The 52,032-nt window shown below is 46.2% G+C and overlaps 2 protein-coding genes and 1 pseudogene across 2 annotated transcripts; 1 reads left to right on the top strand and 2 right to left on the bottom strand.

Annotated features, from left to right (window-relative positions):
• The first annotated feature begins 7,253 nt into the window (after positions 1 to 7,253).
• Elof1 (elongation factor 1) lies at positions 7,254 to 14,235 on the top strand. The gene is made up of 4 exons (XM_045143962.1): positions 7,254 to 7,341; positions 12,812 to 12,945; positions 13,191 to 13,261; positions 13,565 to 14,235. The coding sequence occupies exons 2-4, from the start codon at positions 12,830 to 12,832 to the stop codon at positions 13,627 to 13,629; spliced, it is 252 nt and encodes an 83-aa protein (XP_044999897.1). The 5' UTR covers positions 7,254 to 7,341; positions 12,812 to 12,829; the 3' UTR covers positions 13,630 to 14,235.
• Positions 14,236 to 31,565: 17,330 nt separating this feature from the next.
• Cnn1 (calponin 1) lies at positions 31,566 to 47,977 on the bottom strand. The gene is made up of 7 exons (XM_004667484.2): positions 47,585 to 47,977; positions 45,671 to 45,792; positions 37,692 to 37,758; positions 34,978 to 35,115; positions 34,671 to 34,781; positions 32,391 to 32,537; positions 31,566 to 32,308 (listed from the first exon to the last, which is right to left on the bottom strand). The coding sequence occupies exons 1-7, from the start codon at positions 47,645 to 47,647 to the stop codon at positions 32,063 to 32,065; spliced, it is 894 nt and encodes a 297-aa protein (XP_004667541.1). The 5' UTR covers positions 47,648 to 47,977; the 3' UTR covers positions 31,566 to 32,062.
• Positions 44,273 to 44,624, bottom strand: LOC123458736 (annotated as a pseudogene).
• Positions 47,978 to 52,032: the final 4,055 nt, after the last annotated feature.

Raw genomic sequence — 52,032 nt, 5'->3', positions numbered from 1 at the left:
TGAAGGCAGTCCTAAGGGAAATTTATAGCTTTAAGTGCCTATATTAAGAATTTAGAAAGGTCACAAGTAAACAACTTAATGCTTTGCCTTAAAGCCTTGGAAAAAGAAGAATAGGCAAACCGAAAATCAGTAGACAGGAAGAAATAATAAAGATTAGGGCAGAAATTAATGAAATAGAAACTAAGAAATCCAAAGAATCAATGAAACAAAGAGTTGGTTCTTTGAAAAGATAAACAAGATTGATAAACCCTTAGTAAATCTGACCAAAAGAGAGAAGAGACACAAATTAATAAAATTACAGATGAAAAAAGCACCATCACAACAGATACCAGAGAAATTCTAAAACTCATAGGGACATATTATAAGAACATATACTCCACTAAGTTCAAAACTCTGAAATAAATGGATGATTTCCTTGATTTATATGACCTAACTAACTTAAATCAAGATGACATCAACCCCTTACATAGACCTATAACAACTATGGAGATCCAAGCAGTTATCAAAAATCTCCCAACTAAAAGAAGTCCAGGCCCAGATAGATTCACTGATGAATTTTACCAGACCTGCATGGAAGAACTAACACCAATGCTTCTTATACTTCTCCATGAAATAAAAAAGAAGGAATCCTATCAAACTCCTTCTACAAAGCCAGCATCACCCGGGTAGCAAAACCAGGCAAAGATAGAACAATAAAAGAAAACTACAGACCAGTCTCCCTCATGAAAATGGATGCAAAATTCTCAACAAAATATTTGCAAACAGAATACAAGAATTTATCAGGAAGATCATTTACCCTGACCAAGTAAGCTTTATCCCAGAGATGCAGGGATGGTTCAACATATGCAAATCGATAAATGTAATACACTATATAAATGGACTGAAGGACAAAAATCACATGATCATGATCATCTCATTAGATACAGAAAAAGCATTTGACAAAATCAAACATCCTTCATGATAAAAGTCCTCCAGAGACTGGAAACAGAAGGAACATATCTCAACATAACAAAGGCTATTTATCATAAGCCTACAGCCAGCATATTACTAAATGGAGAAAAGCTTGCTTTTCCACTAAAATCAGGAACAAGACAAGGGTGTCCACTGTCCCCATTTTTATTTAATCTAATACTGGAAGTCTTAGCCATAGCAATAAGAGACACACATAAAAGGGATACAAATTGGAAAGGAAGAGATCAAGTTATCATTATTTGCAGATGACATGATTCTATACATAAAGGACCCTAAAGACTCTACCAGCAAACTGTTAGAGCTGATAAACACCTTTAGCCATGTAGCAGGATACAAAATAAGCACACAGAAATCAGTAGCCTTCCTATATGCTAACAATAAACAGAGAATGAAATCAGAGGATAACTTCCATTTACAACTGCATCAAAAATAATAATAATAATAATAAAGTACTTTGGAATAAACCTAACTAAGTGAAGGATCTCTAAAATAAAAACTTTAAAACATTCAGGTGAAAAATTGCAGATGACACTAGGAAATGGAAAGACATCCCTTATTCTTGAACTGGAATAATCAATATTGGGAAAATGGCAATCTTACCCAAAACAATCTACACATATAATGCACTCCCCATCAAAATTCCAATGGGATTCTTCACAGAAATAAAAAAATAAAATAAAATCCAAAAATTCATTTGGAAGCACAAAAAATCTTGAATATCTAAAACAATACTAAGGAAGAAAAATAAGGCTGGTGATATAAGCACACATTTTAACCTACACCACAGAGCCATAGTAACAAAAACAGCATGGTACTGGCACAAAAGCAGACATGTAGATCAATGGAACAGAATAGAGGACCCAGATATAAGTCTGGTTAGCTGTAGCCACCTGATCTTCTACAAAAATGGCAAAAAAAAAAAAAAAAAAAAAAAACCTCAATGGAGAAAAGACAGCCTCTTCAGCAAATGGTGTTGGGGAAACTGGATATATGTAGAAAGATGAAAATAGATCCTTATCTCTCTCCATGCACAAGAATTCAGTCCAAATGGATAGATTTGGAAAGGATTATACTAAGTGAGGTAACCCAGGCCCAGAAAGCTAAGTGTCACATGTTCTCTCTCATATGTGAATCCTAGTTGATTGGACTTCCAGCCAATCCAAATGTGAGTAAAAAGAAAACTCAGTATCAAAGGCCAGTAAACTAGGAAAGAAATATAAAGGGAAGAGAAAGGAATGGAGGGGGTCTTTAATAGGATATATTTTATATATTTAAATATATATAATATATATAAATATATATATAATATATATAAATATATTAAAATATATGTAATGTATATAATATATATATTAGATAGATACATAGATAGATAGATAGATAGATAGATAGATAGATAGATTGATTAAATGGGGGTGAGAAAGCCCAAAGTGGTATCAGGGGAAGAGATTGAGTAAAGGAAAGGTGGAGGGAGGGCAAATAAAAATCTAAGATGATATAAATAGATCATATGGAATCCTACTTTTCTGGACAATGGAACATTCAGGAGCCAAAGACTGTTGCTAGAAAATTTTCAGTGCCAGGGATGGGATACCTTCCAGTGAGCTGTTGGCCAGGGATATCCCTGATGCCCCTAAGACATTATAGGTCACTGTTGAGGCCCTTAGTTTCCCACAAGGAATAGATGGTAAGACTCTACTGCTGCAGACTCCATATACTTGGGCTGCAAGGCCACTAAGAAATCCTGCTGTAACTGGGCTAATAGCTTCCATGTACACCAGTTGATGGAGGGCTGGAGGTAGCTGTTCTGCATGCAGTTCAATGGGATAAACAGTAATCACCAGTGAAGATACTCAACAGTGAACACTACAAGCCTTATATTTGGCCAGCCAATCCAAATGAACCAACAGGTGCAATAGTGGCTGTCTGTCATGGTGGAAACCAACTGCCCTCTAATTGGACTTGAGGCCTGTTCCATGAGAGGGAATACATCCCTGATACTGAAAACTTAAAACAGGGGTAGTCATGAGCCCTAGGGGTGTAATGTCTGCTGGTGTCTGGCTAAATATTTTTACTATGCTTATCAAACTTCCCAGTAAGCACTTCTCTTAATGTTCATACCCTTATATTAATGCTACTCACACTGTTGATAGAGAATCTTTCTTTTCAGGTGGCAGTGACCTTGGGATGACTCAGAAGGTATCATGGTGCTGGAAAGAAGTGACCGAAGTGCTCAGTACTATAATATCTCTATCATACCTTCTAAGGCTCAGGATCTCATGTGGAAGAGGTGGTGGGAAAAATGTAAGAGCCAAAGGAAGGGTAGGACTCCTTACAACATGCTCCCCACAGACACAAAATGGCCTGGATATCCATGACCTCTCAGTGCCTGATACTACCTACACAAGACCATCATAAGAGGAGGAAAATATCATGACATCAAAATAAAAGAGAGACTGATTGAGATGGGGAGGGGATATGATGGAGAATATAGTTCCAATGGGGAAAGTGGGGGGAGGGAGGGTATTACCATAGTGTCTTTTTTTTATAATCATGGAAGTTGTTAATAAAAACTTGAAAAAAAGAAATTCAGTCCAAATGGATCAAAGACCTTAATATCAGACCAGAAACTCTGAAACTGCCAGAGGAAAAAGCGTAAGGGAACCCTATCAACATATTGGTCTCAGCAAAGGCTTTCTGAATATAACCCCAATTGCTCAGGAAATAAAACCACAGACTAACTGCTGGGATCTCATGAAATTACAAAGCTTTTGTACAGCAAAGGACACTGTGAATAGAGCAAAGAGGCAACCTACAGAATGGGAGAAAATATTTGCCAGCTATATATCTGATAGAGGATTAATATCTAGGATATACAAAGAACTCAAAAAATTAAATAATAAGAAATCAAACAACCCAATTAATAAATGAGCTATGGAACTAAATAGAGAGTTCTCAAAAGAAGAAATACAGATGGCATATAAACATCTAAAAAAACATCTTCTACACCCCTAGTCATCAGGGAAATACAGATTAAAACTCCATTGAGATTCCATCTCACTCCTGTCAGATTGGCTATCATCATGAAAACAAATGACCATAAATGCTGGCAAGGACACAGAAAAAGAGGAACCCTTCTACACTGTGGTGAGAATGCAATCTGGTCAAGCTATTGTAGAAATAAGTGTAGAGGTTCTTGAGACAGCTAAAAATATAACTACCATATGACCCAGCTATACCACTCCTATGCACACGTCCTAAGGACTCATATCACTACCATAGAGATACTTGCTCAACCATGTTTATTGCCGCTTAATCACAATATCTAGGAAATGGAATCAGCCTAGATGTCCCTCAACTGATGAGTGGATAAAGAAGATGTGGCACATTTACACAATGGAGTTCTACTAGGCAGTAAAGAAAAATGAACTTATAAAATGTGCAGGAAAATGGATGGATCCAGAAAGGATTATACTAAGCCTGTGGATCCTAGCTACAAATGAATGGACTTCTGTGTGAGTAGGAGGAAAACTCAGTAGCAGATGCCAGTAAGCTAGAAAGGAGATATAAAGGAAATAGAAATGGAGGGAGGAGAGACTTAATAGGATGTTATTGTATATATGTAAGTATAAGAACAGAGTAATGGGGGTGAGAAAGCCTAGGTGAGGTCAGGGGAAGAGACTGAATACAGGAAAGGTAGGGGAAGGGGTAATCAAAATCTAAGAGGATATAAATAAGTCATATGGAAACCTACTTTTTTGGACAATGGAATACTCGGGAGCCATAGATTGTTACTAGAAAATTTTCAGTGCCAAGGATGGGATACCTTCCACTGAGTTGTTGGCCATGGAGGTCTCTGATTCCCCCAAAATATTACAGGCCATTGCTGAGGCCCTTGGTTTCCCAACAGGAATAGATGGTAAGACCCTATTGCTGAAGACTCCACATACTTGGGCTGCAAGGTTACAGAGAAATCCTGCCAGAGCTGAGCTGAAAACCTCCTCCAGGTAAACCAGATGACTGAAAGCTGGAAAAAGCCACATTGCAAACAGTTCAATATGTATTTGGCCACCCAGGCCAAAGGAGCCAACTGGTGCAATGGTGGCATGTCTTTTATGGGGGAAACCAATCGCCCTCTAATTTGACTGGAGACCCACTCCATGGGAAGGAATACATCTCTGATACTGAAAACCAACAACAGGGTTAGTCATGAGCCCTAGGGGTGTAACGTCTGCTGTTTTCTGACTATATGTATATACTATGCTCACCAAACTGCACAGTAAGAACTTGTCTTAATGTTCATAACCAAATATTAATGCTGCCTTCACCTTTGGTTAAAGAACCTTTCCTTTTTTGATGATAGTGGCCTTGGGATGACACAGAAGGCTCCATGGTGCTGAGAAGTGACAGAGGAGTGCTGAGCACAGAAATATCTCTATCACACCTTCCAATGCTCAGGGTCCATTGCAGAAGAAGGGTGGAAAGAATATAAGAGCCAAAGGAAGGGCAGGACTCCTTGTAATGTGCTGCTAAGACACAAAATGACCTGGATATCCATGACCTCACAGTGTCTGACAATACCTACACAAGACCATCATAATAGGAGGAAAAGATGATGACATCACAATAAGAGAGACTGATTGAGAGGAGGAGGGTATATGATGGAGAGTAGAGTTTCAAAGGGCAAAGTGGGGGAAGGGAATTACCATGGAATATTGTTTAAATTGTCAATAAAAAATAACCAAAGGGCTGGAGAGATGGCTTAGCGGTTAAGCGCTTGCCTGTGAAGCCTAAGGACCCCGGTTCAAGGATCGATTCCCCAGGATCCACGTTAGCCAGATGCACAAGGGGGCACACGCGTCTGGAGTTCGTTTGCAGTAGCTGAAAGCCCTGGCACGCCCATTCTCTCTCTCTCTCTCTCTCTCTCTCTCTCTCTGTCGCTCTCAAATAAATAAAAATAAACAAAAAAAAGAATCTAAAAAAAAAAGAAAAAAGAAGTTTATAATGCTATCAGATAGCATCTAAGACCTATAGCAGAAGTTTCCCATATTTGCTCTAACCCACTATCTGATAATCCCACCAGTGTTTTGTTTTGTTTTTTTCCTCTGAGGTGGGGGTCTTACTGTAGACCAGGCTGGCCTGGAACGCACAGCAATCACCTCTGCCTTTCAAGTGCTGGGGATTAAAGGTGTGTGCCACCACACCTGGCTCTGATTTTTTTTTTTTCCAAGAGCAGCTTGTGGGAGGAAAGGATTTATTTATTTTATTTAATTAATTTATTTATTTATTTGAGAGCGACAGACACAGAGAGAAAGACAGATGGAGAGAGAGAGAATGGGCGCGGCAGGGCTTCCACCCTCTGCAAACGAACTCCAGATGCGTGCGCCCCCTTGTGCACCTGGCTAACGTGGGACCTGGGGAACCGAGCCTCGAACCGGGATCCTTAGGCTTCACAGGCAAGTGCTTAACCGCTAAGCCATCTCTCCAGCCCCCCTGGCTCTGATTTTGTTTCTTACTATTAAAACTTTAGCCGGGTGTGGTGGCACAGGCCTTCAATCCCAGCACTCAGGAGTCAAAAGTAGGAAGATCACCATGAGTTCAAAGCTACACTGAGGTTACAGAGTGAGTTTCAAGTCAGCCCGGGCCACAGTGAGACCTTACCTGGGGAGGGGGGCGGATTTTATGAAACTTTTACTACGTTGCGCGGTGGAATTTGGATGACCTAAATCTGTTTCTTGGCCACCGTCATTCATTTGACTTGAGAACAAATTCTCTCATTTTAACCATCTGAGGTGCGCCCTCTACTATTCATTTTGGGGCGTCTTTTGAAGCCGGTTCTCACTCTAGCCCAGGCTGACCTGAAGTCACTTTGTAGGCCAGGCTGGCCTTTAACTCTCGCTCGGCCTGGGATTGAAAGTGAAGGCCACCATATCGAGCCTAGACAGCTGTGGAGTTTGTCTTGTCTTCGCGTTGCCACCAGGGAAGAGCTGGGGTTTAGAGAGAGGAGTGAAGCGCGATGAGAAGACGGTGAGCGAAGGCAAGATGCCTTCCCAGCCCTACAAAAACTCAACTCTGCTCCCAGATCAAACAGCGGCTCCCGGGACTTGACAGCACCAGCGCGCATGCGTCATAATTGTTACAGCCCACGGGGGGGGGGGGGAGCCGTCGCGCAGGCGCACTGTGACTCTGCCGGCTGGTAGTCTAAACGTTCATGCGCAGAGACGGCCACGGGCGGAGGCGGGGCCTACTCAGCTATTGGTGTGGTGGAGGATGGGCGGGACCCCGGGGAGAGTTCAGCTTCCGGCACGGAACGGAAGCCAGTGTCCCCTAGGTGAACGCGGCCTCGGCGGCGGCGCGGACCCACTGCTGGTAGGTGATGGGGCGAGCCAGCCGGCGGCCGTTAGGGGCGCGCGGCTTCTTCCTGCCGGGTTCGCCCGGGTGGCCGGGGGAGTTTGCCGGAGCCCCGCGGGAGATCGAGAGGCGGCGCCCAAGCCTCGGGGAGCCTGGCGGGCCGGCGCGCCGCGGTGCGGGAGGAAGGGCGGGCGGGCGCCGACCCCTCTTCCCGCCGTCCGTGGCGTGTGCGCACTTTGGTCGCTGAGGACCACCCCGGGCTTCTGCCTTGTTCGTGCGCACCAAACCCTTGTTTGGGGGTGGCTGGCGACGGTCGCTGGATGAACTGATTCCGGGGCTCTCCCATAGACGGATTCAGGAAACTTACTCAACAAGTGGTTATTAAGTGCTTCATGTGTATCTGGCACTGTGCTTGCTAGGGCTTCACAGTGGAATGCTTCTGCATTCATGGGAGGAAATCTGTGATTAGATTTGAGACTGGCTTTAAGCAGCCTGGCTTATTCTGTTGTGGACGGTCACCAGAGTCAGACTTGAGGGACAAACGCTGATGGTTTAGCGACAGCACGGGCTGCTAAGCAGGCTATACCTTACTTGCTAAATGCATCAATTCATCAGGAGTCGGGATCGTTGAGATCTACCTCTTTCTTGCATATCATGGTTTGTTTGTTTTTTGGGTTTTTTTTTTGGTTTTTTTTTTTTGTAATCAAGCACCTTTAACCTGCAAGCTACTTCCCCAACCCCACATCTCAAGTTTGATTCCCATGGCTCACATAGCTCAGCCATATTCTTTCTGGAGGGGGGGGGTAAAAAACACAACTAAGAAAATCATTTAATCCTCCTTAGACCCATTGCAGTTACCATCCTTCTGCCATGACATCCTAGCATGGAAGCTGTCCTCTGCCCTCTATCATTGCTGTACCTTAAATGACACCCATCCAGACATGGCTTTTCCTTGTCCCTCTTAACTGAGCTAGTCCTGCCTCGGAAACTCACCTCTGTTCAATAACCTTATAGCACTTAGCAATATTAAAAATAACTCCTGTAAAGATAGTGGTTAAGGTGCTAGATGCACAAGGTGGCACAAATGTCTAGTATTCAGTTGCAGTGGCTAGAGACCCTGGCGTGCCCATTCTCTCTCTTCCTCTCTCCCCCTCTCTCCCCCTCTCTCTTCCTCTCTCTTCCTCCCTCTCTCCCTCCCCCCCCCTCTCTCTCTCTCTCCCCCTCCCTCCCTCCCTCCCTCCCTCCCTCCACCCCCTTCCCCTCAAATGAATAAATAAATATTTTTTAAAAAATTACTTCAGTTATGGACTGGAGAGATGACTTAGCAATTAGAGGCTTGCCAGCAAAGTCTTAACTACCCAAGTTCAATTCCCTAGTACCCAAGTGAAACTAGATGCACAAAGTGGTGCATACATCTGGAGTTTATTTGCAGCACCTGGAAGCCCTGGCATGCCTATTCTCTCTCTCTTTTCTCTATCCCTGCTTGCAAATAAATCAAAATATTTTTTTTAATTACTCCAGTTATGAACTTATGAGCCTGTTGTCCACAAACTCATTTTGTTTTTCAAAGTAGGGTCTTATTCCAGCCCTTGTTCAACTGGAACTCATTCTATAGCCCCAGGCTGACCTTGAACTCATGGCAGTTTTCCTACCTCAGCCTACCCAGCACTGGGATTAAAGGCATGTGCCACCAAGCTGATGGTGAACTCATGGAGATCCTCCTGTCTTAGCCTCCCAAATGCTGTGATTACACTGAACCAGTATGTCTAGCTTGTCTGTTTTGTGGTGTTTCTGCAGTACTATGTAGCTTAGGCAGTCCTGAAACTCATGGCAGTATTCTTACCTTTCCCCTCAGTGCTTGGATTTCAAGTGAGCCACCACACCTGACTCTCTCCCTTTAACTTAAGAGAAGCAATGGGTGGGGTAAGAGTTCTGCTATTAGAATAGCCCCTAGCCCTTTTTTGTTGTTGTTGTTTTATTTCTTATTTTAGTATTTTTATTGATCTAAAATCAGGGAGTGATAGAGACAGAGAGACAGAATGGATGTGCCAAGGCCTCCGGCCACTGCAAACTGGAGAGAGATCAAACATAGATCCTTAGGCTTTGCAGGCAAGTATCTTAACCACTACGCCAACTCTCCAGCTCTGTCAGATTATTTTTATCCCCAGCACCAGAAAGCGATTTTTTAAAATGCTCTATTAGTTTTCAGCTCTACTAGGTCTTTAATTTTTGACAGAAGTAAAACACTGGAAATCCCTCGTATTGGAAAAGCTTGTATTAATCTTTTTTTTTGGTTTTGGTTTTTCGAGGTAGGGTCTCATTCTAGCCCAGGCTGACCTGGAATTCACTATGGAGTCTCAGGGTGGCCTCAAACTCACGGCAATCCTCCTACCTCCTCCCGAGTGCTGGGATTAAAGGCGTGCGCCACCACGCTGGCTTTGTATCAGTCTTTTTATTTATTTTTTATCTTTCATTTTCACAATTTTTATTAACATTTTCCATAATTATAAAAAATATCCCATGGTAATACTTTACCCCCCACCTGCACTTTCTCCTTTGAAATTCCATTCTTCATCATATCCCCTCCCCATCTCAATCATTGAACTTACATATATACAATACCAACCTATTAAGTACCCTCCTCCCTTCCTTTCTCTTCCCTTTATATCCTTTTTAACTTATTGGCCTCTGCTACTAAGTATTTTCCTTCTCACACAGAAGCCCAATCATCTGTAGCTAGGGTCCACATATGAGGGAGAACATGTGGCACTTGGCATTTTGGGCCTGGGTTACCTCACTTAGTATAATCCTTTCCAGATCCATCCATTTTTCTGCAAATTTCATAACTCCATTTTTCTTTACTGCTGAGTAGAACTCCATTGTATAAATTTGCCACATCTTCATTATCCACTTATCAGTTGAGGGACCTCTAGGCTGGTTCCATTTCCCAGCTATTATAAATTAAGCTGCAATAACCATGTACTTCTAAGGAAATGAGGTGAGTCCTTAGGATATATGCCTAGGAGTGCTATAGCTGGATCACATGGAAGATCAATCTTTAGCTGTTTTAGGAACCTCCACACTGATTTACACAGTGGCTGGACCAGATTGCATTCCCACCAGCAGTGTAGAAGGGTTCCTCTTTTTCTACATTCCCACCAACATTTATGATCATTTGTTTTCATGATGGTGGCCAAACTGACAGGAGTGAGATGGAATCTCAATTTGGATTTAATCTGCATTTCCCTGATGATGAGTGACATAGAACATTTTTTTAGATGCTTATATGCCATTCGTATTTCTTCCTTTGAGAATGCTCTATTTATTTAGCTCCATTGCCCATTTTTTGATTGGCTTGTTTGATTCCTTATTATTTAACTTTTTGAGTTCTTTATATATCCTAGATATACACCACACCTGACTCTCTCCCTTTAACTTAAGAGAAGCAATGGATGGGGTAAGAGTTCTACCATTACAGTAGCCCCTAGCCTTTTTAAAAAAAAATTATTATTCATTTACAAGCAGAGAAAGAAGAGACACAGAATGGGCACACCAGGGCCTCAGCCACTGCAAACAAACACCAGATGCATGTGCCACTTTGTGCATCTGGCTTTATATGGGTACTGGGGAATCAAATGTGGGTCATTAGGCTTTGCAGGCAAGTGCCTTAACCACTAAGCCATCTCTCCAGCCCCCCTTTTTTGAGACAGGGTCTCACTAAGTTGCCCAAACTGGTCTTGATGATCCCAAGTGTTAGGATCAGGGACTTAGACCACCATGATGGCCTTGGCTGATTCTTTGTAAGACAAGGTCTTACTTTGTAGCTCAGACTGGACTCAAACTTTGTAGCCCAGGCTAGTCTTGAATTCTTTATCTTCCTGCCTCAGTCTCTGCTGTTGTAGGTGTGGGCTAGTACACAGGCTTTTTAAAAAATGTTTTTCTTTTTTAAATAAGAGAGGTAATAAGTGTGTTATTGACCAGGTAGAACTGGGAAATTTACTGCTTCTGAAGAAAAAGGGGAAAGATCCAGGGCAAGGTGAGTAAATTGAGAAGCGGGAAGCAGACATCCACAGTGAAAAAGGGAAATCCCAGGAGTTCTCCTCCTATTGCTTCTCTGTTTGGGTTTTAGAGAGAAGGCCTCATGTAGCCTAAGCTGGCCTCCAGCTCACTGTGCAACCAGGGTTGGCCTTGAGCTTTTATCCTCCTATATCCATCCCCTGAGTTATTACACATGCGTACTGTGTCACCCACCCATTGCTTCTTTTCATTCAGATAAGAGGAGGAGGATCTGGAAAGATGGCTTAGCAGTAAAGGCAGTGAAGCCTGAGGACCCAGATTTGGTATTCTTCCCCTCCATTACATACATAAAAATAAAAAAGGAGGAGGATCCAAGCTTAGTGGATCATGCCTGTAATCCTAAGCAGTGTAGAAGCAAGAGGCAAGAGGATTGCCACAAGTTTGAGGCCAACCTGGGCTACAGAAAAAAGGGAGGGATGTTGTTTCATAGTAAGTGATAAAGATAACTACAGCTCTCATCTCTGTTCTAGGAGTCCCTAGCAAGCTGTTGGCCTCCCTGTCTTGGAAGAACTATGCTAGAAGTAGTGATGTGTGTAATGTGGTGGTGATGCCATGGGGATTGGATATGGCAGAAACAATGCCAGACAGGGGAAGTCAATGGTACCTAGCTGCCTCTAAGACATCTGTCCCTGGATGGCCCTTTTTTTTTTTTTAAATTTCATTTCTGGATGGTCCTCTTGATGCCTGAGTCCCTATTATTTCCTGATACCTGCTTCTTCCTATTGTTTTCCTATTGTTAGACATGCAATAGAAGACTAGACTTTGTGGTGCACACCTGTAATCTCAGCACTTAGGAGGGGAAGGCAGGAGGATTGTTCCATGTGATCTTCAGCTACTTGTGGAGTTTGAGGCCAGCCTGGGCTACATGAGACCTGGTCTCAAAAGAGAGGAGGATGCATCTTTTCTCCCTATTTAATGTGTACCCTCACAGCTTTGGGCATCATCCTGAACTTTCTCTCATGTCACTTATATCATTCCCTTGTCTCCCTAGCCCAGCCGTGCCTCAGACTTCATCTTCAGACATACTTTGGGCTTAACTTCTCAGTCCCTTAACAACACCTGATGTTTTTTCCTTCACACCACTCATGGCCTCCAGGGTTCAGACAAACCTCAGAAATCCTCTGCCTGTTTCCACTCCCTCTGTACCCTACCTTCTGAGAACAGACACCTGCCTTTGAGCCTCTAAGCACAGAGAACTTTAGTAGTCTGCCTGGGCCACAACAATAAGCTGGGAAGCCAAGGTTAGAGCAGTCCTCAGCCCTTGAGCCCAGACTGTATAGGGCCTATTCTCTTGCCTGTGAAACAGACACCTTCATGCCTCTGGCAGAGGCTTGAACACCATGATGCAAGTTTCCCCTTCTCCCTGGGGTTCTTTTTTGGGTTCTGACTTCTGACATACCCTGCTCCACAGGTTCATGCACCTGCAGCCATGGGCCGTAGAAAGTCCAAACGGAAGCCACCTCCCAAGAAGAAGATGACAGGCACCCTGGAGACACAGTTCACCTGCCCCTTCTGCAACCATGAGAAGTCTTGTGATGTGAAAATGTGAGTGGCAGCTCTGCTTGCTGTGGACCCAGAGAAATTCCAAGGGGTCTGGGGCGTGGGTCCAAGACTGGCAGCCCTCCATGTGCAGTGGGCATGGGTGTATAGGAGTGTGGGGGCAAGGGTGGAGCATTCCGCCTCAGTGGATACCTAGGCCTCTCTCTTACCCTTCGTCAACTTGCTATCAGGATTGGCCCCACAGGCTTGGGACTCATTGCTTATCTTCTCTCCACCTCTTCCTGTTGTAGGGACCGTGCTCGCAATACCGGAGTCATCTCTTGTACCGTGTGCCTCGAGGAATTCCAGACCCCAATCACATGTATCCTTGGGAAAGCAGTCTTTTTCTGGGGAGTAAGAGAAGGGCTAGTGGACGAGGACTGCCTAACCATGGTGGGCTGCTCAAGGGCACTTGGCCATGGTCCAGGGACCGGAGTTCATCCCTTCACCTCTGGCCCTATCAGATGGCCTGGTCACCGTCACCTAGGGGAATTAGCACCTCCAACTGACTTACAAGGGGTGACACGATGTGGGCGGTGTCTGCTTGACACTTAGCATGAACAGCAGAAATTGGTACAAGGGAGGGATTCATTACCACAAATCAACCTTGACCTCCATGTTTCAGATCTATCAGAACCAGTGGATGTGTACAGCGATTGGATAGATGCCTGTGAGGCAGCCAATCAGTAGCAATGCAGAGGACCCACCCCCTTGGCATCCCTGCCTGCTATGGACCCAACTGCTGGGTCCCAATCCAGAGACATTCCAAGGGGTCCGGGGTGTGGGTCCAGGGCTGTGACAGCCCTCTGTGTGTGTTTGGAATGGAAGTGTGTGTTGCCATGACTGTGTGCTCAGAGGCATGGACATGAAGGGTGGCTGTGTCTGACTATCTAGGGCACCCTTAAATGAGCTTCTCCTGCTTCACTTGACTCCAGAAGCTTTTGAATTGCACCCTTCTCCAGCCTCTGCTTCCAAGCTTTGAGGTTCTGGTACCTCTGCAAACAGTTTCTTGATGTTGCAAGCAAGGGGTAGCTGCAGGACTTCTCCAGCCTCCTCAGCCACCTCTCAAGCAACTTGCCCTTGGGAACTGGACTCATAGCCCTCCTTCCTGACCTCCTGTGGCCTGAGAATCAAGGCCACCATTCCCCTGATCTAGGGCTTGGCAAGCAGCTAGCTCCCCAATACTAACCAGAGTCCCATTTTCTGTTCATTTGCTTTTATAGAAGAGGTATGGGCTGGTATGGGGACAACTGTCATTCATAAACCTGTCAATAAAGCAGCTGATGTGAATTCCCAGCCATCTGTGGTTTCTTGGATTATCAGCCCTAGTGCCAAAAGGAGAGGTGGGGTTAGGGGCTGAGGCATTTGGGAAGCAGTCTGATGCCCATTGAGGAGGGTTTTCTCAGTCCCTCAAACTACTTACTTCTCTTTGGCTGTCTATTTTGGTTTGAAGATTATTTGTGGCAGTTTGTGGTTTTGCTTGTTTTTTTTTGTTTGTTTGTTTGTTTGTTTTTTTTGGTAGTTTTGTTTATTTTGGTTTTTAGAGGTAGGGTCTGACTCTAGTCCAGGCTGACCTGGAATGGAATTCATTGTAGTCTCAGGGTAGCCTCGAACTCATAGTGATCCACCTACCTCTGTCTCCTGAGTGCTGGGATTAAAGATGTGTACCACCATGCTGACTGTTTTAAGGGAGGGTCTCATGAAGCTCTAGTCCACCTTAAACTCGTCTTCTAATGGAAGATGAACACCTTATCCTCCTGCCATCACCTCCCAGGTGCTGAATTACAGATGTGCTAGGGATCAAACCCACAACTCATGTGTGCTAGGCAAACAGTGTACCAACTGAGCTTCCTCCTCAGCCCTGGTGGTGGCTTTTTTTTTTTTTTGACAACTTCCATAATTACAATAAACCATAATTCCCTCTCCCCACCCCCAGCTTTCCCCTTCACAACTTCACTCCCCATCAGATCCCCTCCCTCTCTCAGTCTATTTTGATGTCATCATCTTTTCCTCCTATTATGATGATGGTCTTGTGTAGGTAGTACCAGGCACGGCAAGGTCATGGATATCCAGGCCATTTTGTGTCTAGAGTAGTGCATTGTAAGGAGTAGTGCCCTTCCTTTAGCTCTTCTATTCTTTCTGCCACCTCTTCTGCAATGGACCCTGAGCCTTGGAAGGTGTAATTAGAGATGTTTCAGTGCTGAGCACTCCTCTGTCACTTCTCAGCACTATGGTGCTTTCTGAATCATCTCAAGGTCACCATCATCTTCAAAAGTGAGAGTAGCATTAATATATGGATATGAACATTAAGTAAAGTGCTTATGGGGCAGTTTGATGAGCATAATGCATACATTTAGTCAGACACCAGCAGGCATTACACCTCTAGGGCTCTGTCATAGGTTTTCAGTATCAGGCATGTATTCCCTCCTGTGGAGTGGGCCTCCAGTCCAATTAGAAAGTGGCTGGTTTCCCCATAACAGATATGCCACTATTGTACCCATTGGCTCAGTTGGCCTGGCTGGCCAAATTTAAGGCTTGTAGTGTCCAGTGTTGTTTATCTCCACTGGTGACTTTTCTCCCTCCCATGTAGCTGTATGCAGTTTAGCTTTTTCCAGTTTTCTGTCAGCTGGTCTACATGGAGGAATTTTTTTTTTGGCGGGGGGAAATCCCACGGAGATCAAGGTAGGGTTTCACTCTAGCTCAGACTGACCTAGAATTCACTATGTAATCTCAGGATGGCCTCAAACTCATGGTGATCTTCCTACCTCTGCCTCCAGAGTGCTGGGATTAAAGGTGTGTGCCACCATACCTGTCTTTACATGAGCTCAGCTCCAGCAGGACTTCTCAGTGACCTTGCAGCTCAAACATGTGGAGTCTTCAGCAATAGGGTCTTACCATCTATTTCTAATGGTAAACCAAGAACCTTGGCAATGGCCTGTAATGTTTGGGGCCATCAGGGACCTCCCTGGGCAAAAAGTATCACTGGAAGTTATCCCATCCCTGGCATTGAAATGGATGCACCATTGTCTAAAGAAGTAGGTTTCCATATGACTTACTCATACCCTTTTAGATTTTGGTTAACCCTCCCTGCACCTTTATTTTACTCAGTCTCTTCCTGTGCCCTCACTTAGGCCTTTCCACCCCCAGTAATCTGTTCTTCTACTTATATATATATATATATGCAATACCATCCCCTTAAGCCCCTCCACCACCACCACCACTTCCCTAGTGGTGGCTTTTGAGACAGGGCCCCACTATGTAGCCCAGGGTGACCTTGGCCTTGAGGTCCTGCTACAGCCTCAGCCTCCCAAGTGCTTGGATTGTAGGCATGCACTATGATGCCCAGCCTGTTTAATGTCATTAAGCATCTAAGACAGATACCAGGCCAGATGTTTATAGAGGCCAGTCACAGTGAAACTCATGTAGAGCTAAAATAGGTCAGTTGATAAAATGCCTACCTTACAAGCTTTAAGACCCAAATTCAATCCCCAGAACCCATGTAAAACTGAGTAGGGCACCATGCACCTGAAATCAACATTGGAGTTCACTGAGTAGCTAACCTAGCCTAATCCATAAATTCCAGGCCAGTAAGAGACCCTATCTCAAACAAGGTTGGGGCTGGGGAGATTGCTCAGTGGGTAAAGGTGCTTGCCTGCAAAACCTACCAGCCTGGGTTTGGTTCCCCAGAAGCCATGTAAAGCCAGAGGTACAAAGTGGCACATGCATCTGGAGCTCATTTGCAAGAGGCCCTAGTGCATCTGTACTCTCAAATGATTTTTTTAAAGGTGTAAATAAACTGAGCGTGGTAGCACACACCTTTAATCCCAGCACTTGGGAGGCTGAGGTAGGAGGATTGCTGTGAGTTCAAGGCCACCCTGAGACTACATAGTGAATTCCAGGTTAACCTGAGCTAGAGTGAGACCATACCTCAAACCCCGCCCCCTGCAAAAAAAAGAACCTGTTACATAATTAATATAAAATAAAAATTAATGTTAAAAAAGTGGGGGACTGGAGAGATGGCTTAGCGGTTAAGTAACTTGCCTGTAAAGCCTAAGGACCCGGATTTGATTGTCCAGGTTCACGTTAGCCAGATGCACATTTGGAGTTCACTTGCCATGGCGAGAGGCCCTGGCATGCACATTCTCTCTCCTGTCCCTCTGTATCCAATAAATAAATAAAAAATGATTTAAAAAAAATTTTAAGTGGGCCAGGGCATGATGACACACACCTTTAATCCCAGCATTTGGGAGGCCAAGGTAGAAAAATTTCCATGAATTCAAGGTCAGCCTGAGACTACAGAATGAATTCCAGGTCACTACCTTGGGGGGGAAAAAAAAAAAAAAAAAAAGGTGGGCTTCCAAGGAGAAGAGTAACACCTGACACTTGAGGGTGACTTCTCACCTCAAGGAGCATATATACACAAAACCAATAGAGGTGGGACTTGGGAGATGGTTCAGTGGTTAAAGGCCTTTGCTTTCAGAGCTTGCTGATATGGGTTCAGTGTCCAATAAAGCCAGATGCAAAAGTGACTGTGTGTCTGTGATCCCAAAGCATCCATGACAATGCAATCTTACAGTCCATTTGTAGCCGCAGGAGACCCTGTCTCGAGAGTGGAGCACAGAAAGCTTGACTTCTCATCTCCACATGTGCACTGCACAGTAAAATGCATGCTTACTCTCACACACAAATTTTTAAAAAGCAGGTAGGTGGCCAGTAGAGGCTTTTAATAAGGCTGAGCTGAAAGAGATAATGTTCACAGGCCAATTGGCATGATTGAGTGGCTCAGGGGCCCACCTGGATAGTGGTGAGTATGAACAACCAAGAAAGGTGTTGAGCTGGCCTGACAGCTGTGACCACCAGGCTGGGTTGCTGGTTTTGATATGTCCCTTAAGGCCCATCTTTCAGTGACATGCTCTGGTGCCCAAGGCCCTTGACAGTATGATGAATGGGATTCTTGGCTTGGGGTGCTCTCAGGATCTTGCACAAGGGGGACCTATTCCTGACACCCAGAGCCTTCCCTGTCACCCGCCCACCCTGTCTTACAGGCCAAGTGCTAATATGGTGCTGTTTTCTACAGAGGCAGGGCCCTGGGCCAGGCTCCCATCCTTCCTTGGTGCACCGCTTCCCCTCGCCAGCTCTGGGGGAGCAGATCTTGCTGTCACCAGGCCAAGAGTGCCTGGAATCCAGTTTATGAGGCTCCAGGGGCTCTGAATGTCTGTGCGCAAGGGACTTCTGGTGTCTGTCTCCACTGGTCCTTGCGTTCCAGCCTTGACCTCTGTCCTGATGGGGAGGAGGGAAGACTCCTGATCTCCCTCCCACTTCTCAGCATTCTCAACTTGGAACACTCACAGCTGGGAGCTCTCAGGCAGAGTACCTGAAGCTTTCCTTAGCCAAACAGGGTTCCCTCTGAAGCATTGTAGCAGGCAGCTTCAGGTATGCTGAGATGAACTTCCAGACCAGCCACAGTTACAGAGGAAGGGATTTATTGAATCTTAGAGATCTAGAAGAAGTTCCATAATGGCAGCTGGCCTGTTTTCACAGGACCAAACACAGAGAGAAGCACAAGCCTAAAGGTCAAAAGCCACAGAGCACACTTTGCATATCTTTAGATTGAAATCTGAAACCCACCACAACACCGTAAGATCCACCCAGTGACACCTCCTTCTGCCAGGTGGCTGCAGATGCAAACTACAAACTAATAAAAATGTTGACTATATTGGTGGCCATCTATCCAAACAAGCATGAAGATTTTGGAGTGCCATCTAGACTTTCAAGAACCTGGGTAGATGTGGAACTCAGCCCTAAAAAGAGACCCCATATTGCTGAAGACTCCACATACTTGGGCTGCAAGGTCATTGAGAAATCAAGCTTGAGCTGAGCTTGAAACCTCCTCCCTATAGAACAACTGACAGCTGGAAAAAGCTACTCTGCATGCATCCCTATGGGAGAGAGAAGTGATCAGTGAGATAAACAATAGTGAACACTGTAAGCCTTAAATTTGGCTAGCCAGGTAAAATGGGCCAACAGGTGCAGTAGTGGCATGTCTGTTACAGGGAAAACCAACTGTTCTCCAATGGACTGGAGACCCACTCCATAGGAGGGAATACATGCATGGTACTGACAACCTATGATGGGGGAAGTCATGAGCCCTAGGGGTATAACACCTGCTGGTGTCTGGCTAAATACATATATTATACTCATCAAACTGCCCAGTAAGTATTAGTGCTAATTTCACTTTTGGTTAGAGAAGCTCCTCTTTTTATATATAGTTTTTTTTTTTTTCTTTATTTGAGAAAAAAATAGGCAGGGAGAGAACGGGAGTGCCAGGGCCTCCAGGTGCTGCAAACTAACTCCAGATGCTTGAGCTCCTTGTGCGTCTTCTCTTTTCAGAGGGCACTGACCTCTGGAATGATTCAAAAGTCACCATAGTGCTGAGAAGTGACAGAGGAGTGCTCAGCATTGATACATCTCTGCCAAGCCTCAGGGTCCATTGTGGAAGAGGTGGCAGAAAGAATGTAAGAGCCAGAGGAAGAGTAGGACTCCTTACAATGCATTCTTCCAGACACAAAATGGCTTGGATATCCAAGATCTCGTAATACCCGATACTACCCACATAACATAATAGGGAAAAGATGATGACATCAAAATAAAAGAGAGACTAATTGAGAGTGGGAGAGATATGATGGAGAGTAGATTTGTGAAAGGGAAAGTAGGGGAGAAGAGGGTATTATCATGAATTATTGTCTACAATTATGAAATTTGTCAATAAAAAAATGTTTTTAAGATTTAAAAATGAGAGAGCCAGGCCTGGTGGCACATGCCTTTAATTCCAGCACTTGGGAAGCAGAGGTAGGGAGAATCACTGTGAGTTTGAGGCCACCCTAAGACTACAGAGTGAATCCCAGGTCAGCCTGGACTACAGTGAAACCCTACCTTGAAAAACCAAAAGATAAAAATAAGAAAGAGTCCAGCTGAGCACAAACTAGGCACCAAGACAGCCATTCCCCAAGGTGATAAGAGGATCAAATTTGCTCCATTTTATAGCTAAGCCTAAGTTTCAGTTTTCCAGAGAAGCAGGCAAGACTTCTGGGGAAAAGAAAAACACAAACAAAGGGCTGTTAATCAACAGTGACCCTGACATGTGGCCAGGGAAGATAGTCACCCAGGGGCCTGAGTCAGTTCCTGCAATACCTCTGGACTATGACCAAAAAATGGACTTGCCCAAGATAGCGGGCTCCAGGGCTGAGTCAGTTCCTGTAACATCTCTAAAACATGTCTACACATGGCCAAGGATGATAAAATCTGGGCTACAGCCAATCAAAGGTGTACAAATGTAACTGCTGCTTGTTGAACCAATCACATGAGAAGATGACCTAACCCTCCTAAAATTCCCCTAGCTGTGCTTAACAGGGGCCTGCGTGCTCCTCTCAGGGTCACCATTTTGTATCAATCAACCCCTGCATGCTGGCTGATTCTGCAGAATAAATACTCTGCTTTTACGTACTATTTGAGTCTGGGGTCTTTCTTCAGCGATTCTCAGACCCTTACATTTGGGGGCTCACCCTGGGGTCACTGGAGACCACCCAGACTTGATAGTGGAACATTTCTAGGGGATCAATTGGTTCTCCACTGATCGGTGAGTTGGGCCGTCCCTCTGTACTGTGTGTCTTTGTTCTGCTCTGTTCCTTGTTTTTCCAATAGATCTGGTGTTGGGACACAATCTGGAGGCCCACAAAGGTCAGGCAGACACATTAATTATTACCTCTGGGCCAGGGGGCTCCAAGAATGCTCCGGACACCCATCTGTTGGAGCTAGAGAGCTATAGTCTGACTCTGGTTTTGATAGATACTGACAGGTCACACCCACCTGGCAGAACTCATTTACGGGATAGGCTGCCGTCAGGATCATTTTGGTTTCTTTTTCGCTCCCCAAGAGGTTTGTTTCTGTGTTTGTTTGTATTGTGTTCGTCCTTTTCTACTTTCTTGTGAAACACCATGGGACAGCCAGTGAGTTCCACCCCACTGGACCTAGTCCAGTCACACTTCAAGGATTTCTGATGTCTGGCAGACAATCTGGGTTTAACAGTATGGCTGGGAAAACTAACCATCTTTAGCAGGAATGAATGACCAACTTTCAATGTGAGACATCCAGAGGGAGGCATCTTCCACCGTCCCACCAGTTACCAAGTTAAAGGGAGGAAATTCCAGGAGTATGGGCAGAAAGACATCCGATGGGCTAGCTAAACATTGGATCCCAATTTTAGTACAACTAAAAGCTGATGCTAGTAAAGCCCAAGTCCGCCAGTACTCCATGTCTCAGGAATCGAAAGTAGGGATAACACCTCACATAAACTGACTCTGGGAACAAGGGATATTCGTTCCTTGCCAGTCTTCCTGGAACACCCCCCTTCTGCTAGTAAGAAACCCCCACTCCAACAACTACTGACCCATACAGGACTTAAGGGAAGTTAATAAAAGAGTAGAAGACAATCACCCCATAGTGCCCCATCCATACACCCTGCTGAGCAGCTTGCCACCTGAGTGGGATGTCTACACAGTGTTGGATCCTAAAGATGCCTTCTTCAGCCTGCCACTGGCTCCAGCTAGCCAATCCTTGTTCACCTTTGAATGGAGCGACCCAGAGCATGATATCAATGGCCAGCTGACTTGGACTAGTCTACCACAAGGATTTAAGAACTCCCCTGCCATCTTTGATGAGGCACTCCATGACCTGGGTGAGTACCGGCAGGCACACCCCCAAATAACCCTCCTACAGAATGTTGATGACCTTCTTACAGCTGCCCCAGATGAAGAAATCTGTCATTTGGCAACTAGCACCTTGCTTAGAGAACTGGACCAGATGGGATATTGAGTGTCTGCGAAAAAGGCACAGCTCTGCCAAAGGGAGGTAACGTGCCTAGGGTACATACTCAAGGGGGGGCCGATGCCTGCTGTCTCAGGCCCAGAAAGAGACAATCATCAGTATACCCCACTCCCAGCTCAGCAGGATTCTGTAGACTCTTGGTGCCAGGATTCACAGAAATTGTTAAGCCTCTGTACCGCAAGGGGGCAGGAGAATGCCTTGGACTGGACTCCAGAGATGGACAAAGCCTTCCACTGGCTCAAGGGCCCCAGCACTGGCCCTACCAGACATCTATGAGCCTTTCCACCTGACTCAAGCGCTAGGCCCTTGGAAAAGACCAGTAGCCTATCTACCCAAAAAGCTGGACCCAGTAGCACAAGGATGGCCAGCCTGCCTCCGCATCGTGGTGGCCACCGTGTTGCTGGTTAAGGATGCAGATAAGATTACTATGGGACAGGAATTGATCATAATTACCCCACATGCCATGAAAGGGATTCTCAAGAATTCTCCAGACTGATGGATCTCTAATAACCGACTGGTGCATTACCAGTCTCTGCATCTGAACCTGCCCCGCTTCTGATACCACCCTACTTCAGCCCTCCATCTGGCTGCTTTACTGCCGGATCCAGACCAGGACATTACACGTGACTGCTCAACAGTGTTGAACCAAGTCCAAAACGTGAGGCGGGACCTGACAGACATCCACTGGCCAAATGCAGAGGTGGACTACTTCACAGACGGGAGCAGTTACATGCAAGACGGAGTCAGGTATGTGGGTGCTGCGGTAGTAACTCTTGACTCTGTAGAATGGGCCTCTGCCCTACCACCTGGGACTTAGGCCCAGAGAGCCGAAATAATTGACCTGACTGAGCCCTTAAAATAGCCAAAGACAAAATTGCAAACATGTTCACGGACAGCCAATACACCTTTGCCACAGCTCATGTCCATGGGCTCATCTATAAGGAAAGGGGGCTGCTCATGGCAGAAGGAAAAACCATCAAAAATAAAGATGAGATCCTAGCTCTATTAGAGCCAATATGGCTGCCTCTCAAGATAGCCATTGTCCATTTCCTAGGCCATCAAAAGGGGGAAGATAAAAGAGCAAAAGGAAACAGACTGGCCAATAATGACGCAAAAGAGGCTGCACTAGACTCCACAGCCACAGCCTTGGTGGCGGTGGTTCCACCAGGGCTCCCTCCAACCCCCCATTACAGCTCAAAAAATAAGGAGGACCTAACCAAATGCCAAGGACTCTTTTCGAAAAGAAGGATGGCTCCATACAGCTGAGGGCTGAATAATTCTCCTGTCAGAATTTGCTAAACAGCTCATTCATCAGGTTCATCAAAATACCCATCTGTGTCTTAGAAAACTTAAGGAGCTGCTGAGAAATGCTAACTACAGAATTTTTCACCTAGGGCCCTTAGTGAATGAGATCATTTCCCACTTTGCTACCTGTAAAGCAGTAAATCCCTTAACGGCAGGACCAAAGGCCCCAGGAAACCAGCTGTGTGGACAAAGACCAGGCACAAACTGGGAAATGGATCACACCAAAGTAAAACCAGGTTTGTATGGATACAAGTACCTTTTAGTTCTTATAGACACCTTTTCAGGCTGGGTGGAGCGTTCCCCACCAAGAAAGAGACCACCACCATAGTGGCTAAGAAGCTAATAGAAGAAATTATCCCCAAGTGTGGACTGCTTTCATTGTTGGGATCTGATAACAGACCTACCTTCATATCTCAGGTAACACAGTCACTTATTAAGATTGTGGGGACAGATTGGAAACTTCACTGTGCCTACTGTCCCCAGAGTTCAGGCCAGGTAGAGAGAATGAATCGGACCTTAAAGGAGACCTTAACTAAATTAACCCTAGAAACTGGCAGTGACTGAGTAGCCCTCCTTCCTTATGCCCTGTATAAGGCTAGAAACACCCCCTATACCCTAGGCCTAACTCCCTTTGAGATACTATATGGGAGGCCCCCTCCCCTTCTGTCTAACCTTTAACCTAAGATCCTTGCAGAAGTTGACCATCAGAAGTTCCTGGAATCCCTACAGTCTCTCCATAAGGTCCAAAAACAGATTTGGCCGGATATACGCCAAATCTATGAGTCAGCTCCCCATCCTAACTCCCATTGCTTTGAACCAGGTGATGAAGTTTGGATTAAGAGACACAATCACAAGACTCTTGAGCCATGCTGGAAAGGCCTTCACATGGTAGTCTTGACCACACCCACAGCCGTGAAGGTTGACGGAGTTAGAACCTGGATACATCACTCCCACGTCAAACCTGCAGGACTAGAGACAACTCAAAGTTGCAACATCGAAGGGAGAGGCCTCCTGACGACTTGACTTCAGAAGTATGGAATATTCTGCCCCACTCATTGGACCCACTAAAGCCAAGACTTTACAAATCCTGATCTTGATCTCTGCTATGGGTTTGGCCCTCATTGGGCCTAACTCTCATGAGCCATATAACCTCACATGGGTGGTCACTAACACAGCTACAGGGATGATTGTTAATTCCACGTGCCACTCAGCTCCTATTGGAACTTGGTTCCATGACATTTGACTTGTTATGACATTTGACTTTTGCACATTGATTGAGGGGATTGGGATACCTATGCTGAACTGCAAAATTGCTACCACCCAAGAGTGCACAACATGTTGTGACACACCCCCTTCTATGTCTGCCCAGATCTAAGTCTCAGAAAACCAAATGGGGTGGGGGCAGAATCATTCTTTTGCGCAAGCTGGGGCTGCGAATTGACAGGAACAATCTCTTAGGACCCCCAGTTAAGGATGACCTCATTATAGTTAAATAGAGCCCAGGGTCAGACTCACCAGGATGGGGATATAGACCGCAGCCCAAACTCTACTCAAATGGTCTCAGTGGACCATGTGCTTTTAGTACCTGTAATCTAATCACTATTAATTTTACCCCAAAAGGTAAAAAAGCCACCAACTGGGGAACAGGAAACACATGGGGACTATGGCTCCATAAACCAAATAGTGTTTCTGGGATATTATTCACTATTCAATGCCTAACTCAAAAGATAAAATTTGGGCCTGAAGTACCACTAGGCCTCAACCCAGTCCTGCCACCCATTAAAGTGTCACCACAGGAGCAGGAGGCTGTGCCTACTAAAAGGCTCAACCTAACAAATAAGCCTAGGGTGACTTATATCCCATCCAGGAGTCCTGCCCCAAGTCAGGAGCCTCAACCCCAATCCGGACCTTGGGACTTCCTCTGGGCCACCTATCAAGTGATAAATACCTCTAGGCCTGAACTCACTGATGACTGCTGGTTCTGCTTAGATGCAAGGCCTCCCTACTATAAGGTAATAGCCATCCTTGGGAACTACACCACCTCTGAGGATAATGGGGCCTACCGCTGACAACACCTGGGTGTCAGGAGGTTAACTGTGAAACTGGCTGAAGGGAATGGACTGTGCATTACAGGGGGACATAAACCTGTCCCCCATAGTCATAGACACCTATGCCACACCACCCAAAGGCCCCAAATCAGGAGATGTACCTCATCCCTCCAGATGACGCCTGGTGTGCCTGCTCTACTGGGTTGACTCCTTGTTCATACTTTAACACTCAACCACACCAATAGGTTCTGTAGGCTGGTCCAGCTAACTCCTAAGATCCTTTACCATTCAGGGGAAGACATGGAGACAACTCTCCCCTCTCCTGACTGGAAGATCAAAACAGGTGGCAGTTGCTACAGTCCTAGCCCCCACCCTGCTAGGACTTGGTGTTGTTGGGGCCACCAGAATGGGCACCTTGGTCCTAGTTCTCCAAGACAAAAATTACAAGGCCCTAACCCTAACAATAGATGCTGATCTATCTGAGCTAGAAAAGTCTGTCTCAATGGAACACTCAAGAGCCATAGATTGTTGTTGGAAAATGTTCCGTGCCAGGGATGGGATACCTTCCAGTGAATTGTTGGCCAGGGAAGTCCCTAATGTCCCCAAAACATTACAGGCCATTGCCGAGGCCCTGGTTTCCCACCAGGAATAGATGGTAAGACCCTATTGCTGAAGATTCCACATACTTGGGCTACAAGGCCACTGAGAAATCCTACTGGAATTGAGCTGATAACTTCCTCCATGTAGACCAGCTGACAGAAAGCTGAAAGAAGCCATTCTGCATGCAGTTCAATGGGAGACAGAGAAATCACCAGTGAAGATACTCAACAGTGGACACTGCAAGCCTTATATTTGGCCAGCCAGGCCAAATGAGCCAATGGATGCAATAGTGGCATGTCTGTCATGGTAGAAACCAGTTGCCCTCTAATTGGACTGGAGGTCCACTCCATGGGAGGAAATACATCCCTGATACTGACAACTTAAAACAGGGGTAGTCATGAGTTCTAGGGGTGTAACGTCGGCTGCTGTCCGGCTAAATGTATATACTATGCTTATCAAACTGCCTAGTAAGCACTTCTCTTAATGCTTATACCCATATATTAATGCTACTCTCATTTTTGGTAGAGAATCTTCTCTTTTCAGATGTCAGTGACCTTGGGATGACTCAGAAGGCATCATGGTGCTGGAAAGAAATGACAGGAGTGCTCAGCACTGCAATATTTCTATTGTACCTTCCAAGGCTCAGGGTCTATTGTGGAAGAGGTGGCAGAAAGAATGTAAGAACCAAAGGAAGGGTAGGACTCCTTACAATGTGCTCCCTCCAGACACAAAATGGCCTGGATATCCATGACCTCACAGTGTCTGACACTGCCTACACAAGACCCTCATAATAGGAGGAAAAGATCATGAAATCAAAATAAAAGAGAGGCTGATTGAGATGGGGAGGGGATATGATGGAGAGTGCAGTTTCAAAGGGAAAAGTCAGGGGAGGGAGGGCATTACAATGGGATATTGTTTACAATCATAGAAGTTGTTAATTAAAAATAATAATAATAAATATGATGGAGAATGGAATTTCAAAGGAGAAAGTGTAGGGGGAGGGAATTAAGATGGGATATTTTTTTATAATCACGGAAAATGCTAATAAAAATTTAAAAAATAAAAATAAAATAATAATAATAGCTGGGAATGGTGGTGCACACCTTTAATCCCAGCACTCAGGAGGCAGAGGTAGGAGGATTGCCATGAGTTCAAGCCACCCTGAGACTACATAGAGAATTCCAGGTCAACCTGAGCTAAAGTGAGATCCTACCTCAAAAAACCAAAATAGTAATATCGGGGAGGGGGGGAATCCATCTCACACCTTGAGACTTGCTTATCTTCTCTAGCTGAAGTTACCCTTCAGAAAAGCCATGGACTAGACCTCCTACTCCTCCAACAAGGCAGACTATGTCTAGCCCTAGGAGAACAATGCTGCATTTATGCTAACCATTCTGGAATCATCAAAGAATCAATGTCTTTAATACAGAAAATATTACAAGATAGAAAAAAAAGAGGGCAAAAATCCAGAAACTGGTATGAATCCTTTTTTAATTGGTTCCTTGTCTCACTGCCCTCTCTTCAGCAGTGACAGGGCCTCTGATGCTGCTGCTACTCGCCCTCACCTGTGGGCCCTAGATCCTCAACACTCATAAGAGCTGTCAAAGAACGCGTACCTACCGTTCAGCTTATAGTATTAAAGTACCAATATCAACCCCTAGACCCCTCTCAAGGATTTCATAAGCAGGGAATAAGAGGATCAAATTTGCTCCAATTTACAGCTAGGCCTAAGTTTCAGTTTCCCAGAGAGACAGGCAAGGCTTCTGGGAAAAAACATGAACAAAGGGCTGTTAATAGCGACCCTGACATGTGGCCCAGGAAGCTAGCCACCCAGGGGCCTGAGTCAGTTCCTGCAATACCTCTGGACTATGACCAAAAAAAGGACTTGCCCAAGATAGCGGGCTCCAGGGCTGAGTCAGTTCCTGCAACATCTCTAAAACATGCCTAAACATGTCCAAGGATGGTAAAATCTGGGCTACAGCCAATCAAAGGTGCACAAATGTAACTGCTGCTTGTTGAACCAATCACATGAGAAGATGACCTAACCCTCCTAAAATTCCCCTAGCTGTGTTTAAAAGGGGCCTGTGTGCTCCTCTCAGGGTTGCCATTTTGTATGGATGGTTGACCCCCGCATGCTGGCTGATTCTGCAGAATAAATACTCTTTGCTTTTACATACTGAGTCTAGGGTCTTTCTTCAGTGATTCTCAGACCCTTACAGTGAAGCTATTCAATTTTGTGCCAGTCAACAGGAGCCATTACTGGCATTGCAGACCACGTCCTCACCACTTCGCCACACTCTGGGGCTAAAGGGTTCACCTTGCCTACAGGAACCCTTGGAAGCTTGCACTTCATTTCATTTCCTCTTCTCCCTGACTCTTCAAGACTTGCTGCTCATTTCCTGATGGGGACAATAAGCCAAGGGAGGGAAGTAAATGGCCCAAAGTCACTCAGCTAGCAAGAGACTCAAAACTTATTTCTCACAATAACTCAGGCCCTCTGGAGAGGTTTTTGAGCTTGTGGTGTGTGTGTATGTACTGTATAGTGGATGAGACTGTGTGTATATCAGCTCTGCAATTACACTCACTATATGCCTTTTTTGTTTTAGTTTGCTCTGTGTATGTGTGTGTGTGTGTGTGTGTGTTTGATGGTTTCATATAGCCTAGGTTTGGCCCAAGATCTTCCTCTGTAGCTAAGAATGATCTTAAGGATTTGTTTTGCATACATGTGTGCAGTTGTGTGTGCTTTGTGTGCATGTATGTGAAGACCAGAGGAGAATGCCAGGTGTCCTCTAATCATTCATCCACATCCTTGCTTGAGAAGGGGTCTCTCCCTCAACCCAGAGCTGCCCTTTTTCCATGAGTCCTGGTGATTCACCAGTCTCTTTCCCCACCCCCATGGACTAGGGTTACAGAAATACTCCAGGGTTTTGTGGGGTTTTTTTAATTTTTAAAAATTTATTTATTTGAGAGACAGACCAACAGATAGAACGGGTACGTCAGGGCTTTCAGCCACCTCAAACAAACTCCAGACACATGCACCATCTTGTACATCTGGCTTATGTGGGTTCTGAGGAATTGAACCTGGGTCCTTTGGCTTTGCAGGAAAATGAGTTAACTGCTAACTCATCCCTCTAGTCCTCCAGGGTTTTAAAATAATATTTTATAGCCAGGCATGGTGGTGCATGCCTTTAAGCCCAGTACTTGGGAGGCAGACGTAGGAGATTGCCATGAGTTTGAGGCCAGACTGAGACTACAGAGTGAATTCATGTCAGCCTGGGCTAGAGTGAGACTCAACCTTGCAAATCCCCCCCAAAATAATTATTTATTTGAGAGAGAAAGAGGCTGAGAGAGAGAGAATGGCCATGCCAAGGCCTCTAGTCACTATGAATGAGCTCCAGATACATGTGCCACCTTGTGCATCTGACTTTATGTGGGTACTGGGGAATCACACTTGGGTCCTTTGGCATTGGTGGCAAACACCCTAACTGCTGAGCCATCTCTCCAGCCTTGGTTGTTGTTGTTGTTGTTTTTAATCTGGCTTCTGAGGAGTCAAACTGCATGGTTTCCTGCATGAGAGTCTCTTCTACATAAGCATCAACTGCTATTAAACGTTCAGGCAACACCTCAGCCCTTTTTTGATTTTTTTTTTTAAAGCAGATTCTCTAACCCAGGCTGGCCTCAAATTCAGAAAACCTACTACCTCAGCCTCCTGAGTGCTGGGATTATAGGTGTAAATCACTACACACCTGGACAAACTGTATGTGTGTGTGTGTTTTGTTTTTTGTTTTTTGTTTTTTGTTTTTTTTTTGAGACAGGGTTTCACATAGCTACATAGACTCCTTTTGGGGCTGAAGATGACCTTGAATTCCTGATCCTCCTTCCTGCATCTAAGTGCTGGGTTTATAAGCCTATACCACTAGCCTGACCTGGAACTCATTCTGTGACCCCAGGCTGGCCTAAAACTCACTGTGATCTTCCTTCTTCAGCCTCCCAAGTGTGTCACCACACCTGTCAAAACTAACTTTTAAAAAATGTGTTTACAGGGGCTAGAGAGATGGCTCAGCAGTACTTGCCCGCAAAGCCCAATGACTGAAGTTTGATTCCCCAGTACCCACATAAGGCCAGATGCACAAGGTGGTGTGTATGCCTTCATTTGCACCAGCTGGAGTCTCTATCTCTCTGCTTGCAAACAATTTTTTTTTGTTTTTGACTTTTCAAGGTAGGGTCTCACTCTAGCTCAGGCTGACCTGGAATTCACTATGTAGTCTCAGGTTGGCCTCAATCTCTTGGCAATCCTCCTACCTCTGCCTCCTGAGTGCTGGGATTAAAGGCATGCACCACCACACGCGGCCCAAATAAAATATATTTTAAAAACAAAAACAAAAAAAGAAAAGCTGGAGAGATAGCCTAATGGTTAAGACACTTACCTGCAAAACCATAGGACCCAGGTTGGATTCTCCAGGACCCACATAAGCCAGATGTACAGGTGGCACATGCATCTGGCATTCATTTGCAGAGGCTGAAGGCCCTGGTGCACCTCTCAAATAAACAAATAAAAATTATTCTAAAATATGTGTACAGTATATGTGTGTGTGTTTGTGCATTTATGCATGTGAGTGCATGCTCACATATGGCATGGCTCACACGTAGAGGTCAGAGGACAGCTTCAGGTGTCCGCCCTTTCTTCTACCTTGTTTGAGACAGGGTCTGTCACTCACCACTGCAGTCCCCAGGCTAACTGGCCTATAAGCTTCCGGGTGACTGTTTCTTCCTTCTCACAGCAGTGTGCTGGGACTACAAACCCCACTGCAGTGTCTAGTTTCACAAGCATTCTGGAGGTCTGAACTCAGATGCCCACCCTTGCATGGTAAGTATTTATCCACTAAGCACCTCCCCTCTCTCTAATATTGAACTTCTGATCCTCCTACCTCCTCAATACTGGGATTACAGGATGGTACCACCACACCCAGCTTAAAGGGCACTAGGGCTGGAGAGATGGCTTAGGGTTAAGGCACTTGCCTGCAAAACCTAAGGACCCAGATTCAGTTCCCCAGGGCCCACACAAGCCAGATGAGCAAGGTGGCACATGTGTCTGGAGTTCGTTTGCAGTGGCTGGAAGCCCTGGTGTGCCCATTCTCTCTCTCAAATAAATGTAAATAAAAATAAAAATGAGCCAGGCATGGTGGCGCATGCCTTTAATCCCAGCACTCAGAGGACTGCCATGAGTTCAAGGCCACCCTGAGACTACATAGTAAATTCCAGGTTAGCCTGGGCTAGAATGAGACCCTGCCTCAGAAAAACAAAATAAAATAAATAAAAATGAACAAAATTTAAAAATAAATTAAAAAAAATTTGCTGGGGATTTAACCCAGAGTTTCATACATGCTATGCAAGCACTCTCAACAACTAAGCCACATCTCCAGCCTTTTTAATTAATTAATTAATTTATTTATTTATTTTTGAGATAGGGTCTCATTCTAGCCAGGGCTCAGCTGGAATTCACTATGTAGTCTAAGGCTGGCCTCAAAATCACAGTGATCCTCCTACTTAAGCCTCCTGAGTGCTGGGATTAAAGACACGTGCCACAATGCCAGGCTACTGGTGTATGTCTTTTTAACACATCATGGTTATACACATCTGTGTCAAAGGCCAGGAGGGCATGTGTGTGCATTTGGCATGTGCCTAAGTTATGTGAAGCCTGCTTGTGTATCTTGGGGCCCCTATATCCCTCAGATGGAAGTATCTGATCCAGGCTGTTTGTGTGTATTTGAGTACCCCACAGGCCTCACATGATTTTACAGCCATTTATTGTGCTCCAGTGAACTTTAAAAAAAATAAAAGTGCTTGCGTTACAAACGCCACAGTCACAGTCACATCCACATAGCCAGTCGCTGCAAACCAAACCGCGTGTGTCCGCTGCATTTCTGGGCATGCAGTTTGCTCCTGCTGCAGGAATGGGGCAGGATCAGGCTTAGCCTGGGTTATTGGGGTTTTGCTTGGAGGGCTTCTGGTTCTGGGGGTACCCACATGTGAGAGTGAGGAACAGTTGGAATAGCTTTGCTCAGTGTGTCTTTTGGGTGCTGTTGGGGACACCCAGTTGTAGGCTGGGCCCTGCAGAGCTACAGGGATGGAGGGATCACCTTCCTTCTCTCCAGTCCCCCCCAGTCTGCTCTCCCCAAACTGTAACCCTATAGGCAAGGGATTGGGGAATGCCATGCAGGGGGAAGGGAGTTGGCTGGGCCCAGCTGAGCCCAGCCAAGAGCATCAGCCAGACCCTTCTGGGGTCCCTAAGCAGAATTGTAGTAGTTGTGTGGGTGATGGTTGTGGGTGGGCTCGCCCAGCTCTGGGTACTCCGGTGTCAGGCAGTACTTGGGATCATAGACCTGGCGCGGTAGCCCATACACCGTCATGCCCCGCTGTGAGGCCCCCTTGTTGCTCCCCATCTGCAAACTGACATTGGCCATGTCACAGTGCTCCATGCCCAGTCCTGGCTCGAAGATCTGCCGCTTGGTCCCCGGCGCAGTCATGCCAGCCTGCGGAAGGGACAGTGATCAGGCCAGTGGACAGTAAAGGGTCTGGGCCCTATCAGGTGCCCTGTGGTTACCACCCCCTCACCTGGCTGGCTCCTTTGTTAGTGCCCATCTGCAAGCTGATAGTGGCCTGGTCCAGGGGTTGATCCGTGCCCAACTTTGGGTCATAAAGGTGGCGCCGAGTACCATAAGCTGTCATACCCTGTTGGCTCGCAAACTTGTTGGTGCCCATCTAGGAGGCCAAAAGGAGAAACACAGGATCACATTATAGAACATCCCTGCTGTCCACAAGACATGTTTGATGTCAGAGCATGAGGCCAAAAACAGACTTAGAATGAACATACTGTATGACCAATGTCTCAGAGTCAAGGTCAGCCCACCACATACCAATGGAACAATCCTACCAAAAAGAGCTAGCTTCAAACTGGGCCTGCCGGCATAGGCCTATAATCCTAGCAACTTGGAGGTTGAGGCAGGAGGATGGCACATTCCAGGACTGCCTGAACTACATAGCAAGTTGAACATCGGACTAGGCAACTTAATAAGGCTATGTCTAAATAAAAAGTACAGGGCTGGAGCTGGAGGGATGGCTTAGTGGTTAAGGCATTTGCCTGCAAAGCCAAAGGACCTAGGTTCGATCCCCCAGAACCCATGTTAGCCAGATGCACAAGGGGGCGCACACATCTGGAGTTTATCTGCAGTGACTGGAGGCCCTGGTGTACTCATTCTCCCACTCTCTCTCTCTTTGTAAAATAAATAAATAAAGTACAGGGCTGACTGGGCATGGTGGTGCACACCTTTAATCCCAGCATTCAGGAGACAGAGGTAGGAGGATCGCCATGAGTTCCAGGCCAGCCTGAGAACACAGAGTGAATTCTTGTATATCTAGGTCAGCCTGGGCTAGAGTGAGACCCTACTTCTGAAAACTAATAATAATAATTTTTTTAAAGTACAAGGCTGGAAAGATGGCTCAGCAGTTAAAGCACTTGCCTTCAGAACCTAAGGACCCAAGTTCAATTCCTCAGTACCCATGTAAAGCCAGTTGAACAAAGTGACACATACGTCCAGAATCCATTTTCAGTGGCTAGAGGCCCTGCCGCATGCATTCTCTATATCTCTCTCTGCTTGCAAATTAATAAAAAACAAGTTGTTGTTTAAAGAAAAAGTGCATTAGGAGTCAGGTATGGTGGTGCATGCCTTTAATCCCAGCACTGGAAAGGCAGAGGTAGTAGGATCACCATGAGTTCAAGGCCACCCTGAGACCTGAGACTATGAATTCCAGGTCAGCTTGGGCTAGAGTGAGACTCTACCCCCCCCCAAAAAAAAAAACAAAATAAAAATAATGTGCATTTGGGGGCTGGAGAGATGGCTTAGCAGTTAAGGTGCTTGCCTATGAAGCCCAAGGACCCATATTCTACTCTCCATATCCCAAGTAAAACCGATTCACAAAGATGAGGCAAGCTCGAGGCTGCACGTGCCCACTAGTGGTACAAGCATTTGGAGTTTGATTTCAGTGGCTGAGGCCCTGGCGACCAATCCTCTGTCTCTCTAAAATAAAAAATTAAATAATAAAATTAAAAGTACATTTGGGCTAGGTGTGGTAGCTCACACCTTTATTCCCAGAATTTGGGAGGCAGAGATAGGAGAAATGCAATGAGTTCGCGGCCACCCAGAGACTACACAGTGAATTCCAGGTCAGCCTAGGCTAGAGGGAGATCACTATGATTAAAGGCAATGCACCACCATGCCCGGCTTTTTGTTTTGTTTTGTTTTTAGTACACTTGCAAACAGGGTGTGGTGGTACACATCTTTTTTTTTGAGATTTATTTTATTTATTTTTTAGAGACAGAGAAGGGGGAGAGAAAGAGAGAGAGAGAGAGAGAATGGGTGCACCAGGGCCTCCAGGCCCTGCAAATGAACTCCACACACATGCGCCCCCTTGTGCATCTGGCTCACATGGGACCTGGGGAATCGAATCTGGGTCCTTTGGCTTCACAGGCCATCTAAGATGGAAGAACAATAATGAAAGACTGAATGTCCTTCTCTGGCCTTTGCATGGAGTGCATGCACCTATGTGCACATGTGCATACGCCACTTACACACATGTGCATCCACTGTTCACACACCACACATATATACACACAGAGGGAGACAGCTTCTGCAGGCCTCAGTTTCCCTATATGTGCAAAGGGTTGTTGAAAACAACACCTACCTGCTAGGACTACCAGGCAGAGGAAGCAAATGAGTGACCTGCAAAAGCTGACCATACCAAACATTCTGTCCCCCAGAGCCTTCAGGGACTTGGGTACCCTTCTTTACCTCTGCTCAGCCCAGCAGGGACACACAGGTGAGGAAGGGGCCATACCTGCAGGCCAATGATGTTCCGTCCTTCTCTCAGCTTCTCTGGTTCAAACTTCCGCTCTTGTTTCTCAGCGTACTTGACCCCCACGTTGACCTTGTTTCCTTTTGTCTTGGCCTGGGTGGGGTAAGGAGGATGGAAACCCACAGAGGAGCCTCTAGTACGCTGCACTGTCCCCTTGGAGACTTGTTCTCACCTGCCTATCCCAGCTCACGCTTCCACAGACCTCATTAGCCCAAGTGTCCCTGGTGCATACCAGGCTGCCTGGGCCACCACAGGCCCTGCCTCATGATTATCTTTCCCCAGTACTCACCATGCTGGCCAGGGCCAGGAGAGTGGACTGCACTTGTGTGTGGTTGGTATTCTCAAACAGGTCATTGGCCTCAAAGATGTCATGAGGCTTCACCCCATACTTGGTAATGGCCTTGATGAAATTACCAATATTCTCCAGCTGAAAGGGAACAAGTGGTGTTAGGGAGGGGAAGGTGCACAGCTGAAGGGCTTGTGGACAAGGAATAGAAAGAAATTGGGAGCCAAACCTAGTAGTGAGGGTCTGTCATCCCAAATACTCAAGAGGTGAGTTCAAAGCCAGCCTAGGAAACTTGGGAAACCCCTCTCTCAAAAAGTGAAAATAGCTGGGCATGGTGGCACACACCTTTAACCCCAGCACTTGGGAAGCTGAGATAGAAGGATTGTGATGAATTTGAGGCCAGCCTGAGACTACATAATGAATTCCAGGTAAGCCTGGGCTAGTGCAAGACCCTAACTCAAAAAAAAAAAAAAAAAAAAAAAAAACTTAGCAGTTGAGACACTTCCCACATAAAGCTAGATGCACAAAGTGGCACATCCATCTGCAGTTTGTTTGTAGCAGCTGAAGGTCCTGGCACACCCACTCTCTCTGTCTCTCTTCTCTCTCTCTCTCTCCTTGCAAATAAATAAAATTTATTTATTTATTTATTTATTTATTTATTTATTTATTTGAGAGAGAGAGAGAAGAGATAGAGAAAGAATGGGCATGGGCTGGAGAGATGGCTTAGCGGTTAAGTGCTTGCCTGTGAAGCCTAAGGACCCCGGTTCGAGGCTCGGTTCCCCAGGTCCCACGTTAGCCAGATGCACAAGGGGGCGCACGCATCTGGAGTTCGTTTGCAGAGGCTGGAAGCCCTGGCGCGCCCATTCTCTCTCTCTTCCTCTATCTGTCTTTCTCTCTGTGTCTGTCGCTCTCAAATAAATAAATAAATAATTTTAATAAAAAAAAAAAAAAAAAAAAAAAAAAAAAAAAAGAAAGAATGGGCACAGCAGGTCTCCTAGCTACTGCAAATGAACTCCAGACACATGCACCACCTTCTGCATGTGGCTTATGTGGGTACTGGGGAATCGAACCTGGGTCCTTAGACTTCAAAGGCAAGCATCTCAACCTCTAAGCCATCTCTCTAGCCCCAAAATTTTTTAAAAATTTCATTTATTTATTTGAAAGAGAGAGAGAGAGAGGCAGATAGAGGAGGAGAACAGATGGGAATGCCAGGATCTCCAGCCACTGCAAACGAACTCCAGACACATGTACCACTTTGTGCATCTGGCTTACTGGGATACTGGGGAATGAACCTGGGTCATTTGGCTTTGCTGGCAAATGCCTTAACCACTAAGCCATCTCTCCAGCCCCCCAAGTTTAAAAAAAAATAAAAATAGGAGCCAGGTATGTTGGCGCATGCCATTAATTCCAGCACTTGGGAGGCAGAAGTAGGAGGATCATCAGGAGTTCAAGGCCACCCTGAGACTACATAGTGAATTCCTGGTCAGCCTTAGCTAGAGTGAGACCCTACCTCGAAAAACCAAAAAAAAAGAGTAGAGCTGGAAGGATGGCTCAGAGGTTAAGTGCTTCCTTGCTAATTCTGACAGCCTGGGTTTGATTCTCCAGTTTCCACATAAAGCAAAACATACAAAGTAGCACATGGCTATAGTTTGTTTGCTGGGGCAGGAGGGGGCCCTGCCCTGCCCATTCTCTTTCTCTTTCTCTCTTTCTCTCCTATCCCCTTCTCTAATAAATAAATAATTTTTAGCAGGGTGTGGTGGTGTATACCTTTAATCCTAGCCTTCAGGAGGCAGAGGTAGAAAGATCACAGTGAGTTCAAAGCCACCTTGAGACTACATAGTGAATTTCAGGTCAGCCTGAGCTAGAATGTGACCCTACCTCAAAAATAAAATTTAGGGCTGGAGAGATGGCTTAGTGGTTAAGCACTTGCCTGTGAAGCCTAAGGACCCCGGTTCGAGGCTCGGTTCCCCAGGTCCCACGTTAGCCAGATGCACAAGGGGGTGCACGCGTCTGGAGTTCGTTTGCAGAGGCTGGAAGCCCTGGCGCGCCCATTCTCTCTCTCTCCCTCTATCTGTCTTTCTCTCTGTGTCTGTCGCTCTCAAATAAATAAATAAATAAAAATACTTAAAAAAAATTTAAAAAAAATAAATAAAATTTATATATATATATATATATATAATTTTTAAAAGTAAAAATAGGGCTGGAGAGATGGCTCAGCAGTCAGTCAGGTACTTGCTTGCAAAGCCTAATGACCATAGCTTGATTCCCCAGTACCCAGGTAAATCCATATGCACAAAGTGGCGCATGCATCTGGAGTTCATTTGCAGCAGCTGGAAGCCCTGGTGTACCCATTCTCTCTGTCTCTCTTTTACTCTGCTTGCAAATAAATAAAAATACTTTTTAAAGAGTAAAAACAGCCGAGGGTGTGGCTCAACCATAGAGCTCCAGCCTAGAATCCACAGGGGGGGCTGGGGCGTGGCTCAGGGGTAGAGCTCCTGTCTAGAATCCACAGTGAGGGTTGGGGGCGTGGCTCAGGGGTAGAGCTCCTGTGTAGAATCCACAGTGAGGGTTGGGGGCGTGGCTCAGGGGTAGAGCTCCTGTCTAGAATCCACAGTGAGGGCTGGGGGCGTGGCTCAGGGAGAGTGTTTTTGTAGCAAGGGCAAAGGTCTGGGATCCTGGGGAGTGGAGAGGAATAAACAAATTAGATTTGAGCTTACCTGGTGCCAATTTTGAGTTGATTCATTTACCTTCTTCACTGAGCCTGGCTGGAGCTTGTTGATGAATCTAACAAAAAGAAGAGGGTTGGGCTGGAGACATGGCTTAGTGGTTAAGTGCTTGCCTGTGAAGCCTAAGGACCCCGATTCAAGGCTCGATTCCCCAGTACCCATGTTAGCCAGATGCACAAGGGAGCACACGTCGTTTGCAGTAGCTAGAAGCCCTGGCACACCCACTCTCCTCTGTCTCTCTCTGCCTCTTTCTCTCTCTGTGTGTCGCTCTCAAATAAATAAATAAAAGCAAACAAAAAAAAATTTAAAAAAAAGAAAAGGGTTGGTGAGAAAGGGGAGTCCCAGCAGCCAGGCCCATGCCTAATGCAGAGGACAGATGATAATGGCTGTGTCTAGCACACCTTGATAATGCATACAAACCTACCCACAGCAGCTGAACCCAAGTCAGCAATTAGCAAATTTCCTGTGACTACCTCTCTCTTCTGCTTGCTTGCGTGCTTTCTCTTCCTTCCTTCCTTTGTGTATGTGTGTGTGTGTGTCTTTCTTGTTTTGTTGAGGTAGGGTTTCGCTCTAGTCCAGACTGACCTGGAATTCACTTTGCAGTGTCAGAGTTGCCTCCCAAGTACCAGGATTAAAAGGCATGCACCACCACACTTAGTCTATATCTACATCTACATCTATATCTAATCTCTATCTCTATCTCTATCTCTATCTCTATCTCTATATATATATTTGCAAGGGAAGAGAAAGAGAATGGGTGCTGGCCCTGGCCTCTTGCCATTGGAAAAGAATTTCAGATGCATGTGCCATATTTGTACATCTGGCTTTACTGAACACAAGCCATCAGGCTTTGCAAGCAATGGCCTTAGCTGCTGAGCTATCTGTCCACCCCTTTCTGATTTCCTGAGACTGGGCCTCATGTAGCTGAGCTGCCCTTGAACTTCTGAGCCAAATTCTAGGATTACGGGCATGTGCTACCACTTCTGGTTTATGGAATACCTGGGATGAAACACAGGGTTTCCTACATGCTAGACAAACACTCTACCAACTGAGCCACACAGCCCAGTCCTGGCTCTGCCTTTTAAATGCACTCAGAAGTCCCCCTTCCTTACCCCCCCCCAGACACACACCATTTCTTGTGTCCCCCACTGTGGTCTGAACCACCATGGTCCCCTTTCTGGGCTTATGTGACAATTACCCGGGCATTCCCAGCTTTCACCTCCAAACTGTGGAGACCCTTCCTCATAACTTTGTAAAACAAACAGAGTGTTAGTCTGGTATGGTGCATGCCTTTAACCCCAGCAAGCATAGGAGGATCACTGTGACTTCAAGGCCAGCCTGAGACTACATAGTGAATTCCAAGTCAGCCTGGGCTACAGTGAGACCCTACCTAGAAAACAAACAAACAAAAATATTTATTATTTATTTTAAAAGAAAAAGAAACTTAGGGACATGAGAAGCCAAAGGATCCCTCTGCTCAGGAGTCTGGTTGACAACTTTTGCCAACAGAGAAGCAAGAATTCCAGCACAATTAACAACTGCTTCAGGACTTTCTCCCTTTCCCAGTTGTAACTTACAATTTTCCAGTGATATCATCCAAAACCACACTTACAGCAAACCTATAGGCTCCTGGTTTTAAGACTGTAACACCTCTACAGCCACCCTGTAATCTCTAAGAGGGAAACACGTAGAAGAGGGAGGGTCCCCTGGGAACTGACTAAAAAATTTTGTTTTTTAAAGTAAGGTCTCACTCTACTCCAGGCTGACCTGGAATTCACTGTGTAGTCTCAGGGTACCTCAAACTCACAGCAATCCTTCTACCTCTATCTCCCTAGTGCTGGTATTAAAGGTGTGCGCTACCACACCTGGCCTAAACAACCACACTCTAAAAACTTCTAGAAATGTATAGTTACCCCCCAGGATACATAACTGCAACTCTCCTCTGAGACGCCCATATCTACATCTTGAGTTTGTCTTAGCTTTCCCTGACTGACTGTCTTGGAAGAGTGCACCCATGCTCTTATCTCTGAGTGGCAAATGCCTATAAATCCCACCATTCACGTGGTAGAGGCAGAAGTTAAAGGGAATCCTCAGCTAAATAGGTAGTTCAAAGTCAGCCTGGGCTACAGGATACCCTGTCCCAAAAGAAGGGGGACTAGAGAGGATTGCCCAGTGGTTAAGGAAACTTGCTTGCAAGCCTTCTGGCCCCAGGTTCAATTTCCAAGGAACCCATGTAAGCCAAATGTAAAAGTAGTACAAGCACCTTGCATGTCCCCATGTGTGTGCACAAGGTGGGGGGGAAGGAAGGAAGAAAGGAAGGAAGGGAAAGAGAAAGAGAAAGAAAGAGAGAGAGAGAGAGGAAGGAAGGAAGGAAGGAAGGAAGGAAGGAAGGAAGGAAGGAAGGAAGGAAGGAAGGAAGGAAGGAAGATAGATTTGGCTGAGGAGATGGCTTAGTAGGTAAAGTGGTTGCCTTTAAAATTGTATCACCTCTGCAGCCACCCTATAATCTCAAAGAGGGAAACATTCTAGACTTGGGAATATAGCTCAGTGGGTAAGAACACTTGCTACAAATAAATGAGAGCCTGAGAGGGCCTGATCCATACTGAGTTTGATTCCCCAGCACCCACATAAATAGCTGATCATGGCCATGCACACTTGTAACCCCAGCCCTGTGGGGAGCAGAGATAGAAGAATCTCTGGGCTCACTGATCAGCCAGAATAGAACCAAACACAAAACTAAACAACAACAACACAATGGTAGCTCCATGTTTATTGCTACAAATAAATGGGAGGAAATATGTGGATGAGCAATGAGTGACGCTTGACATGATGTGTGTGATGGCTTGATTCAGGTGTCTCCCATAAACATTCTGAATGCTGGGTTCTCAGCTGATAGAGATTTGGCAAGTAAAGCCTCTTGGAGCCAGTGTATTGTTGGGAGTGGGCTTATGGGTATTATAGCCAGTTTCCCCTTGCCAGTGTTGGGCACACTCTCCTATTGTTATAATCCACCTAATGTTGGCCAGGAGGTGATGTCCACCTTCTGCTCATGCCACCATTTTCCCCTGCCATAATGGAGCTTCCCCTTGAGTCTGTATGCCAAAATAAACCTCTTTTCTCCCACAAGCTGCTTTTGCTTGGGTGATTTCTACCAGCAGGGCGAACCCTACTGCAACAGTAAGGTTGGTACCAAGGAGTGGTGTCATTTGCTGCTAGACACCTGACTGGGTGGCTTTAGTCTTTGAAGCTGATTTTTCAAGAGGAATGTAGGATTTGAAACCTTGGCCTAAGAGATGCCTTGCAGTGCTCTAAGTACAGCTTGATGGACTATTCTGGTTACAGTTGAAAGGCCTGAATGCAGTAAGAACTGTGGACTGTGAGGTTTGGCTTATGAGGATGAGAAAGAGATTTGCCTGGACTAGGCTAGAAGCACTTTGTGTGAGAGGTTTGCTGTTATGCCTATGTCCTGAGAAGTTGTGCAGGGTTGCTTTGCGTAGAAACAGACTGGTGTGAGCAGAGGGATATGGCACAGAAAAAAATGAAATCTTTGGGTGAGCTGTTGCCTGTTCAGCTGCAATTGAGAGATTACAACCTTTGAGATTGGGCCAGTCAGCCTGTACTGGGGCAACAGAAAGAATGTAGACTCTTTTGAAGGGGACTGAGTGATTAAGGAGTGTCCTGTTCTTCAAAGTCTGCTTTATTCCCCCCTGGATTAACAAATTGGCACCCTACCTGGTATTGTGGAGTATAAGAAATGCAGGAAAGAGAGGGTCATTGAGTTTGCAATACAGCCTTGTGTTTTGGAAACAGCCACAGGCAGTGTGAAGCAGGTTTGATGGATGCCTGGATGCTTGCATGGAGACCTAATGGAGCTGTGAGAATGAATCGTGGATTACAGTGGAGACCCATTGGAGATGCCGGGACCACGAGATGGCTGCTAAGGAAAATTGCTGGCCCAGGATGAAGTTTTCCAGGACTGTGAGTAGACTAGCTGGAGGAGCAGAATTGGAACTCCAAAGACTTGTTGCTGGTTAGAATTATGGGACTTAGAGATTTGTCACTGACTAGAGTTGTTGAACTTGGAGCTACAGAGTTTGATGTTTGCCCTGTTTAAATCTTGTATTGGTTGAGTATTTCTTTGCAATGCCCAATGCCATCTTTTGCAGTGTGAATGTTTATTCTGTGCCATTATGGGGCCTTTGTAGGGATGTTTTAGTATTATGGCTCAGTTAAAAGATCTTGGACTATGGGAATGTTTGAACATCATTGGGATTGATAAAAACAATGGGACTTTTAAAGTTGGACTAAATGCATTGCATTTTACATCATGGATGGTTATCAGTTTATGGGGACCAGGGGCAGAATGTGGTGGTTTGATTAACATGTCCCCCATAAACTTAGGTGAATGCTGGGTTCCCAGCTGATGGAAATTTGGGAGCTAACACCTCTTGTAGGCAGTGTATTGTTGAGGACAGGCTTATGGGTGTTGTAGCCAGCTTCCCCTTGCCAGTGTTGAGCACACTCTCCTGTTGCTATTATCCACCTGATGTTGGCCTTGGGGTTATGTCCACCCTCTGCTCATGCCATCATTTTCCCTCCCATCATGGAGCTTCCCTTTGAGTCTATAAGCCAAAATAAACCTCTTTATCCCCACAAACTGCTCTTGGTTGAATGATTTCTACCAGCAATGCAAACCTAACTGCAACAAAGTGCTTCTCTGGCCTCGGCATGCATACGCCCTGGCTGTGCACACATATGTACATAATTCTGAGCAAGAGAAGATGGAACCCGGTGAGAGAGAAGATAGTTGCTGACTCAGATCAGATCCGGGTATGGTGGTGGGAACTGGCTGGACTAGAACTATCTATTCTCTGGTTCTGTAGTCCTGGGGCTCCATTTGTCAGACCCACCCTCAGAGAGTGAGGACGAATATGAGGGCAGGTACAGCACTGAGCAGCCACAGCTCTGTTCCTACAGACTAATGATGTGCACACCTGGACAGGAGGCAGGAAGATGACTTTCTACACCAGGGCTTCCTGCCTGGACTCAAGAGGTGCCACACACTTGGTGAGAAGATGTGGTCCAAAAAGCATCTGCTGCCTGGAAAGGTGCACACTGAAAGCTGCCTTAGCTCCCTACCTTCCAGTTCTGAACCAGCACGGGACTGAACACATTTCTGGTTGCAACATCAACTCCACCCTCCATTTCTGTTTGCATATACCAAGGATAATCAGATTTCTCAAGACCCACTTCATTCAGGTCTGTGCATATGCGGACACTGGCCAAGGTCCAGCCTACCTTAGCCCGTACCACTCTAAAGAATAAAGCACACTAGGCTGGGCGATGTCTCAGAGGTTAAAGGACTTGCTTGCAAAGACTGATGGCCTGGGTTGGATTCCCCGTACCCATGTAAAGCCAAATACACAGTGTGGCGCAGGTGTCTGGAGTTCGTTTTCAGTAACAAGAGGCCCTGATGCACCCAAACTCTGTCTCTCTCTAAAGGTACTTACTTGCTTGCAAAGCCTGCCAGCCTGGGTTCAATTCCCCAGTACCCACATGAAGCCAGATACACAAAGCAGCACATAGGTCTGGAGTTCTTTTGCATCAGCATCAGCAATAGGCCCTGACACTCGCTTGTGCACTCTCCCTCTCACACCAAATAAATAAATAAAAATATTAGTTTAAAAAAAAAAAAACCAAGTTTGGGAGGCTGGAGAGATGGCTCAGTGAACCTAAAAAACCTAAAGCAGAGGTTGGCACCCAGTAGGAGCTCTGTAGGTGCTTGCTGTATGAAGGCATGTCTAGTTGGTTGGGATAATGGTTAAGCGATTGTCAGATGGATTGATCTAGAATCACCTAGAAGCCAAATCTCCCTGCCTGTCTTTGAGGGAGATTTTAGATTGGGCTACTTGAAGTGGAAAGACCCACCTTAATTGTGTGTGGCTCCATTCCAAGTGTTGGTGTCCCAGACTGAATAAAAAGGAGAAAGTGAGCTGAGCAAAGACATACATGTCTCTCTGCCTCCTGAATGGATGCAAGGTGAACAGCTGCCTCAACTCTTGCTGCCAGGCCATCCCCACCATGATGGATGGCAGCCTCGAACTGTGAGCCAAAATAAACCCTTGTTTCTGCTTTTCAGTGTTTTTTAAATAGTTTATTTTGCCAGGTGTGGTGGCATATGCCTTTAGTCCCAGCACTCAACAGGCAGAAGTAGGAGGATCACTGTGAGATCAAGGCCACCCTGAGACTACATAGTGAATTCCAGGTCGGCCTTGACTAGAGCGAGACCCTACATTGAAAAAAAAAAAAATAGCTTTGAGACTTCTTTTTTAATTTTTGTTTTTTGTTTTGTTTTGTGTTTCGAGGTAGGGTCTCTAGCTCAGGCTGACCTGGAATTCCCTCTGTAGTTTCAGGGTGGCCTTGAACTCACAGCAATCCTCCTACCTCTGCCTCCCAGGTTCTGGGATCAAAGGCATGCACCACCATGTCCGGCTCATTTGAGACATTTTGTTACAAAAACAGTGCTCATATGCGTAATCTAATATGAACTTAAAATTCATCATACATTTACTTCATTTTTTAGCTTGGCCTTCTAGTAAATCTTTAGCTTCATTGATTTTGGCTGCTGTATATAGAGATCCACCTTTGTCTGGGTGATTTAAGAACATAACTCGCCAATAAGCATCTCTTATTTTTCCTTTATTGGCAGTAGGGCTTACACCTAGTATTAATGCTGCTTCCCGTTTTGTCATTTTGGGTTCAAGCCCACCTCTGTAATAGCCTCCACTGAAGACAGATTTAGGTAGACTTTTGAAAAGCTTGTTTTACTTGAGGCTCCACATGCTTCATGACTTGTAAAACATAACGACCTGCAAATCCTGCAGCAGCTATGGTCAATCCAACCACTACCATTGTACTGGCCATGGCTCGGGCTCATCTCCACTGAGCCACTGCAGGGACACGGTTCATTCCAGCTCCAGCCCATGGCCACCCACCCCAAAGCTTCACTGGAAAGTGGCACAGGCCTCTCCAGTCCAGCACAGTGAAATACGGCCTTTATTTTTATTTATTAGAGAGAGAAAGAGAAATAGACAGAGAGAGAGAGAATGGGTTCCCAAGGGCCTCTAGCCACTGCAGACACCTTGTGCATATGGTTTATGTGGGTCCTAATGAATTGAACCTGGGTCTTTTGGTTTTACAAGCAAGTGCCTTAACTGCTAAGCCATCTCTCCAGCCCTGGTTTTGTCTGTATTTATTTATTTCATTAATTATTTTTTTTTTTTTTTTTTTTTTTTTTTTTTTTTGAGACAGGTCTCACTCTCAGGCCAGAATAATCTGGAACTCATTCTGTAGCCCCAGGTTGGCCTCAAATTCATTGTGATACTTCTACCTACCTCAGCCTGCTGAGTGCTGGGACTAAAAATGTGCACCACCAAGCCCTGCTGTGGTTTTGCTTTTCAGAGTCTTGCTATGGAGTCTAGTCCTACCTGGAACTCACAATCCGCCTGTCTCAGCTTCCCCAGTGCTGATATCACAGGCACATATCACCATGCCCAGCTACTGTGTGAATTTCTTGTTGCTTTTCTGTGAGAAGTTTCATCTCATTCATTGATAAGGTTCTGACGGAGTGGAAAAGCCAGGGTCTGCTAAAATTACTGCGACATATCTCTGGTGCCCCATTGTTACCTGCTGCCTTTTAGCCCTGACACTAGGGACCCTCAGTGGGCCTGCTGAGTAAGGTCCGGGCATTTCCAACAAGAACATACTCCATGGGACTTTGGGCCCCTTGAGGGGCAGTCTTCTTTGTCTGTAAAATGGCCCACATCTGTTCCCTTCTCAGGGCTCTTTGGAACTATCACATACAGTGTTTACTCCCAGCTCCGGGTTTGAGAACACTTAAGGAAGTAGAGGGACAGCATGGAGCCAGGTGTGGAGTTTGGAAAGGGTCTAGACCACAGAACCTCACTCACTCGCAAAGAATGATGCCGTCTTTGAGGCCGTCCATGAAGTTGTTGCCGATGCGACGCCCTGTCACCCCCTCGATCCACTCTCTGAGCTCCTGCTCCCGCTGGTGGTCATACTTCTGGGCCAGCTAGGGGTGGGGGCCACAGAAAGAGTAATGAGGACACAGGCAGTGGAAAGCAGCTCCGGCTCCCTGGGGCCCATTCCAGCCCACTAAGCCTGATCTCCCTTCTCATCCCAACTAAGGCAATTCTGCTTCAATGTCCATGGTGGGGGAGCGGGAGGGGGCTGAGGGAGGCCGAGAGCCAGGGCTGAGGTGGCACCTGCCCAGGGGGCCATTCCTGGCATTCTGAGGTTTGGCATCAGAGAATAGACAAGGCGGGGGGGGGGGGGGGAAGCCAGGTCCTTAGAGCTGGGGGTAGAGGGAGACACTTGGCGTATTAGTTCCCCCTCCAAGCCAAACTTGGGGCTTAACTTTCCCTGGCCCTGCCTTCTTCCCCCGGTGAGAGGCAGGGAGTCTTAAGCTGGGGAGGGGCAGACTAAGGAGGAGCGCCCCCAGGTCTGTTCAGCTGTGCCTCTGGTCGGACATGAGGGGCTTAACGCATCTCCCTGCCTGTATGTTTCTCCACAGCCCCTCTTCCTCTTTTTGCCTCCCCAGCTAGGTCCATTCAGTCTCCAGGTCCCCAACTCTGGGCGACAAATCCCTGTGCAAGCCAGCGTGGGGTTTATGGCTTTTGCAGCCCTGCCTGTTTGTAACCCTCTGGTTGCATCTGCCCTGGTGTGTGTGGGGTGCTCATCTGTCTCCCAGACTTCTCCATCTCTGAGTGCTTGTCATTCTCCTAACTCTCCCCTATGTGCCACTCCCCGCCCCCAAACCCCACGCTGGTTTGTTTTTGGTCTTTTTCGTTTGTTTTTCTAGACCCTTCCAGGCCAGCCAGGCTCCCAGCCCCTGGGGAATCAGGGGTGCCCCTTCTCCTGGAGCGTGAGGAGGGGAGGGAGCTGCCCCTCACCTGGCCCCAGCCCTACCGCCCCCCTCCCCACCAGCTCGGCTTTATAAAGCAAACCGGCCCTTATATAGCATGGCCTGGGCTCCCCGAGGCCGCCTTATATGGCGCGGCGGCTCCCAGCGACTCGGGCCGGCGCTGGGGGGAGGGGGCGGCGCAGCAATCCATCTCCCGGCCGGCACTCGCCCCCAACCTCAAGCCCCTAGGAGCCTCCGACCAGGGTTCAAATCCTAGCTCCCCATTTCCCCCGGCTGTGAGACCCCCAGAAGAGCCTCAGTGTTCCCCTCTGTCAAATGGGGCTGGGTTTCTTCACCTGACAGCTCTCTTGGGAGGATTCCAATGGAACAAGGACCTGAAGTCCCCTAACAGGAGAAGCTGACCCCATTCTGGTGTGGGGAGGAGCCTTGCCTTGGGCTCCAGCTCTTTATTTCTCCTTTCTGAAGCTCAGTTTGCCCATCCATAGCAGGGAAGTTGGCATCCCAAAGTCTTCCTGGCTCTGCAGCCAGCAGCTCCCCAGCGAGCCCAGCTGTCACCAGCCCCTCCCTTGCCTACCCCTCACTTTCTTCTCCTCCCAGGACTGGAGTTCTCAAGCGTGCCCCGTTGCAGGAGGCTGTGGGAGATAGCTTCTCCCCCTATGTATCCCCTCCAAGAACTTTTACAAAAAAGTGGGACAAAGTAATGATCACTTGGGGGGGAGGGGTCTCTGTAATCCTGATCACTTCTGTTTATGGAGTGTCTGGTCTCCCCCCACTCCACCCCCCAAAGAAGCTGAAGATTCTGGGATGATCACAAGAGACAGGGAGATAGCCCCTACTCCATCCAGGGTTCCCTCTCTTCAAGTCACATGGCATGTGCAGAATGGGGCTCAGGGAACCCCAACAAGCAGGGCTTGTGGCCAGGCAGTCCCTCCAGCCTTACCTTGTTTTTGACCTCAGCAGACAGCCCGTAGGCAGGCCCTCGGTTGAAGTGAGCAGAGGACATGCTGACCTGACCGTGGGCTCTGGACAAGGAAGTGGTGACGGTGACACCGAGGACCGAGACAGCAGCAGCTGAGAGTCTGTCTGCACCTCTTCCCTCCTCACACGTTTTTGAAGCTCTGGAGGCCGCCCGGGCCTCTTCCAAGCCAGTCCCATTGGCTGCAGGGTCCTGCCAAGGGGTGTGGCAGCCCCATTCCTTGGCCACGCCCACCTCGTGATGTCAGGGCCTTGGTATTGGGAGCTAATTGTGTCATTGTTTCCACCTAGGGGGCTGCCTGAGTTATTCTGGGAGGGGGTCATGAGTAGACAGATGAACTTGTTTCCACCCTATCCCATCACTCTCTAAGGCTGGATCTCTGAGTCTCTTTATCTCTGAGATTATCGGTTTCCATCCTTCTCCCAGTCCTGAGATAGAACTTTCTCCCAGGTAATTTAGCAAGCCCCATCTTGGGCTTAACTCCAGACACCAACACATACAGTTTTAGACAATTCCCTGTCTGGTCCTCTATTTCCTCATCTGTGAAATGGGCTAAAGGTCAGAAAAAAATGTTACTTGGCACAGGGGAGGGCCTCAGGCAATAATAGCCCTATTCCTGCTGAGAATATGGCATACAGTTGAGTCCCCTCAGCCTCTCATAAATATCTGGGCAGCAACATCCTAGACCTAAGCTAGATGTGGCAGTGCATGCCTTTATCATCCTTGTATTCTCAGAAAGCTGAGCCAAGGTCTGCTGAGAGTATGAGGCCAACTTGCAGGACATAATTCTAGGACAGCCTGGGGTACAGAATGAATCTCTGTCTGTCTCTGTCTCTCTCTTTCTTTCTCTCTCATACACACACACACACACACACACACACACAGGAAGAAAGGGAGGGAAGGAGATAGAGTGAGAGAGAAAAAGGAAAGAAGGAAAGAAGGGGGAAGAAGGCTCAGGTCTGTAATCCTAACACTTAGGACACTCAGGTAATGGATCACCATGGGTTCAAGGCCAGCCTGGTCTACATAATCCAGGACACACTGGGATACACTGTCTTCCAAAATAAATAAATCACAAAACAAAATACAAACAGCAAAAAAAGAAAAAGGAAGAAGAGGAAGGGAAAAGAAGAGCCTTTGTGGTACATCAGTGGGCAAGTGCTGAAGAGAATGAAGGAAGAGAATCATAAATTCAAGGTCAGCCTGGGCTACATAGAGAAAGAAAGAAATTTAAAAAGTCAGGGCAGGGAGAGGCCTTAGCATTCGAAGGTGCTTGCTTATAAAGCCTGCTGGCCTGAGATCCAACCTCCCAATACCCACATAAAGCTGGATGAACAAAGTGGCCCATGCATCTGGCGTTCCTTTGTAGTGGCAAGAGACCCTGGTGCGCCCATTCTCTCTCCACCTATCTCCTCACAAATAAACAATTTTTTAAATTTTTTTAAAAATTTATTTGAGAGAGAGGAAGATAGAGAGTGGTGCGCCAGGGCCTCCAGCCACTGCAGAGGAACTCCAGATGCATGCGCCACCTTGTGCATCTGGCTAACGTGGGTCCTGGAGAAGCAAACCGGGATCCTTTGGCTTTGTAGGCAAGTGCCTTAACCTCTAAGCCATCCCTCCAGCCCAACAAACAAATTTAAAAAAATAATTTAGGGTTGAAGAGATAGATGGCTTAGCAGTTAAGGGCAACTAACTGCTAAGCCTGCAAAGCCAAAGGATCCTGGTTTGATTCTCCAGGACCCACATAAGCCAGATACACAAGGGGGCACTTATGTCTGGAGTTTGTTTGCAGTGGCTGGAGGCCCTGGCACACCCATTCCCCCCCTTCAAATAAATAAATAAATTTTTAAATATTAGCTTGGCATGGTGGCTCACACCTTTAATCCCAGCACTTGGGAGGCAGAGGTAGGAGGATCTCCATGAGTTCAAGGCCACCCTGAGACTCCATAGTGAATTTCAGGTCAGCCTGAGCTAGAGTGAAACCTTACCTTGAAAAAAAAAATTATTTGTTTGCAAGGAGAGAGTGCTCACAAGCGCATGCCAGGGCCTCTAGTCACTGCAAAAGAACTCTAGATGGATACACCATTTTATGCATCTGGCTTTACATGGGTATTGGGAAATTGAGCCTGGGTAATTAGGCAAGCAGATAAGCATCTTGACCTCTGGGCCATCTCTCCAGCCCCAACAAACTATCTTTTAAAGGGGCTTGGCAATGTAGCTCAGTGTAGAGTGCTTGCCTTTCATGCACAAGGCCTTGGGTTTGATCACCAGCACCACATCAACCACTCATGGTGATGCAGGCCTGTAATACAGCACTAAGGATACAGAAAGAGAGATCCTAGATCTGCCCTCTCTATCCTCCTGTGTTAGCAGGCCCTGGGCCATGAGCATTCCCCTGTGTCCCTGTCCTGGTCATGCTAGCCTGACTGAACATGTGTAAGCAGCCTTTTATCTGGTCAATTCTCCCCTGGACTACAGGCCTGAATGCCATGCCCACAGCAGGCCAAATCGGTCAAGACCAGGATAATGACACTTGAGTAATGTGTCAGCAGCCTGCCATGCACTAATGATATATTAAGGACACATAATTTTGGTTGGGGATTTAGCTCGATGGCAGAGCAATTAGTTGCCCAGCAAGCACACAACTCTGGCTGGATGTTGTCCTCAGTATCAGAAGGGGGAAAAAAAAAAGCCACACAATTTGCTGCCCACAAGCTAAGAGAGTCTCTCACTAAACCTAGAGCTGCCTGGTTTTTGTTTGTGTTTTTTTTTTTTTTTTTTTTTTTTAGAGAGAGACAGACACAGAAAGACAGATAAAGGGAGAGAGAGAGAGAATGGGCGTGCCAGGGCTTCTAGCCTCTGCAAACGAACTCCAGACGCGTGTGCCCCCTTGTGCATCTGGCTAACGTGGGACCTGGGGAACCGAGCCTCGAACCGGGGTCCTTAGGCTTCACAGGCAAGTGCTTAACCGCTAAGCCATCGCCCCAGCCCTGTTTGTGTTTTTGTTTTGGGTAAAACTGGCTGATCAGTGGAACCCTAGTTATTGTCCTGTCTCTGCCCCTCAGGACTGGAGTTACAGGTATGTTTGGCTTTCATAGATGGGTGCTGGGTATTGAACTCCCGTCCTCATGCATAGCAAACCCTTAATCCACTGAGCCGTCTCCCCAGTCTCACAGACCCACATTTTTTTAAATATATATTTTGTTTTTCTAAACCCACCTTTTTTAGAAGTAGGCTCTCCCTCTTTTTATTTTTTTAAACTTTTTTGTAAATGAGTTATTTATATTTATTTATTAGACAGATACTGGGAGAGAAAGAGAGAGAATGTGCACACCAGAGCCTCCGGCCACTGCAAACAAACTCCAGACGCATGTGCCACTATGTGCATCTGGCTTGACGTGAAAGCTGGAGAATCGAACTCGGGTCCTTAGGCTTCACAGGCAAGCCCTCTCCCTCTTTTTAAAATGTTATTTTTTTTTTGTATGAGAGAGAGAGAATTGGCACACCAGGGCCTCCAGCCACTGCAATTGAACTCCAGATGTGTGTGCCATCTTACGTTCATGTGCAACCTTGCATGCTTGCATCATCTTGTGTGTCTGGCTTATGTGGAACCTGGAGAGTCAAACATGGGTTCTTAGGCTTTGCAGGCAAATGTCTTAACTGCTAAGCCATCTCTCCAGCCCTTAAAATATTTTTTAATTTATTATTTATTTGCAAGGATAGAGAAAGACAATGGACGCACCATGGCCTTTTGCCACTGCAAATGAACTCCAAATGCATGCACTTTGTGCATCTGGCTAAAGCCATGGGTATTGAAGAATCAAACACAAGCCATCAGGCATTGCAAGCAAGTGCTTTTAACCACTGAGCAATCTCTCCAGCCTAAGTAGTGCCTCACTTTAACCCAGGCTGAACCTGGCACTCACTCTGCAGCCCAGGCTGGCCTTAAATTCATGGCAATCCTCCTGCCTCAGCTCAGGGGTGCTGGGATTAATGGGATGAACCACCACAGCTGGCTTCACAATATTTTTAGTTACAGTATTGCAGAATGTGTTTAATAATAGCATTTTTTTTTTTTTTTTTTTGGTTTTACGAGGTAGGGTCTCACTCTAGTCCAGGCTGACCTGGAATTTACTATGGAATCTCAGGGTGGCCTCGAACTCACGGCAGTCCTCCTACCTCTGCCTCCCAAGTGCTGGGATTAAAGGTGTGTGCCACCATGCCCAGCTAATAATAGCAATTTTTGAGGAACATATAGTCGCTGCTCATATTTGCCCCTACTACCCTCCCATATCATCCCCCCCCCCCGTACCAACCTCTGGTCCCAGTGGTCCCATTCTGTTTTGTTTTGGCTCTGTCTGGTTCCATTTTTTTCAAGACAGAGTTTCACTCTAGCCCAGGCTAACCTGGAA

The sequence above is a fragment of the Jaculus jaculus genome, chromosome 2, assembly GCF_020740685.1.
Source record: "Jaculus jaculus isolate mJacJac1 chromosome 2, mJacJac1.mat.Y.cur, whole genome shotgun sequence".
NCBI classification, from domain to species: Eukaryota; Metazoa; Chordata; class Mammalia; order Rodentia; family Dipodidae; genus Jaculus; species Jaculus jaculus.
The sequence above is the reverse complement of the archived record's forward strand: the minus strand, read 5'-3'. Positions and strand labels throughout refer to the sequence as shown.

Coding starts and splice junctions, on each gene's coding strand:
- Elof1 (XM_045143962.1), top strand. CDS start 12,830: ATGGGCCGTAGAAAGTCCAAACGGAAGCCACCTCCCAAGAAGAAGATG. Junction 12,946..13,190: donor AAGTCTTGTGATGTGAAAAT/GTGAGTGGCAGC, acceptor TTCCTGTTGTAG/GGACCGTGCTCGCAATACCG. Junction 13,262..13,564: donor ATTCCAGACCCCAATCACAT/GTATCCTTGGGA, acceptor TCCATGTTTCAG/ATCTATCAGAACCAGTGGAT.
- Cnn1 (XM_004667484.2), bottom strand. CDS start 47,647: ATGTCCTCTGCTCACTTCAACCGAGGGCCTGCCTACGGGCTGTCTGCT. Junction 34,782..34,977: donor TCCTGGCCCTGGCCAGCATG/GTGAGTACTGGG, acceptor TACCCCACCCAG/GCCAAGACAAAAGGAAACAA. Junction 32,538..34,670: donor GGAACATCATTGGCCTGCAG/GTATGGCCCCTT, acceptor TTGGCCTCCTAG/ATGGGCACCAACAAGTTTGC.